This window comes from Lepidochelys kempii, chromosome 10 (genome assembly GCF_965140265.1).
Source record: "Lepidochelys kempii isolate rLepKem1 chromosome 10, rLepKem1.hap2, whole genome shotgun sequence".
Lineage (NCBI taxonomy): Eukaryota > Metazoa > Chordata > Testudines > Cheloniidae > Lepidochelys > Lepidochelys kempii.
Window position 1 is genome coordinate 30,712,041 of NC_133265.1, and position 64,509 is coordinate 30,776,549.

Consider the following 64,509-nt stretch of genomic DNA (forward strand, 5'->3'; position numbering starts at 1 on the left):
TACAGAGAGAAAAGAGATCACTCCCTGCCCTGAGGAGTGGGACGCTTGCATCTGGGCAGCTTGGGGTCAGCATGTCTGGTTTGGTGACCTCCCTCTGAAAATGTCAGCTTCCCTTGTCGCAGCTGGGTTCTGGGCCGGGGCTCTAGTCCAGACACGGGACCCAGTAGCAGGTAAAGGTCAGTATGGGGACATAAAGTTCTGGCACACGGTATGTGGGACAAAATGAATGGGGTTAATGAAGAAGCTCTGCCCGGAGGATGGCAGGAGCAGTCACCCCATTTACCCTGGCCTGGTGCAGAGAGGCTTTGGCTAGTGAGGATTCCCCACTCCATCGAATGTAGATCAATTGTAGGGTCTTCATCAGTGGTGCTCCAATATGTCCATCAAGATGAACAGGGGCTGGAGAAGCCCCAAAACGGGAAGGTGGGCTAGAGGGGTACAGAGCCTGGCCTCTGTGATTATGTTATGCTCCTTGTTAAATACTGGTTCCAATACCAACTCCCACACAGATGTTGCTTGGTGCCGTTCATCTGGGTCAGTGCTATTTCATGGATTCCTACGGTAAAATCCTGGCCCAGTTGAAGTCAATGGGAGTTTTTCCATTGATTCAAAGGGGGCCAGGTTTTCACCCAGAGATTTTTCAGGTCAGAAGGGATCGTTCTGATCATCTGGTCTGATGTCCTGCATAGCACAGGCCAGAGAACTTACGTGCTTTCGGCCTCTGAAAATCTCCATGGAATATTTTAGGAGAAATGTCAGTATTCATCCCTTCTCCAGTCATCCTGAGACTTCTGCATGTGGCCAACTAAATGTCCTTTTTCTCCAGTTGGAATCAATGGGGGTGGAGCGCCGATAACTTGTCTGATCTGCTCTTCAATCTCCACTTTCCTACAAAGGGAAGTGCAGGTGTGTTTATTTAGCACTGGGGCTCAGCAGGTTGTGGGGTGGGGCATTCGGGCCAAGGGGAGGGCATTATAGGAGTGTTTGTGCACCGGGGTGGGGAAATGGGGTAAGGGTTTCCAGCCACAGGGAGGGGATTATAGGAGTGTTTGCATGAGAGATGGGGGCACTGGCTTGCTGGCATGAGGTGTGTGTGCTGTGAGGAGGGTTGCTGAGCAGAATCAGACTTGAGCATAAGATATTGCTGAGCTCTTCTTCCTCCGCTGGCAGGCACCCTACCACCCCAGGGGCTACTCAAGTTCCTCCCTAGCTGACAGGCCAATGTGATGCTGAGCTCTCACCTTCCTAGGCCTGTTTTGCTACATCAGCGCCTGCTCCCGGTGTCCTTGGCACTATTTTTAACAGCATGTGTTTGCCGCAAGGAAAGCTGATATCCATCTTGTCCATTCATCAGTGTTGCTTCCCTGGAAAGACAAAGGCTAAATTTATCCCCCTCCTCATCAGCCAAGCGAGGCGAGAGAAATGCTCCCCACCCCAGCCCGGTCACACACACTGACGTTGGTGGTCCAGGGGATCTCGCATGTCCAACATCCACAAACACAAGCCTGGGGCCAAATCCACTTACACAGATGGCAGTTCACAGACCAGCTTCAGGGCTTAGCTACACTTGAATGCTACAGTGGCACAGCTAGTATATACGTTAGCTATGCCAATAGGAGGGAAGATTTCTTCTGTTGACCTAGCATTGTCTACAGGGAGACTTAGGTTGGCTTAACTACATCGCTCGGGGTATGGATTTTTCACACGCCTGAGAGCTGTAACTGGATCGATCTAACCTAGTGTAGACCAACGCTCACACAGCCCTATTACCTAGGGGACACAGAGTCCAGGATGCAAACACCACCACGTGTACAAAACACATACCCGCCTGATCCACATGCCCTTCATCACTCTGATCAGTGCATCTTGAGTGAATCAGATCTGGGGCTAAATTCCCTGCTGGTGCAAACTGGTACAACTTCATTGGCTTCTGTGGATTTGGGCTAGTTCACACCGCAACCTGTCGGGCCCATGGGGTTCTCAGCTCTTCCTGACTTCATTAATGCTTTAAAATTTGTGAAGCCTGTGCCAAGACACAATGGTGATGGACCCACTAAAAATGCCTCAGAGGCAGATAAACGATGCCATGCTGAGTGTTGACAGGAACTCCCCTGAATTGACATCAGTCTGTCTCATGGCCATAACAGGCCTGATGCTTCCATCTTCCCCCCTCCCTATGTGGCAGGTTCAGAAATGGATGGCTGTTAGCCCCAGATTTCCAAAGAAATCTGGGATATTAGGCTGAATGCTACGGTGCACAAAGTCCTTTCCCAAGGATGTCACATTCAACGGCTCCCATCACCACTAGGTGGTGTAGGTCTGCTGCTGAATTTTCTCCATGGCAAAAGTAGATGGATGTTTTCTTGTTTTAACAGAGAAAAATCAGGGCCTGTGGTTAAATACTCTCCTTTCTTCCTCCCTGCCTGGATGCATCAAGATAGGGTCAGGTCATGACAGCAACAGAGGAAAAGGCCATTCCTGAAACCTTACAGAAGTCCCAGCAGCCACCTCTTCCAACTGGCTTGGAAAGGTTCCTACAAACAAACTTTCTGTCCCATGAGACTGAAGCCAGCTCATCATCTCATGTTGGACATGCCCAAACTTTGCCTAGCTGGGAGCCACGCATTAGCAACTTCCAGAAACCCAAAGGATCAATTTGTATAAAATCGTGTGATCCCTGGAGACTACACATCCTGGCATGCAATGTGCTACTTTGATCTAAGCAACCCTTTCTTATGCATCAAGATGGAGCACTGCATGTAAAGTTTCAAGGGCCATGCTTTGTGTATTAAAGACCAGGTCAGCTGAAGGCTACATTCTAGAACCCGGGGGATGGCATTCAACCCATAGGCCACCCCACGTCCACCCCTGTGTGAAGCAGGGTTTGAATTGACAATGCTGAGCCATTCTAGTGGCCCTGGTCTTTCATCTGGTCTCAGCATGGGTGTCATTAGAGGGGTCCTGGAACTGTCAAGTCATCTGTTTCCAAAAACAAACACAGCTCTTGCTTCACGTGGTGATGCCAGAAGGTTTGCCCTTGCAGGTGCAGCTGGTCATGAGTTACTGTTCCCTGGGTCTGGTTGTTTGTAGGTTTTCCTGCTGAGTTCCATTAGAGTTCATCCATTCCAGACCCTCCACCCTCCTGGCACGCACCCTATTCCAAAGGGATCAGTCAGAATCAGGTGAGGGAGAGTGATACTAGGCAGCGCTTGTGTGTTTGCAAACAGACTGTGGTATGTGCTGTCTCCAGGGAAGGTCTGGCTTATACTTTATACTGTTTGGAAAACTTGGGCCCAATCCTGTGAGGTTGTGAATGCTCTCAACTCCTTTTGAGGTCAGCAGGAGCATGGACTGTTGGGTTAAATGTGGCCCCAAAGTGAGGGTTCATTAATGCTGTGTAAAACTTAAAACTATTACAGATGTTTCTATTAAAAAAAATAAATGTTACAAGAAATCAAATGAACAAAAGTGTTTGCAAGCTAAATATTTCAAGGGCATGTTAGTGCATGAAAGCCCTCAAGTGAAACTCACCAAAAACTAACTGGAAACAAAAAGTAAAAGGAACTGATCTATGTTTAATGACCAGGTTGACCTGAAAGTGCATTGGGGAAACAGGCACATTAAATCTTACTTGTTTATTAATGATCATTATTCTTGCTTTGTGCTGATAATCTGTGTAAAACATACATAAAGACAGCCCCTGTTCATTACAATCTAAGACCCTGATGCTGTAACTGGATCCGTACCAGCAGCTTCACTGAAGTCTGTGGGACTTTGCATGGGTGTTAGAATGTGCATACCTGGGTCTGACTGCAGAACTGGACCCATAGGCCAGAGACACTTGGAAGGAAAAACATGCAAGGACAAACAGAGACGGGGTTGTTTAGGGTATTAGTGAGATTCCACTCCAAAGGGTCAGAGTTTTAAGTGGGTCTTAAATGAGGTGAGCATGAGCAGGGGGAAGTAAATTGCATTTGTAAAACTTCCTGGTCCATTTGTGCTTTAGAATAATGGAAGATTAGGGTTGGAAGAGACCTCAGGATGTCATCTAGTCCAATCCCCTACTCAAAGCAGGACCAACACCCACTAAATCATCCCAGCCAGGGCTTTGTCAAGCTGGGCCTTAAAAACCTCTAAGGATGGAGATTCCACCACCTCCCTAGGTAACCCATTCCAGTGCTTCACCACCCTCCTAGTGAAACAGTGTTTCCTAATATCCAATCTAGACCTGCCCCACTGCAACTTGAGACCATTGCTTCTTGTTCTGTCAAGAAGGGCCATGTTTAGGTCTTATCTAGTGGGCATGCTTCTTGGAGCAGCAGCCTTGCTCCAGCGGTGGGGAGCTGTATAAGGCAGGATTTCAGACTGACTAATCTATAATAGGTTTCAGAGTAACAGCCATGTTAGTCTGTATTCGCAAAAAGAAAAGGAGTACTTGTGGCAACTTAGAGACTAACCAATTTATTTGAGCATAAGCTTTCGTGAGCTACAGCATCCGATGAAGTGAGCTGTAGCTCAGGAAAGCTTATGCTCAGATAAATTGGTTAATCTATAATAGTGTTGGTAACCCAGCTGCCAGGCCCAGATCCTGCAAGGCCTTACTCATGGGCTTAGCTTTAGGCTGTGCAAACAGGACAATGACTTCAGCGGGCTAAGAAAAGGGAAGAGACTGCCTGTAAGGTTTTGCTGAATTGAGGTGGGTTGAGTGGTGTGGGGGGGGGCAGTGTTTAAAGATTTGGGATAACATTTGCAAAGGTGCCTAAAGTTAGCCTCCCAAACCCATATTTAGGCACCTCAAAAAGGCCTAAATATTTGCAGAGGTACCAAGCAGCGCCCCTGACAGTGCCGCGGGCTTTAATCTGGCTGCAGGACCCAAGGCTTGAGCAAGCTCGGCAGGCTGCTTTGCAAATGTCAGGGTCCGAGTTTAACCTGGCGATGCCCCTCTCCTGGGCAAACAGGCGGGAACCTCCCTTCTCTCTCTCCAAGTCCCACAGCCAGCCGGAGCCAGGCACCCCGCCCCCTGGCCGAGCCAGTCACAGCGGCGGATGGGCTCCGGCTGGCTCCGCTCGCGGTGGTTGCGGGTAAGGTTTCTCTCGCTGCGCTGCCCCGGCTGGCTCCCTGGCGGCGGGCAGGTATTTCCACGCTCCGCACGCCCCCCCCGGGGCAGGGCCGGCCGGGCCGCCTGCGCTGACAGATGCTTTCCCCTAGGGGTCGGCGTGAGCCAGGGCTCGGCAGCAGGATGCGGCGAGCGGCGGCACCGGAGTGAGGGAGCCGCACTCGCAGCCCAGGGGCAGCGGCGTGGGCAGCGCGGATCGCTGGCTCCCGGCCCTCCTGGGGCGCAGGCAGCCCGGCTGCTGGCGGGGGACGAGGCGGCGGGTCCCTCGGCCTAGCGGGGCTCGGGAGTTGGAGGCAAACTCCCGTGAGCGGCCGCCGCGGGGGCCGACAGATGTGAAGGAGAATCCCGCCGCTCCGGGTCCGGGTGAGCTGAGGGCGGGGGGAGGATGGAGAACGCGCGGGGGGGCAGAGGAACCACGTGTGGGAGGATGGGGAAGGGCGAGGGGGCTCTGGGGTTACGGGAGGGAGGATGGGGCAAGGAGGGGGTGCTGGGGGCACGGGAGGGAGGGGGGAGGGGGTGCTGGGGGCACGGGAGGGAGGGGGGAGGGGGCAGGGAGGGGGCGCTGGGGGCAGGGAAGGGAGCACGGGGGGCACGGAAGGGAGGAGGAGGGTCAGGGAGGGGGCGCTGGGGGCACGGGAGGGAGGGAGGGAGGAGGGGGGCAGGGAGGGGGCGCTGGGGGCACGGGAGGGAGGGAGGAGGGGGGCAGGGAGGGGGCGCTGGGGGCACGGGAGGGAGGGAGGGAGGAGGGTCAGGGAGGGGGCGCTGGGGGCACGGGAGGGAGGGAGGGAGGGAGGAGGGTCAGGGAGGGGGCGCTGGGGGCACGGGAGGGAGGGAGGAGGGGGGCAGGGAGGGGGCGCTGGGGGCACGGGAGGGAGGGAGGAGGGTCAGGGAGGGGGCGCTGGGGGCACGGGAGGGAGGGAGGAGGGGGCGCTGGGGGCACGGGAGGGAGGGAGGAGGGGGGCAGGGAGGGGGCGCTGGGGGCACGGGAGGGAGGGAGGGAGGAGGGTCAGGGAGGGGGCGCTGGGGGCACGGGAGGGAGGGAGGAGGGGGCGCTGGGGGCAGGGAAGGGAGCACGGGGGGCACGGAAGGGAGGGGGGGAGGCAGACATCTCCTTGCCAGCCGAGCTGTGGCTCTGTAAAGTTTCTGCCCTGCCGTGCGGGGCCGCGAGCGCGGATTCCCTCTTCGGGCGCCCATCCCATCGCCTCGGGCCCCCGCGTCAGTGCTGGGCCCGGGCAAGTGCGGACCTGGGCGGGAGCGGGTGGGGCGAGGCGCCGCGGGACTCCGCTTTCTCTGGTGAGTTTCGGCCTCCGGCGCTAGCCGCTGGGCAGGGCAGCCATCCCCAGGTCAAGCCTCAGTGAAAACGGCGTCATTAATAGGTAACCTATCCGCCCGCAGCACCTGATCTCCGGGTCCCGGGCATGTGATGGCTGGCCGAGCCCTAGGGCCCGGGGTCGGGGGATTTCTTTGTCTGCGAGCTCCGTGTGCCGGGCCCGGGAGCTGTTCTCCTGGCCAGGGGGGCTGGCAAACAAAGAAAAGGCAAAGCAGAGCTCAGGGCTCACGGCGCCTGAGGACCTGGCACCTTCCCCCAGCACAGGGCGGGCCTGGAGCCCGACAAGGAGAATCCCTGTTTGCGGTAGGTTTAACTGGGCAGCTTGGAGGTTACCTTAGTGACACATTTACTACAAAACCAGTATTTGCTGGGGATTAGCAGCTGCGTTATAAATAAATTGGCCTTTGGGTGAAGACAAAGTATAGTGTCAATTTATCAGATGGGAGAGGCTCTGTCCTGTCCCAGGGAGCTGGGCTCAGCCAGATGGTTTTATTACTCAGGGGGCACCAGACAGGGTGTTTCACAAACAACAGAATGAATTGCCATAGAATTGACATCTCTCACACTGCTGATCAAAGGCCACAATGATGGACAGGGAGCGAGAACCCAAACAGAATGGAGTCCCCACTCACTCTATTCCTATGGTACTAAGGGCTGGGCAAAGGAACATGGGACGGGTCTGCCTTACTCAGTTCCCGTCCCCCAAACAAGCCTTGTGGGTTGGCTCCAGCAGATCCCAATACCCCATTTGCGTTTGGTTCTGGTCTGTCTCTTCCCAACTAATTATTTCCGTAATCCACAATGTACTCCCTCTGTCCCCCACTCCACCTCCAGATGTGTTGTTGCATGGCTGGGGCATGGCATTTAAATGTTTCCATTAGCTAGATAGAGCACATCTAATAAAATTTACCATGGATCTGATAAGATTATTATGGCATGGCTGATAAGGTTGTTATTACAAGTCTGTGAATGCTTAATAAGCATCCCTGTGTAATATACTAATTGATTTTCCAAACTGGAGTCCCAATGCTGCTCACCATGCCCATGTCAGAGGTCCTACCAAAGCCGATGGGGCTGTCACGTGAACAAATGCTGCCGGATCAGTCCGGTGCATGTGGTGCTGGGACAAATCCACAGCTCTTTCAAAGGGTCAGGTTCGGCTCCCATTTACACTGGAGGAAATCCAGAGCCACTCCACAGGAGTCAGTTTCCTCAGAGGAGCTGAGATCAGCATCTCCACTGAAAGCAGCTCACCAATCAATAAGTGTTTACTGGAGGTGAAACAATTGGCCTCCTCAGCCTCTCTTGGGGACATAGCACTGCCATAGCATGAAAACATGTTTTGTCTCACTCTTGCCTGGTTTTGTCTCACTGGTCCCTTCTGCTTCCCCCATCTGTTTGTGGTGTCCCCCTGTTGTCTCTGTAGGGCAGGGGCCAGGTCTTTGCTAGAAGTGTGTATAGTGCTTAGCTCACTGCGGCTGGGCCCTCTACCACAATCCAAATCATAAGCTGAAGGGACCTGATCTCCTCTTGCTTGGTGTCCCCCTCCTGCCCTGTGCTCTCTCCAAGTCCCTGTGCTGAGATTGTGGTGAACGGGCTGGAGGCTCACAGATCAGGCCCCTGAGCTTACCAGCCTGGCTGTAGCATCCCTCCTTGGGTGAATGCTGCATCTGTTTCTTCCATCCCGCCACCTGCCCTCTTTAATTCTGCAGTGAGCTGGCACATAGTGCCCTGAGAGCAGAATATGCATTAGAGCACCTGACAGGGCTTCTCTGGCTCTGATTTCCTCGTCACCCTAAGCAGTCGGTCTGCCCAGCCATCCAGGGGGTATGGGCTCTCTGTCTTGCCACCAGCATAGGGCATTCTGTCTGCTGGATATGGGCTCATACACTCTTTCTCTACTCTCAGTCCAATGGACACAGGATGTCTGTCTGGCCACCTGGCTGGTCTCTCTGCCTGCCCATCCATCCTCGGGTAGGAGTTACATCTGCCCACTTCTCTGCAGCTGGATCTGGGCTAGCTCCCTATCCAGCCCAAGCCTGTGCGGCGAGGCCTGTCTTCTCATTGTCCTCTGCTCCACTTCCAGTTGGGATCTCAGGAGAAGTGCAGCTTTTGCAGCATGGAGCATGCCCCTGGATTTTCCTCCAGCCCTTTCCCTCCTCAGCTCCTCCCCCCCCCCCCCCCCGGTTTGTTCTAGCTCTGCTCCCTCTCCTAGCAGAGCTCCTTCCCTAGCCACCTGCATTTCTCCCTGCGTTTTCATCCCCCCCCAGTCTTAATGGAGAAGGGTTTACAGAGAACCAGGGGAGAGGTCTTGCTCCCGCTTCCCAGCTTTGCGTCTCAAGAGGAGACATGCGACTCTTACTGCTTGAAAAGAAAGCTGAGCAGGCGGCTGAGCAGGGAGAGGGCTTCGCAGGGAGGATGTTATGTGAAGGGGGTGATTGGCCTCGGAAAGGTGGGACAGCTCAGTACTGAGTGGCAGTGGTAGAATGGATTCCCCCCAGCCCATTCTCCATGGGAGTGCCGAGGGGGCAAGGGCAGTGGAACCCGATCCAGAGGAAGCCCAGTAAGCAGCATGGATTTACGCCTGGCACCATGCCCTCCCGGACACTGGAGACAGCAACTCCCATATCTGCAGCACAGGGTGTGGTTGGAGCTCAAGCCCTTGCTTAGGTGTGGGGGTGAGGGGAATGGCGAGAAACCACACAAGCCTTGCTGCCCAGGCTGCTAGTGCCCTGAACAGCCTGCAAGGTGCATATGGGGATCACTCCTCCCCAGGCAGCCCCATGTATGAGCAGCACCCAGAAAACACTTCTCCATCAGCTGTGGCTGCCTCAGGTCTGAGCCTCTCAGTCAAGGCACCATCAGACTCTCCCTGCTCCTGGCTGTATCTCTGCTCTCCTTCTCTCCTGCTCCCTCACCTGCTGTCTGCAACAGTCTCCGCTTGCCCTCCTCAAAGCCCCTTCTGCTCTCTACTCCCATTCTCTTTGCACCTTCCTCCATGGGGCTCTTAAGTGTGGGAAGAGTCTCCTGCTTCTCCTGGGCTGGTTAACCACCCTCACTTCAGCCCTCTTAAATACCTCCCGGGAAGCTGTTCAGTGCTGATAGCACTCACTTATTCTGCATACAAATAATTGCCAGTAAATAACTGAGCAAGTGCCTTTCCCAGATGCATTCCACATACCCTGTAGAGCCCAACCTCACCCCCATCCTGGGCCCTGGCATTGTTAGCCAAGGTACTAACCATACGACAGCACAAAGTTCAGATCAGTCCTTCTCCATAGGCTTGGCTGCTCCTGGAGTTCCTCCCTAAGGGCTGCTCAGCCCGCATTCATGGTTCTCTGTCCCTGTAGAGCCACTCCCACCTCCTTTTTAGCCACCTGGGATAACAAGTCAGCAGAGCCCACTTAACCCCTTGCCAGCTGGCTCAGCATGAGCTTATAGGGCAGGCTGTTTTAGGCAAACACTGCCAACCTGCTACAGTAGCTGTGTAAGTTTACATGGAAGCGGAAGAGAGGAAGGAAAAGGGAGTTGGATAGTGGAGAGAATCCTTTAAAGAAATCTACCTCCCCTGGCAGCTCAGGGATCATGTGTTTGGACTGGGTCTATCTCTCTGGGACTGTAAACTCCTTGAGGTCAAGACTGTGGGACTGGCCTGGTGTAATTGACATTAGGTGTGTACTGTTCAGTACTGCGCACTGTGATGGTGTGTAATACCCAGTTAATACTAAGTGCCTCTGAGGCTGCCTGGTCCCAGGGCAAGGCCGGGGACATTGCGGGAAGCCCAATGGCCCCAGTGGATTCAGAACTCAGCAGCTACTTCAGGAGTGTTGGTCAGACACCGGGGGAAGGAGAGGCACCGCAGTGCAGCCTACACTGACCGGCTGTTCAGTGGGGACCGACTGCACGTACCATTGGAGTCAAAAGCAATATTCCCATTGGCTGCAGAGAGGCCCAGGGCTGCGCCTGGAAGGTGTGAATCATTGTCACTCACAGGCCGAGGGAGCAGGGGCACCAGCAGCTAGCATGAGTGTAAAACAAGGAGTGTGAGGAGGCAGCCACTTACACCAACCTCTCCTTGTGGCCTCCTCTCCCTCGCCCAGGGTGTGGGTCACCTGGGTGTTTACACACTTGTTAAATCCCACCAAGGGGTTAGCTACACCCTGCGGTGCCACTTCATCCTGTTTTTGGAGCCACGTGTGTAACCTGCACCCCTGTGAACAGCACAGCTGTACTGGCCCAGGGACTCCCAAGGGAGAGGCACCTGCTCCCCTCGGGCTGCACCTGTCCCTGCACCAGCAGCTGCTGAGAGGTGCAGACCTTCCCTCAGCAGGGAAGGGGTTAAATCCCTCCCTCCCTCCCCTGTGTGGCTGTTTCTTGCCCCGAATGGCTGATGTGGGGCGCTGATGCAGCTGGGGGTGCTGGCCTCCCCTCCTTGCCCAACTCCTGGATCCTCCAGCTCCTTCCCTTGGTACATACCAGCTTGTTACACTCTGGTTTGGTGACCTCACAACCACTGCCATGGCAACGGCTTATGAAGTCACAAGCAGAGCTGTGCCGGTAGCAGGGGAGGAAGGAGAGAGGAGCCTTTGCTCTGACTAAGAAGGGATCGGAGAGTTCCCGGGTGTACGGACTAGAGCCCAGCTGTTGCTCTGCTCTGATCTCTCCTCTCCCCACGGGCGGGCGGTTCTGTCTCCCTGCAGAATGAGTCCTTCTCCGAAGGAGGCTTGGGTGCCACTCTGCTTTCTCCACACCGACATTTCCACTTGATCCAGCACTCCCGTCTGCCCCCCGCTCTCGGCTTCCTTCCAGAGGGGCTGCCTGTGCACCTTGAGCCCAGCAGCACGAGGGGGCCACCATGCTGATAAAGGAGTATCGGATCTGCATGCCACTCACCACTGAAGAGGTAAGCGCTCGGCTGCTGTCCTGGGGGGCACTTGCGGGTGGAAGGGGCGGTGTGGGCTGGACCCCAGGCGGCTAAAGGATTCGATGGAACACTCTCCATTTGCTGCGAGGGACGTTGGGGCTCCAGATACACCAGTCACGAGGGAGTCTGCCCTTCCTGTGAGCCAGGCGACACTGCCCAGCACGAGGGGGTGCAACATAGCTGTCCCCGTGCATGCCAGAGCGCTGCTGTGGGGCAGATAGAGGGGCAGATAGCAGCAAGGGGCAGAGGAGCGGATCAGGGTCGGGAAGAGACACTGTACGGGGGGGGGATAGCAGCAGGTGGGGAGAGGGGAGCAGGGTCTGATGGGGAGGAGGGGTGTGATGGGGCAGAGCAGGTGGGGGGGACAGAGATGGGGAGGGGGGATGAGGGTCTGACGCGGGAGGAGGGGTGTGATGGCAGAATAGGTTGGGGAAGGACAAAGGACATACGGGGTCTAATGGGAGAAGAGAGGAATGATGGGGTGGGATAGCAGCAGGCAGTAAAGGTGGGGAATTGGAGTCTAATGGGGTATAATAGAGAATAGGATTGCAGCAGGTGTGTGGGAGATGTGAGGGGATCTGGGATGGGGTGAGGGGTACGATGGAGCAGGAGACAGCGGGGGATGAGGTGAGGAGCTGAGGGTGAGGGGTACGATGGGGTAGGAGGCAGCGGTGGGTGAGTTGGGGAGCTGGGGCTGTGATGGGGTGAGGGATGCGATGGGGCAGGGTGGCAGCGGGGGGGTGAGGTGGGGAGCCGGGGGTGAGGGGTATGATGGGGCAGGGTGGCATCAGGGGGTGAGGTGGGGAGCCGGGGGTGAGGGGTACGATGGGGCAGGGTGGCAGTGGGGGGTGAGGTGGGGAGCCGGGGGTGAGGGGTACGATGGGGCAGGGTGGCAGTGGGGGGTGAGGTGGGGAGCCGGGGGTGAGGGGTATGATGGGGCAGGGTGGCAGTGGGGGGTGAGGTGGGGAGCCGGGGGTGAGGGGTACGATGGGGCAGGGTGGCAGCGGGGGGGTGAGGTGGGGAGCCGGGGGTGAGGGGTATGATGGGGCAAGGTGGCAGCAGGGGGGTGAGGTGGGGAGCCGGGGGTGAGGGGTACGATGGGGCAGGGTGGCAGTGGGGGGTGAGGTGGGGAGCCGGGGGTGAGAGGTACGATGGGGCAGGGTGGCAGTGGGGGGTGAGGTGGGGAGCCGGGGGTGAGAGGTACGATGGGGCAGGGTGGCAGTGGGGGGTGAGGTGGGGAGCCGGGGGTGAGGGGTATGATGGGGCAGGGTGGCAGTGGGGGGTGAGGTGGGGAGCCGGGGGTGAGGGGTACGATGGGGCAGGGTGGCAGCGGGGGGTGAGGTGGGGAGCCGGGGGTGAGGGGTACGATGGGGCAGGGTGGCAGTGGGGGGTGAGGTGGGGAGCCGGGGGTGAGGGGTACGATGGGGCAGGGTGGCAGTGGGGGGTGAGGTGGGGAGCCGGGGGTGAGGGGTACGATGGGGCAGGGTGGCAGCAGGGGGGTGAGGTGGGGAGCCGGGGGTGAGGGGTATGATGGGGCAGGGTGGCAGTGGGGGGTGAGGTGGGGAGCCGGGGGTGAGGGGTATGATGGGGCAGGGTGGCAGTGGGGGGTGAGGTGGGGAGCCGGGGGTGAGGGGTATGATGGGGCAGGGTGGCAGCAGGGGGGTGAGGTGGGGAGCCGGGGGTGAGGGGTATGATGGGGCAGGGTGGCAGTGGGGGGTGAGGTGGGGAGCCGGGGGTGAGGGGTATGATGGGGCAGGGTGGCAGTGGGGGGTGAGGTGGGAGCCGGGGGTGAGGGGTATGATGGGGCAGGGTGGCAGTGGGGGGTGAGGTGGGGAGCCGGGGGTGAGAGGTACGATGGGGCAGGGTGGCAGCGGGGGGTAACGGTAAGGAGTCGGGGCTGTGAGGTGCAGGAGCTTGGATCTCGTCCCCCTGTACCAAATGGGAGGATCCAGCTCAGAGCACGGGGGAAGGGGAGGAGTGGGGGTGGCTGGGGGCCATCCTAGAGCCAGGGCTGACCAGATCCAGCTGAGGGGCAAAGCTTCCTCCCTGTGATGTGTGTCTGGCCATGGAGAAAATGCCATGAGCGAGGGCGAATGAGCTGGGCAGCAGGGCTCTGGGGCTGCAAGAACTGACAGTAGGGGAGGGAAGATCCCCAGGGCGCCAGGCGGGGAGCCCTGCGTGGGTGGAGACCTGGCGCTAGTGCCCCACCCACCTCCCCTCTCTGTGTCTCTCCTTCTCCCTGCCAGTCTCAGACTCCCCAGCCTCGGGATGGGGGGTCCACAGGGAGAGGGGCAGAGGGAGTGGGAACTGTCTGCACAGCAGAACGGGGAGAGCTCTGGGCTTCCAGCATCACGTGGGGGAGGAGGGAGCCAGGTAGGAGTGTGCAGCCTTCTGTGCCTGGGGTGGGACCTCCTGGGCATGTCAGCATCCAGCGGGCCCACAGCCGCAAGCCAGTCACGCACTCTAGTCCCTGCTCCAGTATCAGGGCAGTGTTCTCAAACCCAGCCCATTGGCAGTGGGGTTCCAACCTCCACAGTGACACCAGCAGACTCGGGAGCTCCCTGCACTGCTGCTGTGTGGCTCGTCCTGGGGAATTTGTCCCGGCTTCCAGGGGCTGAGCTGGGGACTAGGCTATAAGAGTGGATTTCTGATCCCAGTTCTGTTAGCAGTGCCATCGAGCGGTTCTTGATGCGCATTTAGTGAGCAGTTGCTGAGGTCTGGGCTCTTTCCCCACTTTGCTGGAGGGGTCCAGTGCTGCGGGATCTAGCAGGCATGGAGCTGGGAGTAGATGATCTGCCTAGCACTGCGACTGAGTCACCGTGTGGCTGTGGGCACCTGCCTGAGTTTCCCCATCTGTAAAATGGGCTCAGCAATCCTGAGTTGTCACAGAGGCGTTGAGCGATAGGGAGAGGGGGTCTGGTGGTGAGAGGGGACAAGCACAGGGTTAAAATGTGACCCACACCATGCAGAAGTTTGGGAGCCCTCTGTTCTGTGCTAAGAGCACTGGTGTAAGCCATAGCCTGTGGGATGCTGACTGTAGAACTGTCTCTTCTCAGGGGACCTGACACTCGGGGCTGCTACTGTGTGCGAAGCGAAAGCGCTAGGCAGGAGCCGGTGGGGGCTAAATGTGATGGCTTCCATGTGCGGTGGCAAGTGTGCGCCACCAGGTAAAAAGGCCAGTGACCAGCGGGCGGCATTTCCGAAAGCCTGCTGTAGGGTTATTTTCACTGTGGGAAAAAGCTAAGCAGAGTGGGGCAGGCTCATGACTTGGATGGAAAACCGCAGGGTGCAGTGGGAAACAGCACTGCTGATTCAGTAACCGGTGCTCCTGGCTGTTCCCTAGCATGACCCCTGGAAGCTGCAGTGATGGATGTGCTAGAGATACCCATGCAGATAGGTACATGTTAAGGGCCACTGGGCTGCTGGACCCAAATCTACCCTTGGTTATGCCACTGTAAATCTGGAGTAGCGCCTATGAAGTCAAATGGAGTGACTCTGGTTTTACAGTCTTGTAACTGAGAGCAGAATTTGGCTCATTGCTGTTTGGAAGAAACATGAAACTCAGGTTCTGAGCACTTGTGAGCATCAAAACTCTGCCATAGCATGCTCTGAGAGAGGCATAGCCCTGGCCCTATTCCAGCGAGGGGTCATTGCACTCTACCAATCATAAATTCCCCCGGCAGTTTCAGTTGGATACAGTATTCATCCCCACTCCCTGTCTTTAACTCTTGCGCAGGGTTGCTATGCACTGTTAAAACAGCTGCTCTGTTCCACTTCAGAGGTGGCTGCATGTTAGTGGCAGGGGAAGTTCTTCCTGTATGTGTGTGTTGTAAAGCGCTTTGGGATGGATTTGGATGAAATATGCTGTGTGGGGTAATTGTAAGATCACTCTGTCCACAGGGCCCATCTCTGTTTCGTGCCACAGACCTGCAACAATCCCAGCTTCCCTGGCACCATATGTTCCATGGCTGGGTGCTAGCCAGACATGCTGCTCTCCTGTACAAGAAATGGGCACATCATATCTGCCCATGGCCCCATTCACGACCTTTGGTGTCGTGCCACCTATTTGGCACAGGTTTACTGAGGGCAGCTGGAGTCGCTGTGGGAAAAGGGACTTGGTGCCAATAGCAGATTGAGAGGCGCATGCAAGTGGAAGGCAGCTGCTTGGGTCAATCCTTAGGCTCTATCTCACCAAGCAGATTGAGGGCTGACCTGTATGGCATGAGTGCAGGCGCACGCATGTGCTGGGAGCATATGGTTGATGGACGCAGAGAACTGCATTTGCTGGGAGAAGTGATCTGGAGGTAGAAGGGGTTGGTGCGGGTGCGGGGTTGAAGAGGAGAGCAGTGAGTTAGTGGGGCAGTGACTGGAGTGGGCCCCGTGCAGGTAGACTTAGCTTCTAGCACAGCTGCGCCTGGCCCCAATCTCTAGCCAGTTCCACATCCAGATCTGCGTTCTCCCACAGGAGCTGATCTCTAGTTTCCAAACTGGCCAGAAAGTGCGTTGTGAGGAGGGGAGCTCGGGCAGGCTCTGCAATGCGGTCGTGGTCTGCGTCGGCCTGCTGTTCAACAGGACAAAGCGACAGCAGCTGTAGGGTGGAGGGGGGGCAAAGGCTTCAAGCTGCCGTGCAGGGCTACAGTTTGTGGGCAGGAGGGGCCCTGGTGTGTATGAAAGACGGCCGGAGGGGAGGCTGTGGTTTGATAGCAGGCACGGAGCTCAGCATGGGAGCCCAGGGTCAGCTACATTTAAGGCCTCCCCCTGCACGGGAAGTGTCAGGCAGGCAGCTTCCTGCCTCCTGCAAAAGGCCTTCGTTACCGTGGCAGTGTGCGTCATGGAAACTTCCTCATCAACAGGTCTTCTGAGAAACTGAACCGAAGGTATGTTAAGATGCTGAGTGCGGAGAGCCCTGGGCAGCAGCCCTGCATGGCGCCCACGGTAATAGTGGCCCTGCTGTCAGCCCTCCTGTCTGAGGCGCTCCAAGCGCTCTGCAAACACTCATCGATCAATGCTCGGGGGACCTGGGCACGCGAGAGCATTGCCTTTGTGTTATGTATGGGGAAGCTGAGGCACGGAGCCAGGCAGTGGCTTGCTCAAGCTCACTCAATGAGTGGCAGAGCTTGGAACAGAACCCAGAAGTCCTGACTCCCCAGGCCCCTCCTGTAACCATTGGGTGACACTTCCTGTCCTTATGGGGTTGTGCTGGTTTTTGGAGCTGTGGGAAGCGATAGGTATGTTGGATTTGCCATGGCAGATGGACGCATCCCAGCAAACCTACTTAGGCCAGCATCTCCCCTACTTTTCAGGGGATGGGACAATGCTATTGCCATGAAGGGGTGTGTGTGCAGGGGAAGAGGGGGGCTTGCGTTGGCCCATTTCCCCACACACACATTCACATACAGCTTATTCCCAGAAGCCTGAGATTTGACTGCCTTTATAGTGTTCACTTGTTTAGCTCCTCTGCCCAGTGCAAGTCCTCCCTAAGCCTGGCCCCTTTGGGCAGGATTTTCTGAGGTGAGCACCTGCAGTTCCCACTGATTTTGGCTGGAGCCGTGGACACTCAGCCGTCGGAACTCGGCACCTCTGACATCCAGGTTCAGGTGGGTGGGACTTGTGTGGAGCTTCCCCCAGCTTTCCCGTGGGTCGCATCCTCAGGCTGGGGCAGCCTCCTTTGGGTGGGACTGCCTGGCCTCTGAGCACCCACCCACTCCGCAGGAGTGAGGCAGGGAGAGTGATGCAATCTCTGCCCTGGTCAGCTGGCACCAGTGAAAGGGGGAACCTCCTGGTGGCTGGATGCATGTGTTCTGGGTGCTCTGGAAGAATGGGGCCCTGTGCAGCATCAGAGGCTGCCTCCGTTGTGTCTGGTTATTGACACTCCAAACTGAAACCCATGTTTTCGAGCATAGGGGTTGCAAGGCTTTCTCTTGGGCCAGCCAGGGTCACTGCAGCAGAAGCACAAAGCTGCCTGTGCATACATCCATATATTATTTGTACTGCTGTAGCGCCTACAGGCCACAACCGAGATCCAGGCTGTGCTAGGCGCTGTACAGACACCTAGGGGCCTAAGCCCCGGATCTGAATTCGCTATTAGAGCTATGGCAAAAAGCCTTTAGTAGCCTGCAAGGTGAACCTATGACTTTTCCCTAGTGCTAACAACAATTGGCTTGTGATTGATTAAATACAACAGATTGAGGGTTCCTAGCTGTGGCACAAGAGCCCTGAGGTGATCTGGGGAAGCTGTCTGCGGCAATGCATGTGCTGATGGGATATAATTCAAGACAGCATGCGCTCCTCAAGCAATTAGTCTCCTTTAGCACGCAGTATTGTAGGATGAGGAGATCCAAGCTCTGAAGTGTTGTCAATAATTATTCCATGACTAATGCTGTGCATTGTCATTGCTTACAGCTAGCTGTACCTATGCCAGTAGCATAATACGAGCTCCAGAAGGGCTACGAGTATTTACCCCTAGTAACCTACAATATAGTTACAGGCAGCTACTTTTAGAAGCAGATCTTGACCTTATTCATGCTAACTGCTGTAGGCGTGTGCTAGTAGTGATTCCCCATGAGGCTAGCAGCAGTAGCATACAGCACACTGCCCATGCTTGCAGAAAGCTGTGAGGAGACCCATAGTAAGTTACACTGTCTGTGGTACAAAGCTGTGAGTTTATCTGTAGTAAGCTACTGTGCCCATAACTACCGAGACTGTTGATAAGCTTAGTAACATATAGGGAGCAGCAGTGGCATGCTTTAAAACTGAGTATATTGATAGTAATCTCAAATATCCATGCTTGCTGAGACCTCCCAAGTATCCGTCTTAGCACTGATGTAATATCAAACCATGTCTATGGAGAGCCATGGCTAATCTGCTTACAACACTGGTGCTTCGGGGTCCTCTGAGCTACACCCTAGTCTCTCAACAGTAAACTAGAGTGTTAATGTTTATGTAGAGGCATAAATTCCCATCGGCGAGCCCCAGTAATTACAGTAGGTCCACAGCATCCCTATACAAAGGTTGCTTTGTAGCCTCGATTAGAAAGGGCCCATCAGCAATTTATTCAGGATGCCCACTAGCATGGCTTTCTCCAAATGTACTCTGGGGCCTGCAGGGTTGTCTATTTCTAGCGTGCTAAGAGAGCGAAGATTTCATGTTAGCATCTGGAGAACATCTACAGTTAGGTGAAGTGGAGATAAGATCTCTCTGGCCATTAGAATGATGAATAGGATCTTCAGTGGAACAATAAAATCATTATTATGCAGAAGCATCAGCAAATATTTTTCTTCTGCTCCCATGTTATTTGTTGAACAAAAAGTCAGTGTTCTTTTCAGCAGATGCCTCCAGAAGGGTTTATTGTGCTTGAAAAGTGGCAAACTATCTCCCGGCTCCACTTTATAAAGGGAAACGACAGATAGGCTAAAGATGGCTCCCAGTTGCTGTGATTGGAGCTGTCACTCCTGCCATTCCCTGGTTTCAGTTGGGAGGGATCTGGTAGTACAGTTCAGTGGCTAGAGCCCGGGACTGGGATTTGGGAGATCTGGCTTTCTGTATGACCTTGAGCAGCTCACTTTCCACATGTGTGCCTCAGTTTCCCCTTTGAGCCCTTATCTGTTTAGATTGTAAACTCATTGGGTCAGGGACTGTCTTGCATGATGTATGTACAGTGCCTAGCACAATGGAGCCCTAAATCTCAGCTGGAGTCTATAGGCAATACTGTACTACAGTTGTTTATTAAGGATGATTGTGGCCTGGAGCCATTGCATTCCAAGCAAGCAGCGTCCCTCCCTGGACACCCTGAGAATATCCTGGTTAAAATGAGGTTAAGTCTGACATGGGGCTGAGCAAACAGCCCAGGCAGCCAGTGGAAGAGCACTTGGAAGCTGACCCGCTTGGAGTGGTTCTTGTTTGCACAGCAGAAACTAGCCCTTTCTGTGGTGCTGTTTGAGCTTCACCAGCCAGACTGTTTGCAATATCCCATGTGAGCGGGAGGCTTTGCTAAGACACTGAGACTCAGTCTGAGGGGACAGAATTATCAGCTTCCTTGACTCCATCTAGCCTGGCTGGAGGCCTGAGGATGTGCCTGAAAGAGTCTGAGTGTGCTAACCTCCTCTCCTCCCCTGTACCCCGGCTGCTGGATGGAGTGACTTACCATACGTGCCTTTAGAAACAGAACATGCTCTCCCTGCTCTAGGCCTCAGGATTGGAGGCGGCTGTGTGGCTTACTGGGACGAGCTTGGACTAGGAGCTGGGATCATCCTTGTACGGGTCTGGGGCCACAGGGAGGTTTCCTAGGGTCAGCTCCAGAGACATCAGTTTGCGCACTTGTCCTCCAAGTGAGTCAGTTGCATTATCCGCAGGAACCCAGGATTATCCCAGCTTCTGCGCCATGCTCTTCCCAGTAGGCCACACAGCCTCCTCCGATCCCGAGGCCTGGGGCAGGGAACGTGTGTTCTCTTCACTGGCTGCAGGCAATCAACTGAGGCATGAAATGAGATCATTGCGGGGAGAGGCATAGACTCCAGTTACAAAAAGAAATGGGCCTTAGCCCCATGTCATGGGTAATGCCAGCGCTCCCTGCTCAGCCCAGAGGACTGTCAGAACAGAAAACAATGGAGTGTTCCAGCCACAGATCCCCCAGCTCAGAGCTCTCAGTCAGCCCTGGTTGTTTGTCTATGACAGCAGCAGTGCAGGGGTTGCTCTCTGGATGAGCTGGAGAGTTAGCCAGGAAGCCCAGGCCCAAAGGTCATTGTGTGGATGTAGAGCTTTCATTACTCACTGTTATTTGTATTGTAGCAGCAGCTAGAGTCCCTGAGCAAGGCCAGAGTCCCCTCATGCTAGGGGCTGTGAGCCTGAGACCTGACAGGCTAAACAGACAAAGGGCTGGAGGGGAAATTGAGGCACCCGGAGGTGAAATTACTTGCTCAAGGTCGTGCTGCAGTTCAGCAGCAGAGCTGAGAATAGAACCCAGGTCTCTTGAGTCCCAGTCCAGTGCCTCTATTAAGCCCCAAGTCCCTCTGTTCAAAGGGAGTGTAGTTTCTCTAAGGCCCAACCACTCGATGGGAGAGACGACTGCACCGTGGCTTAGATTTGCAACACCCAGGTGTCTCACCAGGTCTGCCTATAGTACCTTTTCCTCAGCCTGACTGAGACCCTGGCAGGGCGCCCTCAGACTGCGTCTCCAGGGAGATCCCCGCCAGAAGGGAACAACTCTATACTCCCCCGCTCGGGGAGGGGGCGGGGGGAAGCAAGCCCCGGCCTGGTGCCGCCGAGGCTCCTGCAGTGGCAGGCAGGTGTGAACGGACATGCTCTCGGCTGATAGCTTATCTGCTCAGCTCTGTTTCCATGTGCCGTGCTCATTATTAATATTTACACAGGCAGCAGTGCTGGGTAATGGATGGGAAGGCCGAGCTGCTGCTGACAATGGAGGCTGACTCAGCCAGCCGCGGGGAGTCGGCAGCTAGAACCTTAGTACAGCCCCATGGCCTAGTAGGGGGAACTAACAGCTGGGCTCTGCTCCCCAGCCTGTGCTACCAGGGTCCTCTGCTGGGAGAGGCTTGGACAGGAGCGGCTGGGAGCTCCCCTACATCCAGTGCTCCTGTCCTGCTCCCTTCAGCACCCCCTGCCAGGAGAGGCCAGGACTTCAGTGGCTATGAGTGGCTGCAACAACTCCTGCTGTGGGAGGATAACACAGGATCCTCCCCTCTTCCTGCTCTCTGTCTGTGCCCAGCTGGGACAGATTTGGGGCCAAGGCAGGGATCCACTGGGGTCTGTGATATGAACAAAGACCAGGCAGTTATTCCTGAGGCAGCAGGAGGACCAGCATGGAGGGGACAGGGAAGCCAGTTGGGGGGCTGAGCTTCAGCCCCACCCTTTTCAGCCTCAGGAAACAATAAAAAATCCAGAGGCCTCTAATGAGGGCTGAGTGAGTTCCTCTGAAAGGTCCCACTTGGCCCCTCCCCCTGCCCTCCTCCTTCCCCCCAGGAGGGCTGGGGGTTTTGTGGTGGAGTTTGAAGAGCTGCTTGGAAAGTGAGAATAGGGGCAAATACCTTCTCTCCCCCAGTCCCTGGGGGCACAGAGGTCTTTGCCAGCTGCAGGACCACAGCCATCCCCTGTGGAGGTATGGGGGTAGGGGAGTCCAGGGGCTGTACCCCCCTCTGTCTGCAGGATGTGTCAGTGGGCAGGGCTGGTGGATGTACCACAATGCACCCCCCTCCTCGCCACTGAGAGGTCACATGGGGTGCCACTGAGTAACATGAGGTGCTGTACCCCTTTCTTCTCCTGCAGACAGCCATGCCCCGTTTCTCCTTGCCTTGCTGAATGAGGGTATTCAGCCTGGGTGCTGGGCCCCGTTGTCCACCTCTGCCCCCCCATGCAACTCTGGGTGCTGCCATCCCCAACATGGGCCAGGCTCCCACACGGTGGCACCCTGCATGATTTGGTGCAGCCTCCTTTTGCTTGGGGCTGGAGCACGCTCAGTGGGATGACAGGAAGGTCTGGGACCCACCTGCTCTAGAGAGGCCTTCAGCTCTGCTAGGCCCTCAGCTTGCATGGAGCGGCCAGGCCTTTTGCTCAGCCATGCCAGCTGGGGCTCACGGTGGGGTGGGGAGGCCGAGGGCAGAGTCAGCCACATGATGCTGTGCTCACAGTCCCCCACTCCAGAGCCTCCTCTACCAGCTGGCTGGTGCTGCCATGGCAACCCAGGGCTGCACTCTCCCCACACCCTGACCCCCAGACTGTGGCAGTGGAGGGGAGCTGGGTGCTGATTGCATCCCCTGAGTGTTGTGCATAGTGGCTGCTCCACACCATATGCTGCCCTCTAACTGGTGAATGAGTGGGGTGGGGCAATAATGAGGGGTGACTGGCCCCTGCTGAGCCACAGTGAAGGTCGGGATACGGGCTGGGTCTGAACCCGTTTCCTCTCGCTGTGATGCTGGTTCACGCACGGGGCCCTGGAAGGGTGGCGTTCGGGCGACCAGGGGTGTGAACCCTGGTGGCTCTGGGGGTGAATGACATGAGTGAGGAAAAAACAGAGGATCTAAGAAGCAGCCCTGTAGTGCAGAAGCAGAGGCCGTGGTTATCGCTCGTATGTTGCTCTATGCTCTCCCAGAGCTGTCTCGGATCGGGCTTCCCTAGGCTAGGTGTGCAGCCATATTCCCACCCACCAGGAGGGAGCCTCTTGCTCTTCTCCGCAGCACCCCCTGCTGGTAAGTGCAGGGCACAGTGCCCATGTCTAGCCTTCCCCTGCTGGGAGGTGTTTTCCCTATCAAAACAATGGTCTGCACAAAGCACTGTGCCATGAGCTGCTGTTGCAGGGGGTGCAGAGCGGGAGGGTGCAGATGCCTAGGGCTGGATGTAGACTTTGGAATCCCTCTGTCGCCCCTGGTAACAGCGACCCCTTTAGGCCAAGGCTGGAGCAGGGTGGGAAAGCCTAGGGTTGAATGCATGTTGGCTCCGATGCTGTGTGGTGCTGAGAGCCCTCAAATCCCACTGACTTCACCTGGAGTTGAGGGCTCTCAGCACATTGCAGGTTCAGGCCCTAGATTTCCTGTGGACCGAGAGAAGGGTGATGACAAGGTTGGGGAATCGGGTAGTGTGGGGCTAAAGCAGTGTGCAGGTGGGAGTTGGAGAGGTGGGAGCAGCCCCAGTGGAGGTGGAGCGTGAACTGCTCTCTCCCCTAGAAAGGGAGGAGCCCTGCAGTGTGGGGGTACGGACCTGCTGCTCGGGAGCATGGCCTAATGCAAGAACAGGCGGTCTCCGTTCCCCTTTTTGCCCTCAGCGTGAGCCGGGGGCGAGGGGTGGGGTGGGAAAGCATGGTGGAGCCTTCCATTCCATGAAGCTACCTACAAGACATGCACGTGCCTCATCCACCTAGTCTTTGCATCCCTTGACGAAGGGGAGTGCCAGCCAGCAGTGTGCAGCAACGGGGGAGTTGTGAACAGGGTGCCAGCTGCGTTGGGGCCAGTCCCATTTAATATCCTCATTAATGACCTGGCAGGGAGAGTAAACAGCAAGTTAATGAAATTCCCCGATGATTCTAAATTGGGAGGAGCTGCAAATAAGAGCCAGGGCAGAGTATTCATCCAAAGGAAACATGAAGAGAAAAGGAAAACCAAGGATCAGCTTGCAAAATGCACACAAATAACACGGGGAGAAAGAAAAACAAACCATTCTATGGGGGGGTGGGGGAGCCTAGACAGCCCGGGTAGCCCCAGGGTAGTGTGTACCGTGCACTGGAGTTTGCAGTGTGATATGGCAGGGAAAACAAAGGCTCATACAATGTAGGGTGGCATATGCAGTAGCGTCTCAGAGTGCGGAGGTGCTAGGTTCTCTGGCCAGCTCTGGGGTGCTGCGCTGTGCTGAATTCTCCAGTTATTTACCCCAGTGAGAGTGCAACGCTCCCCCAGGCAGCGGCAGCATTTTATGCTCTTTTTGTACTGGTGTAAGCGACCCCAGGTGGAGAACTGGGCCCATTGTGTTCATTTCTGGGCTCTGCCTTACTAGAGAGGGATTGACTAATGGGAGCTTTTCAGAGAGGAGGAGCAAAATACCAATTGGGAGAGACTGAACGGTGGGGAAAGCTAAGCGAAGAGTGAGGAGACTGCGGCAAGTCTGCGAGGGGTGTAAATGCCAAGGCAGGAGAGGAATTGTTTGGGGTGGGCTGCAAGCGGGAGTGATGGGTGCAGGTGATAAAAGGGAAAAGGTGGGCAGGACCCCAGGAGAAAGAAGCCTGATGGAGAGGAGAGGTCTGTGGCCAGTTTCCCAAGGAAGGGTTAGCAGCCCTTGGAAACATCAAGCTCTGCCGGGCAGAATGCTACTCGCTGTAGAGTTGGGAACAATCCTGCATTGGCTGAAGAGGGGCCTCTCTCGCCCTGCACCTTACAGCAGCGTGGAATCCCTGCTCATGTCCCTTCTTGTTGCAGTACCGCATTGGACAGCTCTACATGATCAGTAAGCACAGTCACCAGGAGAGCGAAAAAGGCGAGGGTGTGGAGGTGGTGAAAAATGAGCCGCACGAAGACCCTGTCCACGGGCCTGGCCAGTTCACCGAAAAACGTGTGCACCTGTCCAGGTGAGAGTTCTCCTCTGAGCTATTCCCGGGTAATCATCCACAAAGCACAGGCTACTTCTGCCGTTGTCCCTGGGGGCTGAGCGCCGGGTTAAGGCTTCCCTAATGAACACCGTCTTTCCTGAGTGAGGGGCCCCAATCGCAAACCTGACATCTTGGAGGGTGTTTTATTAAACCCCATTTGACAGTGGTGGGGCTGCACCTCTCTTTTTGTTCTGTTTGTACAGCACCTTGCACAGTTCACAGTGGGCTCCTAGGTGCTACCACACTGCTAATCATAAATAATAATGTAGTGCTGTGGCTCTAGAATGGCTACAGTACAAGCAGCAGCAGTGCACGCTCCCCCTGCATGTTGCCACCTGAGAGCCCTCACCTCTACAGGCAAGAGGACAGTGCAGCCTCTGGGACCCAGTCAGTCTTTGGCCTCTCTGCTGAGACCGGTCCAGTTAGAGCCAGCGGTGATAGAGGGCTTGTGATGTGGACACTTCTCCACAAGACTGAGATCCCCAGCGGATTTCACACAGGGCCACCAAACAGCAAGGATGGGATTAGAACCTGCAGTCTGGTTCTCCTGTCCCCTATGTGCCAGCTCGCTTCTCTCTCCATGCTTTTTGCATCTAGCCTTTGTTCCGGGCTCTCCAAAGACCTGGTCACTGGATTGTACTTGTTCTCTGTGTTGGTTTCTCTTTGAAATCCCTTGGGCTCTCTCCAGCACCGTCCCCCCACCATTTCTTTCTCTGACTCACCCCTCACCGAAAGCACTAACTCACCTACAACTCAGCCAATCATTTGCATTTGAAAGGTTGCTTTCACCCACCCCCAGGAGCAGAATCCCAAGAAGTATGTGACGCATCCGCTACAGTGACATGGACTTCTTAGTAGCAAGAGCTCCTGAGGTTCTTGCTGATCTGGTCCCTATCCCCAGCTGCTTTGTGTCTTTTCCTCTTGCATTTCAAGATGGTGTTATATCCTCCAGGCAAAGCTCTCCTCTTGTGTTAAGTCCCGGATGGTCCTGATAGGGAATCCCGCTCCCTGCAAATGTAGCTCACAGGAAATCAATGGTTGCAGAAATAACTCTTGGGGCCCATCCAGGCACCACGTCCCAGCATTGTCTCACACTAGCTGCCACAGATTAATGTTCCCACCTGCCAGCAGGAGGAGCATGTACATCAGTATCCCCTTTACTCCGGCTCAGCTTTGATTCCTACTCCAGCTGGCATGTCCCCTTCGGAGCCTCCTCTTGAGTGATCCTTGAGCACGATGGATTAATAGCTTCCCCGATCTGAGAAAAGGCCACTTCAGCTCTGCATCTTGAGAAGCAGCAGCCGGGCCAATTAGCACCTCTCCCTAATTTATTGGCCCTCGTTTGGTAGCGGCCTCCAGGTGTCTGAATCCCAATGAGTTCCTTAAGGCGAACGGCGGCTGCATTGGGGCAGCACGAGGAGAGCTGTGCTGGGCACCCAGGTGGCTCAGGGAAGCCACTAGTGCAGGGATCGGCAACCTTTGGCACGTGGCCCGTCAGGGAATCCGCTGGTGGGCCGGGAGGGTTTGTTTACCTGCAGCGTCTGCAGGTTCGGCCAATTGCAGCTCCCACTGGCCGCGGTTCACTGTTCCAGGCCAATGGGGGCTGCGGGAAGTGGTGCAGGCCGAGGGATGTGCTGGCTGCCGCTTCCCGCAGACCCCATTGGCCTGGAACGGCGAACCGCGGCCCGTGGGAGCTGCGATCGGCCGAACCTGCAGACGCTGCAGGTAAACAAACCCTCCCGGCCCGCCAGCGGATTTCCCTGACGGGCCGTATGCCAAAGGTTGCCAATCCCTGCATTAGGGGCTGTGGATGCTGCGGGTCAGGCGTGCTTTGCTCTTGGAGAGCTCTCATCTGAGCATCTAGGTGCTTTGCTAACGTGGGCAGAATCTCGCGGTGGGTCAGTCTCCTTGTCCCCACCCCACATATGGAGAGAGAGGGGAAGTGACGTGTCCAAAGCTACCAAGCGGGTCAAAGGCAGCGCTAGCAATAGACCCCAGGAATCCGAGCTCCCAGCCCTAGATTGCGCTATTGTATAAATCTTCCCAGAGTGCCTGCTGCCGGTTTACAGAACCTGCTGGTAAATGGGCACCATGAGCAGGGCAGGACGGATAGTGCAGGGGCTCGTCCCTGAGGATTACTAGGCTCTCTTCATGGGGCTTGGCAGTGGGCCATCCCTGCACATTCAGAGAACTCAGCCATCTAAGAACCCCCTGCTCCCCACCATGGTCATGTCAATTCCTAACCCCAGTCAATCTGTTCCAGCTGATCTCATCCCCAGACTCTCTGAGTCACCCGGGGTGATGTCTGGAACCCCGCTGCTCCCAGCCCTCCTCTCCAAGGCCCTCTGGGGTGCTGGGTGGCTGCTTGCCCCATCTTCCTTCTTTAACAAGTCCCCAGGTAGGTTACTGCCTTCCCAACTGCAGTGTGTCCTCAAGCAGGGGGTGGTCAGGAGGCAGAAGTCAGCCCCATAGTTAGTGGTGGCGGGGCCAATGGTTGCAGTTGAGAGCACATTTCCCAAGGGGTCCAGAGTGAATAACGACCATCTGCTCCCAGGGAGGGAGCCCTGTCTCTCCCCACTGGGGGGAAACACCCCATCCTCAGCCACCGGCCGCTGGCAACACCAGCGCTCCACTCTGGGCTCCAGGAGCTGCGCTCTCCCATTCTGCGCGCTAGTAATGGACACACCACACTGGGTTACACATGAGTGCCCAGTCCCTGGTCTTCTGGACACCCGCAGTGTGCACCGAACCACTGCCTCCGGGAAGCAGGGTCCCCCCATTTATGGGTTTCACCTTCGCAAAGTTTGCACAAGGCCCCTCGCCAGTCTGCAGTAAAACCAAACAGAGCTGGAGACAGAGATTCAAATAAAAGCAAGTCAAAGGGTTTGGAAACAAAAGGTTACCAGTAAAAGAGAAACATGAACCCCACTCGATAGCCTGTACTTATTCCCAGGTTACTTTCCCATCTAAGGTATTTTTCACCCAATGGTTAGTCTTTGCAATGCTTGTCCAGTTCAGAAAGTTGGAATCCACCTTTCATGAGACAGCCCCTCTGGCAGAATTTCTCCTCTGTAAAGGATACCCCAGCTCACCCCACCACCAATTCTTCTGCTCCTCTATACTCACATGCTATTGTCTCTTAGCCCAGGGCCCTATGTCTTCAGAGCACCCTCCTGCAGTTCCTTTGTTTTTGTAAATGCCCAAGTCTCCACCTGGGCCACAGTAAACACATTGCTGTCTTCTTGGAGGGATCTCCATTACGTCTGCCCTGAGACCCCACCTCAGCTCAGGAGACAAGACTCACTTTGCAACCTAATAGTCTATATTTTGCATATCTCTTAACCTATTAGTCCTGTTCAACCCCCTTGCAGTAACCATGACAATCAGCTAGTTCTTAGCTTTCATCCCCTTCGGTGAAACACAGAGAAGATGGGGTAATATACCTGCGTGGGTAGGTCTGTATCACACCCCATATGGCAGAGAAGGCGGTCAGGCTGTTTTCTGACCCCCTTTCCTTCCTCACACACCGTAACCTTTTGCCCCAAAGATCCAGTGAGTCTGGAAGGAGCAAAGGCTCTGTCTAGCAGCCCTGCTCAAGAAGGAAAATGGTGTCAGTCAACTGATGCACCATAGAGAGCTCTAGGGAGAACGCCCCAGGCTGGCTCAGAGTTTGGAAGTCAGACTACAGCCCTGTGGGGATGGTGTTGGTTGTGAGGAGGGGCTTGTGCAGGGATTGCCCCAGCGTGATGGGTTCTGTCCTGTTCGCGCAAGCTAAATGATGATAATGTGCTGAGTGCACCAGCCATGTGCAGGGCACTCCTTAGAGCTGTCAGGAGGCAAGTTCCCTGCCCCCCACATTCTAAATGCTTTCTGGTTAGAAATCCCTTTCAAAGCCTGGCCAGGCGCTGGGGCCATATACCTGATCAGACTGTTGGTCCATCTCGCCTGGTGTCTGACTTCTGGCAGTAGCCAGTAGTTGATGTTTCAGCCAACCCCCACGCTGGTTGCATGCTGTCTAGCAGCACAGTGATCAGCTTACTCCTTGGTACCTGCCGAATGGAGCAATTTGCATCTGGCCTGCTCACACCTAGCGCTCCTTTCAGTTTGTATTTAGTCACGAGCCTCCCTGGGGCTGAACATGTCTTCCCTGTTCTCATAAGGTGTCAGTCTGCCCATGACTCCGGAGAGAGTTGCAATCTCTCTCTCTGAGCCCTTATTGCTGAGACAGGAGATGACTCTGGGGGGCCGCTCCAGAATGAAAAATGCAGACAGCTTGCTAGCGAGCTCAGTGCTGCCACCTAGTCCAGCCGCGCTGCAAAATACCTGTTACTAAAAGCACACCAGCAGGTTAAAAACCCTACCATGCTGCTGCACTGAGCTTTGCCAATTGCCTTGGAAAGCTAAATAAGTATTTGCCAATAGATCAGCTCAATATTTGCAGTATTCAAGCTATTCCCTATGACTCATATAGGGAACTACAAGGAAATAACTCAGCCACTATTTAGCTAAGGTAACAATGGCAAGGTTTTAAGGGCCAACTCTTATATTTTAAATTAGCTCCTTATTGAAGTATTAACAATTGTGATTAGAATGGAAAGAGCTTTAGAAACCTCATGTGCCTGTCATCACTGTCACTGGCTGTTCCCTTTTTGCATAGCACTCCTCAGGAGCTGGAAAACTGGGTTAGTCAGTTTTGGTCACTTTGAGGTTCTCATTCAGCTAAGGGGGGAAGAGATAATCTGCTTCAAGCTTGTGTTCCCTTTTTTGACCCGAGGGCTAGCCAGAATTCGGGTCTTGTAGTCTTTTCCAGTTGGGGGGAAAAATTGATGATGGAGTCTGGTAGTGTTAAGCAATTTTGTTTGTTTCCAAGAAACATAAGAAGTCCTGTTTCCCTGAATGCAGGAGGAGCCAAAAGAACAGAAGATCATATCTTTGCTTACAGCCCCATGCCTCCAGGCTGTGTGTGTCTTTTGCCCCTTCTTATTAGTCTCTTTCTCTCACACACACACCCCGCTCCCAAGGCAACACCCTGTGGACCCCTGTGCCTTCGTAGTTCAAATTGTTAGGGTGGGCTCTCGTACCCCCTTTGTCTTAGGTGAGTCTGCTCAGCTGTCTCTTACAGCTGTCTTCAATGAGGGGTGGTGGAGGCTCATGCTCACACCTGACAATGTAAAGGGTTAAGCCAACTCACAACACTTGGAACTGGGAGTACAGGAGAGCTGAGTTTTCTTGCAACGGTGTCACTGTTTGGGCTAGTCAGTTATGCCCAATTTCCAAAGTTGGGTGACTAACGTTCCCATATACAGGCCTCGATTCCGCAAAAGGGACCCACCCGTCCACACCCTTAGGCTTACCTCCAGTCCCTTGGAAAGCAGTGGGACTCCTCACCGGCATTTGCAGAACGGGGACTGTAGGTGCCAAGATCAGTGATCTGATTTACAGAGGTGCTGAGCTCTTGCAGGGAAATGGAGGGTGCAGTGGCTGGGCACCTCTGTGCAGGCGGCACTTGTTTAGGTGCCTGAACATGGATTGAGAAGCTGAGTTTGAGGTGCCCAGCTCTGAAAACGTTGGCCCAAGCCTTTTGGCGTTGGATGAAGCAGGAGAGAAATGGGCACTACTGAGGCAGCCGAGGAAGGCAGAGCCTGTCCTCCCACCCAGTGGCAGTGCAACACTAAAGATCTGTGTGTCCGGCTCGTTACAGCCCCACAGCCTGATCTTGCCACGTACAGAGCTCGCATTGACTCCAGGGGCCGTGCCAGACCCATAGAGGGACTGCAGGGACTCCAGCAGAGTCACCAAAGTATTTTATGGGCACAGAGTCCTAGGGTTGGTTCAGGATTCTCTGTCTTTCTCAGGGCATCCCTACAGCTGGGTTGGAGAACCCAATTACATGACCACTGCAAACTGTAGTGTAGACAGGACTCTTTAAACAAGCTGAGACCCAGGGCTGTCCGTGGCTTTAGCCCCGTTACAAGGACTCAGATGGGTTCTGCCTACACTATAGTGCTTAGTTGTCTGATACCGGGGTGGTTGGCCTGGGTTAGCTGAGTGGGCCTTTGTCTCTGTGTTTCACTGACGCTCACTCTCACTGCCCCTTCCCCTGGCTTTTGTCTCTTTCCCATCCTTGGTTTTCTCTTCCATTTGCTGCGGCAAAACCCTCTGGCTTTCCCCTTGCTGATCCGTCAGCAATTGCGAATAGATTGGAGAAGAGCGCAGATGCCTGTGAACTGGCCTTGTGCCCTGGCCCCCTCCATAGACGGAGGGAGGCGATGGACAGCTTGGCTATGTGAGACAGCCCTGGCTGGGCTGCTCCGTCTCCTCGCAGCGCATCGATCAGCTGCTTACTCACAGAGGGAGCTGCCAGTGCTAGACAGGGTATTTTTAGCCGAGGTGCTCACGATTCCCCTCTTGGGGATGCTATTTATAGAGGCTGAAAATTAATCAAACCACACCTCATCTCTCCCTCCCCCCCCTCCAGCTCTCCTCCAATGAGGAGGGAGAGATGAGGTGTCACGGCGAGCTGGCGTGAGCTGACTCTTCATTTCCAGCCCCGGCTGCTGCAGCTCTGCCTGTGAGCGGAGGCTCCTTGCCCAGCCCAGCGACAGTCATCTCCCCTCCAGGGCACACATACACGGGGTCCCTTGCCCCGACACTGCGGGGCCTGTGCTTCCAGTGCCTGGGGGGAAACACTTGGCAAAAGCAGTCGTTGGGAGCAGGGGCCTGAGCTGGCTCCCCTTGAAATCAAGGGCCCAGCTGCCTTTGCTTTGGTGGGAGCAGGAGCCAAAACTGTGTTCCCTGGAGGGGGAGGAATGCATGAGAGGCTGGGCCCAGGTGGGTGAGCTGGGAGGGCGTGGGGCTGTGGGGGGCTGGATGGCGTTGGAGGGGTGCAGGCTGGCTGGGGAGCATGGCAGTGGACCCACTGGGGAGTGTAATACTGTGGGGGGGGGGGGACAGCTGGGAAGCACAGTGTCTCCTAGCTTGGTGCGTATGGAGCTGGGAAGCCGCAGGCTGGTTCGGGGGCTGCAGGACTGGAAAGGTGTGAGGAGCTCAAGCCTGGGCTCAGGGCAGTGAGGGCTAGCTGGGTCCCACAAGGTGGGTGCAGCCCCTCTCTCCCCCAGGGGTGGCCCCTGCAGGTCAGCACTGAGGTGCATTTGGCAGGGATTGTGCTGAACCTGCTGTGGGGGTGAGCAGAGGAGTTCAGGCCCAGGGCTGTCGGTCTAGAGGGCTGAAAACCAGCCGAGCTCTGTGTGCTAACGAGAGCCCCCCGCTCTGCTCTGCTCTTCTCTTCCCCTGCAGCAAGCTGCCCAGCTGGGCCCGCGCAGTGACACCCCGGATATTCTACATCACAGAGAAGGCCTGGAACTATTATCCCTACACCATTACAGGTAAGAGGCCCCCAACCCTGCCCCCAACTCAGCCACTGCTCTCTGGGCATGCTGAGAGACCCCATTGTTCTCCTCCTCCCCGTCCTCCAGCTGCTTCTCCCACCGGCACCGGTCTGACAGGGGAGTGACTCCCGACTCACACCGGCATAGGGGACAGCAGGCCCAGGCCCAGATCCTCCCATTGTTGGGCACATCAATAAATACAAAGCAATTCTCCCTGTGCCCTCTGGCCTCCTGAGGCAGGGATTCAAGGTCCTTCATCCCAGGTTGGGGGACCCAGTCGTCTGTCCTCCCCCCCAAACACACACACAGTGTGTTTGTGTTGCAGTGTGGACAGGCCTAGACCATGTGTTAGCTGTCCCTGGTCCCATCTCCACTGCAGGACTAAGCCTTGCTTGAGCCATCCCATGGCTGGGCCGCTGGCGGCTCCCCCCCCACATGCTGCCAGCAGAGAAAGCCGAGCACAAAGAGTCCTGCTGGGCCACTGCAGAGCTAGGAGTGCAGGGAGCGAGTCCTCAGCCAGAGCAGATGAATGTGGAACCTCCCGCAGGGTCCTCGCTGCCCTGGCTTGCCAGCAGCTGCCTGAGCCCCCTCCATAGGGGGCGCTCTTCTCCTGCTGAAAGGGACGAGGGTTGTCATGCCAGGCTGGATCCTGCACAGCAGCCCTCGCCGCCTTTGGATGGGGCCGTTCCAGCATCCAGCTGTGTGCCCAGGGATTCCCAGTGACCCATGCCCAACCTGTAGGATTCTGCACAGTATGACAGTGCCAGGTCCTCATCCAGAGCCTCCCGCATAGCCCAGCCAGCTGCACCTCAGATACCTCCCTCAGCAAAATCCAGGCTTGTTGTTTACTGGAAATGCTGGACAATAATCTGCTCTAGAACAGCATGGAGGGGAATCCAACCAGTCAGGCCCTTAGCAGTGCTGAGTGCCAGCAGCGTCTGTGTCCTCTGCCCACAGACATTGGGCCTGAATTTCCCGCTCCACACAGAGCAAGCTGCTTCCCCTCCCAGCAGCACGCTGAGTGTGCATCTGAGGCGGTATTTTCACCCAGCGGTGATCTCACAAATGGGTGGGAGTGGTTCCCACGCAAGGGTGAGGCAAAAAGGGACATGCTGAAACCCAGCCCCATTCATCATCGCCAGCATATTATCCTTGATTTTTGAAGCTCAGGAGTCAATTTCATGAGGGTTTTAGAGGGTTTGACAACTCTCTGCATTGGCAGTGGGGACTCCGCCCCGGAAGCAGGGGGTCTCTCTGGTGGGGTGGAAGTCCTTTGCCCAGGGAGCAGGGGGCTCTCTAGCTGGATTAAGGGTTCTTTGCTCCAGGAGTAGGAGGGTCTCTCTGGTGGAATTAGGGGGTCCTTCCCCCTGGGGAGCAGGGATCTTTCCAGTAGGACTGGGGGTCTCCCCTTGGGGAGTGGGGTTTGTTTCTAGGCCTGAAGAGAAAAGCTGCTCCCCCCTTCCCTTCCCCTGCATTGTGCAATTCTGATGGAGCCAAACTCCCCTCTAGGGAGGATCAGCTCATCACACCTTGTGTCACTAAGCAAGGCAGAGTTTCCTAGTGGTCTGAGCGTGGTGCTGGGAGCCAGGAGCCCCATGTTCGAATCCCAGCTCTGGTACAGTCGGTCTGTCTGCTTGGGCAGATCCCCTGCAGATCCTCCCTGCAGTAACTCTGCTGGCATGGGGAGTGGCAGCAGGGGTGCCTTACTCCCCCGCTTGGGGAGCTGTCTCATTGTTTAGCTGGACTGAGTCACAAAGTGACACTTGGTTGCATGAAGACCCGGCAGCCGTTCATCGGTCTCATCTCTCTCGTCTTTCTCCCTGGCGCCCTGCTCTCCTGCACTGCCGGACCCTGTGATCGCCGTGCTGTCGGCACAGAGTACACGGTAAGAACAGTGACTTGACATTATACTGATCCCAGCACCCCTACGGGGCTCGCCACTGGAGCTGCTGGTTGGCATGGCCCTGCTGCACTGCTAGGCATGGCTGGGGGACGGGGGATGTGTGTGCAGGAGAGTGAATTCAGAGCAGCCCCATTATTTTCCTGGCTGGTAGTTCAGAGGCTAAAACACCAGCCCCTCTTGTACAGCTAGACTCAGTCCCCTCCGCTCCCTTTCTCCATCTATCATGCTTACAGTGCGCCTGGGGTAGATGGCCCCACGGCTGGCCCCGCCCCACCATCTGGCCAGTCCCTGACCTGAGGGCAACTCAGGGTGGTTCTGCCTCCAGCATCATTCACTCCCAGGGCGCAGGGAGACTGCGATGAGGCTGCGCTAACCCTCTCCTCCCTACATCGGTTCCCTCCAGGGCAGACACAAGCAGGCCAATGAGCTGGTAGGGAGGCGGCACTGCCCATGCTGTGCCTGGGTAGATAGGGGGCTTTAGTGGCCTGGGCTAGCAAGCTGGCACCAGCACTGAATTGCCCCGACAAGCAATCTGATGAGAGCCTCTGATGATAAGTGGGTCTGACATGGGGTTCACTGGGGGCCATCAACGGAGAGGAGAACTCTACCCTGGGCTGGCCTAGCTAGCGTCGGGTGCCGTTCTCCAGGCTGGCTTGTAACGGCCTGTCCCTCTCTCTGCAGTGCTCCTTCCTGCCAAAGTTCTCCATTTACATTGAGACCAAGTACGAGGACAACTGCGGAGACAACACGAATGTAAGTGGCTCCAACATGCACTCCACACACTCTGCCACTCCTCTACCATATTTGCTGAACTCCATTGGAACCAGCCATCCCTAGCCCAGACCCGCCCAGTGCCTCTGGCTGGGGTGCTGAAGGGGACGCTTTGGGGTGAGGCCCTCAGGCTTCTTTCCCCTATTGCATGGGGCAGTGGTATGCAGCCCCGCACCACTCCAGTGACCTTCCACTAGGTGTGTTTGGGCTTCTGTGTATGCCCGGGGGGCATGTGGCTTCTCCCAGAGGAGGCCAGAGCCTCCAGTCCAATTGCCTAGGCAGCAGGCTCCCTGACGCGCTATCTCAGAGTCAGACCCCAGGCATCACTCTGTTGGCAGCATCTCTTCTGAGTGAGCCTGAACATTAAAAATGGCCATGCTGGGTCAGACTAATGGTCCATGTAGCCTCCCAGGCTCCTGTCCTCCGACAGGGGCCAATGCAGGTGCTTCAGAGAACAGGTAATCATCAAGTGATCCATCCCCTGTCATCCAGTCCCAGCTTCTCGCAATCAGAGGCTGGGGACACTCAGAGCATGAGGTTGCATCCCTGACTGTCTTGGCTAGTAGCCATTGATGGACCTGTCCTCCAGGAACGTATCTAGTTCTTCGTCAAACCCCGTTATAGTTTTGACCTTCAGAATATCCCCCGGCAACAAGTTCCACAGGCTGACTGTGCGTTGTGCGAAGAAGTGCTTCCTTTTTGTTTGTTTTAAACTGCTGCCCATTAATTTCATTGGGTGACCCCTGGTTCTTGTGTTATGAGAAGGCGTAAATAACACTTCCTTGTTCACTTTCTCCACCCCAGTCATGATTTTATAGACCTCTAGCACATCCCCCCTTAGTCATCTCTTTTCACAGTCTTTTTAATCTTGCCTCATACAAAAGCTGTTCCATGCCCTTGATCCTTTTTGTTTTCCTTCTCTGTCTGTACCTTTTCCAATTCTACGATTTTTTTTTTTTGAGATGGGGGTAACCAGAACTGCCCACAGTATTCAAGATGTGGACGTACCATAGATTTCTACAGTGGCATTATGATATTTTCTCTCTTATTACGTATCCCTTTCCTAATGGTTCCTAACATTCTGTTCGCTTTTTTGACTGCTGCTGCACATTGAGTGGATGTTTTCAGAGAACTATCCACAATGACGCCAAGATCTCTGTCTTGAGTGATAATAGTTAATTTAGACCTCATCATTTTGTATGTATAGTTGGGATTATGTTAGCCAATGCGCATTACTTTGCATTTATCAACATTGAATTTCATCTGCCATTTAGTTGCCCAGTCACTCAGTTTTGTGAGATCCCTTTGTAACTCGTCGCAGTCTGCTTTGGACTTAACTATCTTGAGTAATTTTGTATCATCTGCAAATTTTGCCACCACACTGGTTACCCCTTTTTCCAACCATTTATGAATATGTTGAACAGCACTGATCCCAGTACAGCTCCCTGGGAAGAACCGCTGTTTCTCTCTCCGTTCTGAAAACTGACCATATATTCCTATACTTTGTGTCCTATCTGTTAACCAGTTACTGATCCATGAGAGGACCTTCCCTCTTATCCCATGGCTGTTTACTTTGCTTAAGAGCCTTTGCTGAGGGTCCTTGTCCACATGTTTGTTGACTTCCACAAAAATTCTAATAGACTGGTGAGGCATGATTTCCTTTTACACAAGCCATGTTGACTTTTCCCCAACAAATTGTGTTCATTTATGTGTCTGATCATTCTGTTCTTTACCATAGTTTCAGGCACTTTCCTGGTACTGAAGTTAGGCTTATTGGCCTGTAATTCCCTGGAGCCTTTTCTAAAAATTGGGGTCATGTTAATTATCCTCCAGTCATCTTCAAGGAGCTTTCAGGAGCCCTCCCAGCTGGCAATGGCTCTTGCCCATCACAGAGCTAGTTCTAGGGCCCATTTCCCTGCTAACTTGTGTTGGCACTGGGTGGGTGTGGATGGGTGCTCAGGGCCAGCTGAAGAGGATGTGTTTCTTACCCTGTCCTTTCCACCCCCAGATCTTCCTCAGTGACAAAATCCTGGGCAATCATGAGGTCACCTTCCTGGATATCGCCTTTGATGAGATTCCTGAGCGCTATTACCAGAGCCCAGAGGTAATGCCAGCCCATGAGGAGAACAGGGAGTGGGCAGGATGCACATAGGTGTTGCCAGCACATCCTTACGCTTCCACCCACCCTTGTCACTGCTCCGAACACACACTTACAGGGCCTCACACCAACCCGCCAGCCTACCCCTGTACCCACACCCGCCTGCCCAACCAGACAGCTACGGACCTGATCCTCTACAAACCTGCTCCTCGGCTCTCCCACCTGGCCTGCTGTGGCCTCCTTGGCCCTCCTACCCGGTCTGCCTGCCCCTGCCTATCCACATTCCTGCCCATTCATACATTCAAATCCACCCATCCTCAGCTGGTCGGTCTGGTATCAGTGAGGCCTGGGCCAGATGTTCTTGACCACCACTATTAACCATGAGCTATTCTAAGTGGGGAGGAGACCAACTCTGGGGCTGGAATGAAATAGAGCATTGAAACACCCACAGGCCATGGGGTTGGGCTAGTTCCTTTCTAGTTGTGATTGGCATCCAGACTTGGCATGCTGAGCTGTTCCCCTCTGTCCCTCTCCACGGCAGGACCCAAGGTACTTCAGCTCAGTGAAGACGGGCCGGGGGCCCCTGAGAGAAGGTTGGCAGGAGCACACCAAGCCCATCATGTGCTCCTACAAACTGGTCACGGTCAAGTTTGAGGTGTGGGGGCTGCAGACACGAGTGGAGCAGTTTGTCCACAAGGTGCGTGCATGGTGGTCTGGCATTGTGGGCGGGGTGCTTCTGCCTCTCCCATGAGACAAGACCTCTGGGTCCCCAGGCGCTGTGGGGAGAGAGGCAGCAAGATCCCAACGTTCCCATGTTCCAGCCAGGGTCCCTGTCTGACAAGGGGAGGTCAGGCCCACACAGCTCATTGCCTGGTGGCAGAAGAGACCCCCAGAGCGCCGCAGCTCCAGACCTAGATGAGCACATGCCCAACCCACGTGAAGACTTGAGAACCCTGCAGTCATTAGCACCTGATCTGGGATTATTAGTAGACCGTGCTGGCTGTGGCTATGTTTTAATGAGCTGGTTAAAGAATGAGTGTGCGTACCTCTATGTGTGTGTGTGTGTGTGTACACAAGCATACATACAGAGGTACCACTGCCCGCTACTAGATGGAACCTAAACCTCTCAATTGTGTGTCATAGCCCCTATACTGCTAACCCTTAATGGAGATTATCCTTGAGCTCAAGTGACCTGTGCTTTTGGTGCAGGAGAGCGGGAGTCTTGTCGCCACTGTTGCAGTTATGGTCCAGGTGGACATGGGCTGCGCAGCACAGTGACAGCTGTGAAGTCCTGCATGGCCACAGATTTCTTACCATGTATCATATTGTATCTGGATGCTGGCTCTTGCCCCAGCCCTGCGCACTGAGAGAGGGCACAGGCTCTTGCTGCTGCATGCAGGAGCTCAGCATGACAGACCATACTTCTTCTCTCTGGAGGGGCCACCTGCTCTCTGCCATGAGGAGCTTTCGGGGCTAATTCAAAGCCGTCAGTTCCAGATCTCTGCCCACCTCTGGCAGAGCGGGGGGGACTCAGGGCTCAGAGCAGAGGGATCTGAGGTGGGGGAGCCCTGGCAGTGCCTGCTGGGGTATAACTGTGCTGTGGTTGCAGGTGATCCGGGACATCCTGTTGATAGGACACCGGCAAGCCTTCGCCTGGATAGACGAGTGGTGCGGTGAGTGAGCAGTAGATGAAACCCACGGTGCAGCGGAATGCAGGAGCTTCCTGCCCTGGTCCCTTCCGCCCCCCCAGCCCTGGTCCTTGCCCTGTGTCTGGGCTGGGCTACAATGCCAGGGTTTCCCAGCAGCCCCTCCCTGCCACAGTGAAAGGTGCCGTTCACATTGGAACATGGGGCCCAGCCATCAGAATGTTCGTCCCTTCCCAAGGCAAACCCACTCTCCCCAGACCTGCCCTTCCAGGTGCCCGCTCTCTCTCTGCTCCTGGCTCCATCTAATGCAGGCAAAGCACCGGTGTGAGCACTCTCCTGGTGCTGGGAGCAGAGCTGCCCATGGCAGGGTCACTGCCAGTGCTGGACTGGGGGTCAGTCCCTCCCACTGATAAAGGCATGTGACCCGTCTCATGCCCCAGGGAAGGTTGGCGCTTCCTCCAGGGCTGAACTTGGCCCTGTAGATTGTGAAGTGTCACTGCTTTGGGCTGGGAAGCCGTATTTGTGGTGCATAAGGCAGCAGAGACAGGGGGCTCCTCCAACCCCCTCGAGGGGGTGCTGTCCCTTTCAGGGTGTCAGTGACTGTTGAACACGAAAATGCTTTAGAGATCATCTCAAAGGGGCAGAGTCCTGTCCCCTTTGCTAACCCCACTAATTTCTCCTCCCCCCCACACTCCAGCTGATGCCACCGTTTCCTGGCTTTTCCTCTGAGTCTCATTGCTGCTGGGGCTTTTCATTTCGCTGACTCAACTTCTGAGCCCCCCACACCTGCACCTCCCCTCCAGTCCCACACGAGCCCTTTCCCTTCTGGCTGGCACAGCTGCACTGCTCTCCCCCCTCTTACATCCCCCGCCCCCAGAGTCCTTCACTGCATGTCCAGCTGGCGACAGCCACGCGGTGCTGGGGGGCTAACCTGGGGTTGGCGTTATGTTCGGGGTACTGGGGTGGGACAGCAGGAGACGTGCCCAGGTAGGATCAGGAATAACCTCTGCTCCCAGCCAGAAGACTCTGGAGCCCCCTGGTCTGCTTCCTCCGCCAGCCTGCAAGCCACTCTGCGTTTCGGGCTCTGGCTACCTCAGGGATGGAGCTGTGGGTTGACACCTGAGGGCTGCTCTTCGGCGGGGCTGGCAGAGACACAGCTGTGTTCCACCCCCAGTGCTGAAAGCTTGTGGGCTTTGACGCCGAGGGGAAGGCTGTGTCTGGACAGACAGACAGGGCACGGAGGGAGCATAACTCAGTGCTAGCGCTGGGCTGCTGTGTGCTGGGCTGTACTGCCCCCTGGTGCTCAGCAGAGGAAGAGGTATTGAGAAGGGGAGCAACCCAGTGGTTCTGAGTTAGCTGAGCCAGCCCGTCTCCCCAGTTCTCTTGGAAACTCCCAGGGAATCCTGCCAGTGAGGGTCCCACAGCCAGCACATGCAGCCAGAGCCAGTTAGATCTTCCCTCCCCTCTGGGCCTGCCGGCACCCCTCTCTTCTTGGAATTGGCAGAAGAAGCTATTCCTGTCACTGCGTCTTTGGGGTATCTGCCCTGCGGACAGTCACTCCCTGGCCTCCTCCAAGTTGGCCAGCATCAGGGCCCCAGAAAGGCCCCTCTGCAGGGCGCTCTCTTCGGTGAGCAGATGGGGGACGTTGCTGGATGAATTGTGTCACCGTCGGGGCAGGGGTCAAGGCTGGTGCAAGGGGATCTCTGTGGGGAAGGGGAGGGCAGACCCCCTGCAGTAAGGAGATGGGGAAGGCTAGCCCAGGAGCGGAATGAGCTGCATCCCAATGACCCAGGCAAACACAAAGCAGGAAGGGAGCAGTGGCTGTGACACCAGTAGAAGAGACATTAGGACTGGAGTAGGTGGGAAATCTCTATCCAGAGCTTCTACCCCGTTCCCTACAGGAACTTCCACTTGGAGAGAGTGCGGCTGATCTAGCTGTGAGCTCACCCAGCCAGCGCTGCTAGGCCATTGCCTATGGCGACTGCTGCTAGGAGAGGACCTGGGAGTGCCCCGCAGCTGGCGTTCCTACGTAAGTCCCGGCAGAAGGAAATCACCCCACTCTCAGAGCTCCTATCCGTTCTGTACAGCTGCTCTTGCTGGGAGTGGCTGGGATTGGAGGACATGGGAGCTCCCCCATAACCAGTACTCCCACACCATTCCCTACAGTGCCTCCTACTGGGAGAGGCTGGGACTGGAGAAACGCTTCAACCACTGCACAGGGAGGGAGGGGCATGTGTTGGGCCCCTCGGAGGTTGCTAGTGTTTGCACTGGGCTTGGAAGGTGATGCTTTAACTGGTCAGAGCTGGTGGTTCAAGGTCTCTGCCCAGCAGAGAGGTGTAGTCTGAGAAATGATGGCTGTGCAATTTGCTGGTGCTTTCTTTTCCTTCCCCTTCAGTCTTCCTGGGCTGGGTTACCGATCTGTCTCCTGGGTAACAGTACTAACAACTCGGACCCTGTCTGCTGCTCTTGCTGGGTCTCAGCTGCGCTGACCACACAGGGCACCATCTCTCCAGCTCACAGCCTGGGTGATCACAGCAGAGGCAAGGCACCAGGGCTGCCATCCATCTGGCTCCTGGGGCTCCCTGAGGCTGGGGGCTCTTCGGCAGCTCTTGGGGTCAGCCTGAGGTTTGGCAAAGGAAGTTTAGCTTGGCTGCCGGGCGATGTGGAGTGGAGCTGCCTCCCATCATGTGGATGGGATTGGCTGGTCTTTGGGGGCACAGGGGTGTCCTCTTGTGAAGCAGGTGCCTTGAAAGGGAAGGGTCTTTCTTCTCCTCACTTTCCTGGTGGTAGCCTGTTGCAGTCTGTCCAAATGTCTCTGTCCTGTGCATGATTGTTTCTGTGACTTTCTTTGTGCTGGGTTCTCTGTGTTATTCTCTTCATGAGCACGTGGCTGAGAATGCCTGAGCGTGCGGCAAGCAGAGAGAGAGAGACTGTGTGTGTGTGTTCGTGCATAGAGAGAGTGAGACTGTGTGTGTGTGTGTCCTGAGTTCCTCGTGGAGAAGGAGGGAGGCATTGGCTAAGGAGGAGCCTGGCCTGAGCACATTGGCCAGCCTGATGGAGATGCTCGTAAGAGGGACAGTGACATGGCCTCCCTTGGAATTCCAGTGTGACAGATGCATGGGATGGAGACCGTCTCATCATTCCCACCATCACCTTGGTCCCAGCCGTTACAAGCAAAACTTTATAAGCTGTGTGCACAGAGCACAGGTGCAGGGCACATAGCAGAGGGTGTCTGACTATGTCTGTTTCAGACAGACCCTGGCCTGAATGCACTGTGTGTGTGTGTTCATATAGGGGATATTGCACTGGGGAAAGCATGCATGCATCTTCTGGAGGGGCAATGTGCAGCGGTTTCTGTATAGGATGGGGGAGGGGGCAGCCAGTATGGAGACACAAGTGATGGGTGCATGGGGGGGAGGAGGGGGTGCCTGCAAAGACAGACTGGAGACTCAAGTGATGTGTGCGTGCACACTCAGAATGGAGTTGTGTTTGTGTGTGTGCGTGTATCCAGAGTGGAGAAAAAGTGATGGGTACATGTGTATGTGTACATCCGGAATAGATACACAAGTGATGGGTACAGGGCGGGGGGGGGGTGCATGCAAAGACAGAGGATACTCAAGTGGTGGGGGTTTGCGCGTGCACACTCAGAAGGGAGACGTGCATTGTGTGTGGGGGTGTACCTCCAGACTGCAGGCACAAGGGATGGGTAAGGGGGGTCCAGAATGGAGTCGAAAGTGATGGGGGGGTGCGTGTGCGTGTGTACATACATCCAGCATAGAGACCCAAGTGATAGCCAGCTGGATGCATTTGTGACTGTCTGGGGTTCCCTTCCTGAGAAGTGCCTTGGCTGTTGAGCCAGCTGGCCCCATTGCGGCTCCCTGGGCTGGATGTGTGAGGAGCTCCCCGGAGGCGCTCTTCTTGCTAACGGAGCAGTGAGAGGGTCTCTGCCTGTTACAGACATGTCCCTGGAAGAGGTTCGCGCCTTCGAGACTCAGATGCAAGTGGCCACAAACCAAAAGTTCGGAAGCCAGGACCCCTAGCTTCCCACCCACCCCGCTCAGGACTTTCTTTTGTATGTATGTTCCTTTTGGTTTCTCTCTTTCTCCAGTTCTTGCAGCCTTTGTTGTTCAGGTTTCCTCCCAGCCCCACCCCGTGTGGTAGGGCATGGCATGGAAGCAGCTCCTTCCCCGATTGTCAGTCTGAAATCAGCTGTCGGGCAGCAGCACAGCCAGTCTGGAGAGCGTGCGCGTTGTTGTGGGCCCCCCACTGCTAAAGTGGGGTGAGGAGTTGGAGCCAGGTGGCCTGGCAGGCCCTCTCCTGTGCCAGCTCTCTTTAGATCTGATCGTCAGGAAGTTGGCGTAGAAATGTGCGAGCAGGGAGCGCTCAGACCTAGCAGCCGTGGGGAGGGAGCAGCAGGTGCTTGGGGCTGTGAGAGTGTCCTCCTTTCCTGTGTTGTTTGGTTACACTGCATGTCTTCGTCAGGCCAGGGCTTTCCTTCCGCTCTGCTGGCAAACTAGGCACAGAGTTCCCCTCCCACATCCCAGCCCCATGGAGATCGGAGACACACACGTATTCACCTCCAGGCAGATTGCACGCAGACACCTACACCCCAGTCCCCCTGAGATTACACACACACACGGTGTCCCCCCCCACCCCCCTCCGAAGCTAGGGCAGCACAGTGGTTTCAGAGGGACACATTCACAACTGCACCAGAGTCCTGTTTCCCATTCACAGCTCATGCCGTCTCTTCCATTGGCATCTGCCCCCGGTGTCCTGGATCCTGAGCATGCAGCACGACCACCTGCTTTTTCAGAGCTGCTTGCTTGGGTCCCCTTGCCCTTCGCTTTTCTGGGCTGGGTGGATGTAGCCAGAGAAATGTGACCAATGAGCACTGGGAGCTCTTGGTGAACGAGATGGATTTCCCAGTACCAGACAGGTGCCTTGCGCGTCTCCTGAGAGTCTGGATCAGCCCAGCCCTTAACTTGTGTCCGTCAGGTGAGTATTTAGTGAGTACTCACGGAAGAGGCAGAGGCTGACAGCAGGGTGGGCAGAGCAGAGGCTGTGCCAGCTTCCCCAGTCCACCTCGCCCCTCACCTACATCCCCTGCTGTTCCACAAGATAACAGCCCAGAATGGAAACCTGGGCCCTGGCCCATGGCAGAGGTACGCAGGCAGTCCCCAGGCTGTTGCTGGACCTGACGCAGCTGGCTTGCCAAGAGGCAAGAAGCAAGTCAGTTCACCTGCTGGCTCTGTCGATCCAGCCATGTACAGGAGCTGCCCTGTGGTGGTCACAGCTGAGTCGACTCACTCCCACATCCCTCGGCTTCATGGGAGGGGAGGTGTTGGTGGGGCAACTTCTCTTAAGGTGAGGGCCGTACTAGGGACGAGTCAGAGACCTCAGGGAAACGACTGTTGCTTAGGTTGGAAAAGTGCGCCCCTCTGGCACGCTCCTGTGGGGAATAGCAGGGGGCTTCAAGCACCATATCTTGGCTGTGGCTCCCTTTTACAGCCCTTTTGGGCCATAGTTTGCTCTGCCTGGCCTCGTCCAGTCTCTGTTTTAGCCACAGCAGTGATGGGCCCTGTGTAAACGTGCAGAGGGATGGGATGGGCTTAGGTCGGGTTATAGATAGATAGAACAGTGGTTCCCAACTTTACCTCATGCCCCCCCCATCTGTGCTCCCCCAGGACAGAGGTAAGGGGGCCGAGGCTGGGGCCACAACTGGGGCGGGCGTGGGGCTGGCAGCCAGGGCCAGGAGCAGAACTGGCTGGCGCTCCCTCCCTGCCCCCTGTGGGGGCTGGCCTGGGCCCCAGCTGTGCCCCCAAATGTTAGGGGGCGCGCCCCACAGTTTGGGGACCTCTGAGATAGAGGGAGCAGGATTGTTCCACAGATGGCAGAAATTACTTTGGGCAGCCTTATCCTCAGCAAACCCAGGTTTATGGGACAGCTGGCCCTCAACTTGACAGAGGCTTAAGAGGAAGAGGCCACCCTTAGTTACTCTGGCTGTGGAGGCAGAAGCTGGTTTTTGCCTGGCACTCGGAGAGCGAAGGGTGCAGGGGCCACCCGCTCTGCTCTCTCCGGGACAGGCCTGTGAACTCTCTTTCTCTTTGTTCTTGTCAGAGATGACGATGGACGAAGTGCGCCAGTATGAGAGGGAAACTCAGGAAGCCACCAACGAGATCATCGGCAGGGTAACGCCCTCCATTTCCATCAGTGAGGTGGGGCAGCCCTCGGCCACTCACAGCGCTCCTGCCAGTGCCCCCTCCACGCCACTGAGCGGCGACCCCCCAGAATTCCTCAGCGCCCCCAAGGACAGGGCCCGGAAGAAATCCGCTCCGGAAATGCTGACGCTGCCAGCACTGAGGGAGCGCGCCAATGCTGAGTAATAGCTACCCTTGGGCCAATCCCATCGGATGGACGCAGAGCCCCAATTCCTTCCCCCACGACTTGGGGACAACGCAACCCACCTAACCTGCCTTGAGACACCTGAACTCTACCGTTGTCCTTCAGAATGTTGGTCCCTCCCTCCCCAATAAAAGAGACCCCAGATCGGTTCGAGAGCTGGACGGCGGAAGCCCCGTTGTGAGGTTGCAGACTTCCCTGCTGCCACAGACGGCCTGAGACTGCCGTCTCCCTATTACCCTGTGGTCGTCTCTCTCTTCTCAGCATTCCAGCACGGGCTCTGCTTTTCCAGCCATCAACTCAGGGAGGGCTCCTGGTCCAGCCAGCACATGGGTGCCGCTTCCTGGGGGAGATGCGCTGCACCAGACTGCGTTGGCGGCGCTGCTCAGCCACCCCTCATCTGTCCTGGTGGGTGATGCTCCTCCAAGCACCCTCCACTGGAGCCAGGCTGGGGAAGGAGGCCGACATGCCAACCTCTCCCTACGGAAGTCAGAAGCACCTTAGAAATGACAGTGGATTCTGCTGATTAGCAACCTCTTGGTTGCCATTATCTCAAGTTACCAGTGAGCAGGAGGCAGGTGCATGGGGCTGCTGCTAGGGAAAGAAGTGTTGGGATATGCTTGGCGGGGTCCTTGGTGCCAGGGCAGGACACAGCCTGGAGAGTGCAGGGAAAGGTACCTTGCAACCCCAGCGCTTCCTTCCTGTGCAGCCCTGCAAACCTCCCTGCAGCCGTGGCCAAGCTGTCAGTAAGCAGCAGGCCACTGGCAGTGTGCGAATGCCATTAACATTACAGTCAAGGGGGCAGGATCAGCTGGCCAAACACTACTATTAACCAGAAGTTGTTAGCATCAGGATTACTCGTAAGTGGAATCTACGATATCCATAAAAACTGCCAGGCATTGGCTGCCCCTCGTCCCCACGGGAGCCTGCCAGGACTGTTAGCTGATGTCCCTGCCTCCTCCTCCTGTGATTTCTGGCTGCATGCCTGGCTTCCATATAAAACAGTGGCCCCGACCATCCACCTAACCTCACTGTAGTCTCCTCCCAGCTGCAAAGCAACAGTGAGGTCGCCTGCTTCCTTCCCATGCTAATAGGAGAGCCAGGTATTAGATTGAAGGGAGGCACTGCCGACAGCCCTGTCCAGACTGCTTTGGGGACAATCCCCTGTGGCCAGATGAGATTCCTCAGGGCACTGGTGAAAAGCCAGGCCGGGGCCTTATCTATGCTAGGGACAGTTTACTACCCGTCAGTAGCTCTGGTTCTCTGGCACTAGCTGTGTTAGGAGCCCCCGTGTAGAAAAGGCCCCACCAGATTGTACACTCGCTCTGAGTAGGGGGTTATGGGACACGGGCCTGATTGTCATTTACACTCAGGGCCCCGTCCTGCCCTGCCAGTAGCGCAAAGCAGCTGAGGTGTGTATTGGCGCTGGCAGACAGCAAGACGGATTTGCCAGACCCCAGTGTTGCTAAGCGGTGGGTATGTCTCAGTGTTAGGAATGGGGGAGGGGGCGGCAGCTTCAGCCATTGTCTCTAGTGTAGACAGGTCCCTGAAGCCTGAATTGCTGCTTCTGCTGTCCCAGCTGAGCTGCCCCGTGTCCATGAGCCCTGCCAGGGGAAGGTGTGGGAGGGCCCTGCCTGGTGCCCTTTTGTTTCGCCACTCCCCTCTGGTGACACTGGCAAGAATGGAGCCCATCACGCCTGACCACCCCGCCCTTCAGCCAACCAGCGCTCTCTCCATTGGTGCCTTCAGGAGCAGGACTATCGCCATGCATGCTTCCTAGTGCCCTTGTGGGCCCTTGGTGAGGCTGGCCTGCACTGCTCCCTCTCCCCGCATGCACCTTGTTACCACCTGTTCCAACTGCGCCTCGGACTTCAGCAGCCTTGAAACTGCCTCTTGCTAATCCAGCTCCCCGATGCAGCGGGGTCTTATTGCCAGCAGGACCCCAGCCCCTGCAGAGGGGATGCTGGAAATGTGCAGACTCTGGGACCAGGGGTGTCAACCACCATCCGTAACAGCCATAACGCTGGTTTTGAACCGCCCATACTAAGCACAAGTTGAATTGCACTTATTCCTAAACAGGAATCTCCCCAACTCCCCTCTGCTAGGGCCTCCTGGCTGGGCTCTGTTTGTCTGGGTTGTAATTATCCATGTTACAGATTGTGTCCCAGAGCAGCAGAAATGAAATAGTCAGCGTTTGCTTCAGGAAAGTGCATGGGCCTGCTGCAGGAATAGGGATGGTCTAAGCCAGTGGTCCCCAACCTTGTGGGAATAGCAATATGCAGAAGACTGTGGCGGGCGCCAGACACCCCGCCACCGAGAAGCGGCAGTAAGTGCCGCTGCCGAAATGCTGCCAAGAAACGGCAACGCATTTTGGTGGCGGGATGTCCTGCGAGTGCAGAAAAATGCCCCGGCAGGCGCCATGGCGCTCATGGGCACCGCGTTGGGGACCCCTGGTCTAAGCCAAGGTGAACCTGAGGAACAAGACCCTGATCCTGTGAGGAGCCGAGAACCTCTTCCGTAGCTCTGTGTGCCTTCCCTTGAGGTTTAGGGGCCTCAGCAGCGAGCAGGGTCAAGCTTGTCGTGTGTTACATGAGGCCACTGGAAGAGTAGATTGGCCCCTGCTTGGGATTCGTAGCTGCCAGCTGAGAAGCACTGGGGCGTGACGGGAGGAGGCTGGGTTTGGAGATGCACCCAGATTTGGATGTTTTTCCCAACCTTTTACAAACTATCCCAAACCCTTGAATCTGCAAAGATGGACTGGGATTTGATGAGACAGGCTCTCGTGGCATTTTGTCACCCCTGGAGGCCACGTGAAAATGGGGAACATTAACCAAGTGTTTTGGACAAGTTGAGTTTTAGCTGAAGGTTTGGGTTTATTTTTAATTTGATCTAGGCTGGTTTGTCTGCCCCAGGGCCAGTGCAAAGGGCTGATGCAGTTGTGTAGAAAATCCATTCACTCCCTGGCAGTGCTGAATGTGCAATGGAAGGAAGTGTTTTTATATGTGCTATAGAAGGTTGGATATTAGAGATGGGCTAGACCCAGAGACTCCATTTCAAACCCTTCCCAAGAGTGAGGAGTTGGATTTGAATCCTCCGAGTGTGGTTCAGGTTCTGGATCAAATCCAGAATTGGGAGGGATCTATTTTCTGCTTCCAGGATACAGCTGAAATCTCACAAAGCCACATGGCAAGATTTTGCACCCTCGGATTTACACTGAAGACCAGAATTCCAAGTCAGAGCCTTGCCCCGGAGGATCTGAGCCTATCTCTGGGGTAGATCATTGTCCCTGGTTGGATGAATTTTACAAAGCCCCCTCTGGTGTCACTGAGTTTTATGTACCTCACTTAAATTTTGGGCAGCATGGACTAAGCTTTTTAATGTGTCTGGTGCTTCCTGGGTCTCAGGGCCTTGCGCGGCTGGGATTTGGTCTGTGTTCTGCCCGGATGCAACATTCCAGTCTGGACTTCTCTGCTTTGTGTCTTTAATTGTGAGCCCTCACGGGTTCGCGCTTTGTGCCCGTGGAAAATGTGTGTGTGAGCATGTGGGTGTGCAGACCACTAGCCTCACGTGGCCAGGAGCATGTGTTCCCGCTGCAGCCAACGTGGAGGTGTTTGGGTTGCTTCAGTTTTGGTCCCCAGAGGCCCTGAACTGGGGTTCTGTCTCTCATGGGTGTCCCGGGCCTTGGCTTCCTGAGGTGCCACCTGGGTGAGTGTGCAGTAGCTGGCAATGGCAGGGACTCTGCAGGGAGCACACAGGAGACTGGCTCTTGATTTATGCCCTGTGAGTGAGTGCCGACCACCATGTATAGCGGTTGGAGGCAAGTTCTGGAACTGAAGGACCATTCTCTTATTAATAGCACCTGGCCATACGTGTGTGTCCAAGAGCTACTCCCCTCTTCCTCCACCCCATTCCCATTTCGAGTCCATGGGTGTGTTTGTGCAGAGCCCATGTCCCCCGTGCTTTGAATGGGGCCAGGGCTGCCGCTGCCAGCCTGTAAATAGGGATTTGCTGAAGACAAAACCCAAATGTGAGACGGGAGGGTCTGCATCACAGTGGGATCTGGAGGATCGGTGGGAATGTATCTCACATGCAGGTGTCATGATGTAGCCCTCCCCGCTCAGCTCCCAATTGCTCTCACCCCCTTCCCTCCCTGTCCTGTGCTCCGTCCTCCTCTCACACCCTCAATAATTTCTTTATTTCTCTTCCACCCCGCTCCCCTCACAGGCAGCCAGGGCACTGTGTGTGTGTGACCTGCAGGCTGAGGGAGGCCCTGGGTGCAGGTTGCCAGATGTGCACTGAGCTGGTAGCTGTGGGCGCTCCCTTTCAGCAGATCCTGGGGGGACAGGGGAAAGGGGAGCATAGACCTTCCCTGCTGAGAGGCTTAGATCAGCTCCTGAAGGATGGGGACACCCCAACCCCGCACTCCCTTCAGGGCGCCAGGGACACCCCTTGGATACACAGGGGGCTCAGCCTGGGCCGAGGGAAGCAGGGTTGTCCTGGTGACACCAGCACCCCCTTCTGTCTATTCCAGGCAGGCAAAGTGAAACGTTTTTCTCTTTTGAATTTGTTCCTGCGGCTCCATGCTCCTCGCATGTGAGAGGCTATTTCGGTGTAGGCCAGCTAAAGGGGCAGGGGCTGGCTTCCTTTCTTACAATGAAGCCCTTTTCAGAAATAAAGCTGTTGCTCCTGGCTTCTCTCAGGTGTTCTTTAATCTCTGCTGCTTCTCCCGTCCCTTCTCTGTGCCCCTCCTGGGTGTGTGAGTCACCTGCAGGGAAAGGGGCGGCAGAGAGGGGTGTCTGGCCATGAGCCTGCTCCTGGGTGCAGCCCCTGCCCTTTCTCCACGATGCACCATTAGCTCAGGAGCGTGGCCATCACTGGCCCTGGAAGGCGACCACCACAGAGGAAGGCAAACGGCTCTTTAGTGGACAGAAAGGATCCTTCTCCAGTGCTGCACACAGCACCTAGCTGCAACAGCAATTGGGCCCATGCGAGAGAGTGAGCTGCATTCGCTGAGGCAGGCATCGCCGTGACGAGAGCCTGTCTGCGTATTGAGGTCACCAGCATCTCCCGGGGCTGTGGCCCTCCGGGGTCACCAAGGCAGAGGGCAACACAAGAGTAGCAGGCTCACTGGGGGTGGATCTAACTGTGCTCAAGGAGGATTGCAGGCTGGGTCTAATGAAAAGCCTGCCTTTCAGTGATGCACAAGCCAGGGTCACAAATATCACTCCAGGGTTTCCCTCCCCGCAAACTCCCAATCCAGATGTGTTCACTGCATGGCAATACCATCTCCGGTCTCATTCCAGTTGTACTCAGTACCCCAGCCCGGGGGAGATAACTGCCTACCCTTCCACACTCCAGATGTTCTTCTGGCCTAAGGGGACAACACCTTCCCCATGCATCAAGTGGAGCTGCTGTAGCCCTGGAAATGAATGGGTAGAATAAACATGGTGGGGCTGTAACTTGGGCCCGGGTCCCAGAGACGGTGGCTCTTGGCTGGTTGCCCTGCCCTTGGTTGAGTGGGAGCAAGTGCCTGTTCGCACGTTGGGTGCCGGGGCAGGTTGGGAACCTTTCCCCAGAGCCCCCCGCTGAGCTGAGCTGGGCGTTCTCACCTGTGGGCTAAGGTAGCCGCTGGGGAGCTGACACCAGGCACGCAGACCCCCAAACACTGGCACCGGCAGTCTGGAGCAGCCACCCTGGATGTTGCCCTAGTAACTATATACTTTATGATCCCGGCCTCCTCTGAGACCTGCTACTAGCTAGCGCTATAGGAGAGCAAGGCCTTGGTGATATTTATTAACTGTAAAGATCCTCTTCCATGATGCTGATGTGTCACTGTAACACACAGGCCTGCCCAGCAGAGGGCACTAGCTGAAGTATGCTTTACAGCCCCCCAGAAAAGGCCCACCCACCTCCCAGGTCCCCAGCACTGCACAGCCCAAGCAAGCAGCTCTCCCGCCTGGGCTCAAGGAAGAGCCACTAGGCATGGAGAGTCCCTGTCCAGCTCAGGCTGGGAGCCTGGGGAGGAGGAGCTCAGGAGGAGCCCTGCACTCTGGCTGGGGAGGTGGCAGTAGCTGACAACGCATATAGCGACGGTGTCTCCTCTCTACTCCCCTCTGTCCTCAGCCCCGTCTAGCCCCCCCATGTCTGGCTCATCCGGGGTGCCAGCCAGCCCGTGGCACATGATGTAGTAGGCATTGCAGTAGACGGGTGACTTGTTGGGGTTGGAATAGACCTGCTCCGGCTTGAGGGAGGAGAAGGGATTGGCTCCGTAGCCTGTGATCTGAGTCTCCAGCTCCATCAGGATTTTCAGGGAGTACTTCAGCTCCTGCTCGCTGTTGGGAGGGGATGGGGCATGGTTACCACACTGCCAGCCTCACCCCACCCCTGCACCTCCAGACTCCGCCTGGGACTTGACCCCTGCCAGAGTAAAACACCAGGGCCCTGACACTGCACCAGGAGACTTGCAGCGTGAGCTTCCCCACAGCGGTGCCACGTCCGTGCCAGCTGGGACTCCAGCACCGTGAGCTTCCCCACAGCGGTGCCCTGACGCGCGCCAGGGCTCCAGCAGCACCACCTTCACTGCAGTGCTCTGATAGTGGCCGCTGCCGAAACGCTCCCTTGGCAGTCAGGCGCTAATAGCCAAAAACACCCTGTGGTTACAAGGTGACTGGTTCAGAGAGCAGCTGTCTCATACAAATGACTGGCTGGCGGACTCTGGGGCACAGGACAGCGGAGCCCCACACGTACTCAGCCCCGCAAGGGAAAGCACGGGGCAGGGGGAAGGGCCTTTCTTACCTGTAGATGGTGAAGAGGGTGGGGATCTTGTAGTCCCGCAGCAGCAGCAGTGTGGGGAGCCAGCCATCCATCACATCCAGGCAGGCATGTAATCCTGCAGAGGGAAGGACACCAGAAAGCATTGGAGCCTGATCCCCTGCCCAGTGAGGCCAACAGCAGTCCTGCCTCTGGTGTCACCGGCAGCAAGCTGAGAGCCTTGCTGTGGTAGGCGCCGAAGCTGCATGTGCACTAACGGGCAGGCACACACGCCCTGCCTGCCCGTTGTCCCATGCCCTGCATAGCATCATGTTTCCAGGAGGCCCCATTCTCCCTGCCTTGCAAACAAGTAGCTCGCATGACTTCAATGTCTCTCATGAGGAGGGGCAGACGCAACAAGCCCCTGGAGTTTTCCCAGAAGGGAGGGGTGACAAGGAATGCTGTTTATGCAGCTGCCTCGCCTGCCCCCAGCTAGGGCACCCTGGATGGAATGAGCTGACTGGCGCGTGTAGTGTTTGAGGAGTGGGGGCTTGAGAAGCGTTCCCAGCTTGCGAGCCATTGGGGATTTCACGGGCTCCCTCTGGCTCTACCAGGCCAGCCCTCTGCTTGCGATGTTATTGTCCTAGTGCTAGCATATGTCCAGCAAAATGCTGTCATGGCACACCGGCATGCTGAGTGTCTTCCTCCTCCAGGAACACTGGATCCCAACACGTTGGTCCTGGAAGACACGGCGGGTCAGTCAATCCACAGTACCCTCAAACTGCTGGCAAAGGCCTAATAAGCCTTTGCACTGATATACTTTTCCTTGCAGGGCCCCAAAGCACATTACAAATGTTAAACAACACCTGTGAGGTAAGCAAGTAGCATTATCCCCATTTTACAGCTGGGGAAGCTGAGGCACAGAGCCATGGACCTTGCCCAGAGCCAAGACTAAAAGCCTGGGCTCTTGACTCCCAGTTCTCTGTTCCAGCCAACAGCAATGATCTACATAAGTGAAAACAGAGAAAACCACAGGTATTTTTCATTGCTTGCAACTGATGCTTTTATGTTTTGGTGTTATTGTTGAATCTGTTTATTAACAACACTAGGTGCCTGCTTGATGCTTTGCGGACAGGTAGAATATGGCAGTTCGCTGCTCCATGGAGTTTACAGTCTAGCACAGGCATGAGGCTCAGTCCACCCTCAAACATTATATTGGCATAACTCCCTGATTGAAAATCACACCCCTGACTGACATAGCTATGCTGACAAAACCCCCAGTGGAGATGCAGCTGTGTCGACCATAGAGGGCTTCTGTTGACAGAGCTGACTTCATTTGGGGAGGTGGTATTCCTAGATTGACAGAATCTCCTTCTGTCAGTGGAGGCTGCATCTACACCAGGAGGCTAGGCCAACATAGCTATCATCTCTGTAGTGTAGACATACCAGCAAGGGATGACCATGAACAGAGGGCCATAGGCCCAGATCCTCAAAGGTACTTAGGCACCTTTGATTTCAGTCAGGTGCTTAAATACCTTTGAGGCTCTGGGCCTTAATACTGAGAAACCAAGGGCTACAACAGAATAACGTGCATGTGTGGGCACGCACACACACGCCACCAAACCAGAATCTTTGGTAAAAGCCACCAGAGGTTGCCTAAATCCACAGCCTATAAACACAACCCCGAAACCCAGAAGCACACCAGTTACATTCTCACCCAACCTTTGTAACCTACATCTAGGATTTTCCCCTTCCTCCACCTTACGACAGCCACACTCACCTCCCATAACACACGTCTCTGCCCTCCACAAAGCACGCCCCCGTCAGAAATGGCTGATTTGGATTGTTCTGAGTGTTGACCCAGTGCCATGTTGAAGAAGAGCGTGCTTGTGCAGTGCGGGTTCTTTAGTGGATGGTTTGAATGGGTAACACTGGACACTCTTTGTTTTCTTAGCAATCTAGAGCAGTGTTGATCATTCTGGACAGTTATCGATCACAGTCTTGTTATTTAGGTGTGGTAACAGGGGAGCTCCGAGATTGTGTTTTGTTCTTCCAGCAGTTGATGTTTGAGTTAAGGATGGTTCAGTGGTTAGAGCGCTAGTCTGGGACTTGGAAGATCTGAATTCAGTTCCCTGCTCTTCCACATACTCACTGTGTGACCTTGGGACACCTTGCTTAGTCTATACTAGAAAGGCTTTGTCAATACAGCTATACCAGTCAATCCTTCTAGTGAAAGACACAGCTTCCACTGACAAAAGAGTGCTTTTGCCAGTATAGCTAATCCTGGTTCCACAAATGAAATAAGTTACCACTATGTTTGCACTAGGGTTTTTGCCACCCTAGGAAGACCATAAATAAAATCGCACCCCTAACCAACATTATTATACCAGCTAAATTTCTAGTCTAGACCTGGCCTCATTCTCTCTGTGCCTCAGTTCCCCTCTATAAAATGGGGATAATAGCACTTCCCTGCCTCACAGGGTGTGGGGCACATAAAGCCATCCAGATACCATGGCAATAGGGGCTGCATAACTAGATGGTTACGGTTGCATGTTTTGGGCTGAAGTACAGAGAAGAGGTTTCTGGCTGGTGGACATGGTTGTAGATGGCAAAAGCAGAGAGAGGACTTCACTAAAGTTTCCCTGGCTTGTTTTGGTTGGGTTGGTGATAGATCCAACTGAGTAACACAGTTCTTTGGTGGAACATGTAAGAGAGTTGTTTAGGTCTGGTGTGATGGGGCATCTACCCCACACTCACCCTGCAGGGTTTAATGCAGCCCAGATGGGCCAATTAACCAATTAGGCAGTTAATTAAGGAGGTTCAACTGGGCAGGAATAGGCGGGACCTATAAAGCCCAGGAGCTGGAAGGAGAAGAGGCTGCTGGGAAAAGGCAGAGACACTGCCAGAAGAATGGGAGAAGCCAGTGTGGTGGGCAGGCTGCAGTCACTCCCTGGGAAAAGGGGAGGAGGTGGCTTTGGGAACTGGTAGGCCCAGGAATAAAAGGGGAACCAGTAGTTGGAAGCAGCCCAGGGACAGAGCAGTGAGGCCAGGAAGAGAAAGCCCAGACTGCTGAGCTGAGGGTCTCTGGGCTGGAACCCACAGTAGATGGTGGGCCTGGGTTCCCCTTCCAGCCACTGGGTTAGTGGCACTACGGTAGTGACTATTGAGTAGCTTTCTCTTTCTTTTAAAAAAAAGTGCTGATATGTTACAAACCCTTGTAATTCTCTGGCCATTTCTACATGCTTGCTGCAAGTATTTCTTGCCCTTTCCAGTGCAGTGATGCAGGCCTCAGCTAGGCTTTGCCTACTGTGAGGAGAGAACCTTAAACTTTGAAAAGGAAACCCCTGAAATTAGGCAAGAACGTAAATACTATGAAGTAACATCAAATACTTGGTTAGGAAAGTAATAAACTGTAAATAATCATTGCAAGGAAAGAAACTTTGCCAACATGCTGTGTCACCCCCAGTAAGGACTCAACTCTTCCTCCCTCGAGCTGCAAAGTCTAGTTTCACCCTGGCTGTCCTGACTTCTCCTCTCCCTCTGGCTTGCGATGCTCCTTTGATCTGCTACGACCGTACCACTTGCGATCTCCTTTGATCTGCTACGACCGTACCACTTTCCAGCAGGTTCGCCCACAAGTGATTGTGCCTCACCCAGAGAGCCATGCCCGTTCCCCAGGTGCCTATACTGTATTCCCTCTATCAGTGTCCCAGTGGTCAATCTCATCAGTCACACGGTCTGTGCCCCGCCCGGCCCTTCATATCCAGTTTCCTTGGCAAATCTCCTTTTTACCCCAGTGCTGCTGCCTTCTTTAATCACCTTCCAACGGCCTCTTCTCCGGCGGAATCCGAGCCCTCTCCGCAGCTCGAGCTGCCCTCTCTCCGGGGGTCTCTTTCCCCACCCAGGACAGCATTCTGTGCTGCTGCATCGCAGGGGCAGCAGGCTCCAACGCTATGCCCAACTGCAGCAGGGGCTAGTGCTCGGGCCAGGGTAACTACACCTACAAACTTCCTAACCACTTGCAAACTTTCCCCTTGGGCTGCGTTCTCAGTTCAGAGGCTGGGCTGATCCACAGGATTCAGAGCGGGATGCGCCAGGCAGGAGAAGATTCCCAATCTGATGATCTGATTCAGGTCTGTCTCCGCTTCCCAATAGACGGGGCTCTTGGTGACTTCCCAAGGTATCTAAAAAGCACACAGTGGGTCTGGCATACGCAGAGGGGGAAAGCACACACCATTTTTGGCTGTGCTTGCTAGGGGGCAGCAGACACCCGGACTGAAATCTTGACAGCCTGTCTGAGCTGTGATATTAGGCCTATGGGATCCTGGCTATGTAGCACTTCCTCTGGCAGCCGGTCCCTAATGGCATATGGCAACCAGGTTGAAAAGCAATCTGGTTAGGAGCTAACAAAGTACCTGGGTTTGACGACTCCTTTCCCAGGATATAGGCTACCACAGCCATTCTGGCCTTTAATTCCCAGAGCCTCCTTGGTATTACCATTGATAAGATGTTGTCTCGGTGCCTCTCCCTTCTTTTTGCTTTATGTTGTCTCCAGTCCTTGTCACCCTGAGTGTCCCCTGCCCTCTGGAAGTGGAGAAGGTACAGCAGGAGGAAACCCAACTATGGGGTGGGGTGATAACAGAGGGTGCAGAAACAAGCCTCAGGAGAGGAGATTGAGGGGGGAGGGCTGTCAGGGAGGAGCAGGAAATCTGAAGGGTACCATTGGTTGGGCCTGGAAGGAGGGACCCGAGGAGCACTGCCCCAGATGGGCAGTATCAGAGGGGAGGGCAGCACCATTTGAGACAGTGGTTAGCCTCTGTCTGTGCACTCACCTGGATGAAAGCCCACCACAAGGTCTGGGCGGGCAGCCTGATGAGTCTCCACCTGGGATTCCCAGAAGTCAGGATACAGGGCCTTGTAGCTGCTGAGATAGACTCTTCCTCTGGGCCCGAATGCTGTCAGCGGAGGCCTCATGATGGGTCCATCTACCACATTGACTCCCACCATTACTACCTCAATGCCCTGGTGCCTAGGAAACACCCGCGTCAGCTCATCATAATCGGTCACCCGGGTGTTGAGGGTCTCGATATGGGAAGCCCCTACGATATGCACTGTGACAGGCTTGGTATAGAGATCAATGGCGAAAGCATGCAGTGCCATGGCGATGGTGATTGGCCTGGACTGGAAGTCTGTGGTCAGCCGTTTGACAGACTCCAGCAGCTCTCCCTCCTCTGGCTTTGGCTTCCCCACGTTGGCCCAGAGGATGTTCATATAACGCCCAGTCAGTATAGAGCTCAGCTTTTCTTCCAGGAGCTCCTGCATGGAGAACCAGTCTTCCCAGCTTTTCACCTCCTGTATACGCTTTGTCCAGGTCGCCGTGGGGAATGGGATGTCACCTAGAAGGAGAACCCCAGAATTCTCAGCTCATACTGTGCTGATCTTTTCCCTGGATAAGGAGCTCTGCCATTCAGCTCAACGGGAGATGCTGAGCCCAGAGCAGCCCTGCCAGTGAACAAGGATATGTTGTGTGGTAATGAAGGGGAAACAATAGGGAGATGGAGGAGCTGACTATATAACAGAAGTCTGAGACATTAACTCTGTGAAGGACGTTGGAACCCCAGATACCCCAGGAGTCTGCAAGCCAAACTAGGAGAGCAGCTGCAGGTATCCATGACTCCACAAATCCCCTGAACAGTTGAGTGTATGAGGCCTAATGAGGAAACTGGAAGCCCTTGCAGGGGCGGGGGGTGGGGTGTGTGTGTGCGTGCACGCAATTCCTGGATTCCTCCTAGCTAACACTCAGTGGTATCCAGACACCGCCTTGTTTGGCTTCACAGCATGAGAGGGTTATGTCAGGCTTCAAAGACAGCCCTCAGTGCTTGTCACTGATATCATGGAAACCCAGGCAGGCCACGAAGGTCTGGGAGCTGGGGAGGGAACGTGAGCAGGTCTGGATAGGATCCACCATGAGACCCCTGCCCAATTCCCTTCTTGGTACAATCTTCTTACTGTCTGCTTGGAGCCTTGCTTCCCGCATGAGGCAGCAGACAGATGAATCTACACGAAGGCAGCCAAATGGCCTCTGGCTGCAGATGGCCCAGCCAGCTTTGACCCAGTCAAAGAGGAGCCCTTGTCCCCTTCTGTTGGATGTAGGCTGCAAACCTACCTGTGAAGACAAGCCATTCTACCAGCCGGTCAAGAGCTACCAACTTCAGCTTCTTACACAACTTCTTGTGCATAGGCCAGTTGGCCCGTTGGCACTCTGAGTTGCAGTAATACACATTCTGGCACCTAGAGAGAGCAGGACAGAGGAGAAAGAATATGGTGCTCCACCAGGCAGCAAATTCAAGATACATCCTAGCACCTGATGGGACAGGACCATCAGGAGTGAGCTTGAGAGAGCTGCCCCAAGGAAACCAAACTCAGTGCATCAGTTGATGGGCCCCCTCTGGACTGCATGGCATTCTTGCCCTCACCTATCCCTGCATGTGAACATGAGACATAAACACATGAATTCGTTCCTGGGGTAACTTCACTGATCCATTGGGATTACACCAGGGATTAGTTTGGCCTTGGTGCTGTTGCAGTGTCTATCAAAGGGGCTGGTCAGAACAGAGAGCTCCTCACTTAGCAGGTGTCACCCACTGCGTTGGTACTGCCGCCTTCATGCAGAAGGCAGCCAGGCAGCATTGTTGGGATGTACAAGCTACTCACCAAGGGGCAGCTATGCCCCTGTCCTCAGTTATACCCCCTGCAACATGTCATCCTCCATTCATGATAGCCAGAGAGCACAGAGGTTTAGACACTGAGGGCCTGTTCTCACTGAAGTTAATGGAATGACTCCCATTGACTTTGGATCAGGTTCTGAGGAATTACAAGAAAACAGATGCACACCGCCGCTATTCAGAAGAGTAACCTCTATTATGGGGCCCCATTCAGAAGCCTAGCTAAGCCTCTGTATGTTAGAGGGAATTGTCCTTCTGTTCCATAGACATTCTGGGAATGTTTCCACTGGGAACAAGGGAAGGATCTTGCCTTGTGCTATGGCTCAGTCCTTTATAGCTGTCCTCAGCCACACACTAGGCGCTATTGAGTACCTTTTGCATCGCCGGAGGCTTCTGGGGTCAGGGAGGGCATCAGGGAGTTTCTTGCACTCAGCACAGAATTTGAAGGTGTCCTCCATTTTTTGAAACATGTCGAAATAAGTCCGGATCCCGAAATCTATCCCCAGCTTCTTTCCGTCCATCGCAGACCTGAAGGAAAACAGCCAAAGTAGCAAAGTTGATGAGAGGCGAGCAGGGCACAACCCAAACTTGCCCTCCTTTCATAGCCACAAGAAGGGCCCAAAGATGCTGTGTAATGGGAGATGTTAGCATCAGCTCAGCTTGCACAGGGGTACTGTGTGCTGCTTCCTCACTGCTGCAGTATGAATTCATTACCACCGCTTTGATGAGGGATTCTGTGGGGCCAGCCCGAATGTTATCAATACCCTGATGGCAGCTAACAAAGACTGTCCTGAGCGGATGCCTTTGTGCATGCTTGTTATAATCAGGGACTGTTCTGAACTGAAGGGAAGTTATAGCCACATGTTGATGTGAAATGGCAGGGCCAGGCCTCATCTGAGGACCCCTTAGGAGAGAGAACTTTATCCCTACTAGGGTCTGAACCAACAGGGCATGATGTTCTGATCCTTTCAGAACAAGGGAGTTTAACTTTCTTTTCACTGGAAGTGGCCCTATCAGTCCAGCAAGTTCACTTCTAGCCCAGGGGGACATAGCGTTTGTTTTGCTCTTTTCCCCCAGGCCATCCAGAAGTCTAATGCTCCCAGTGACTAGTGGAGACAGAGTCCTAGAGGTGTCTGAGGTCGTGTGCCATGCAGGTGTTCAGATGGCAGCATGCACCTTGTGCAGAAGCCACTGGGGGCACTCTGGCATTACTCACTTGTATTCATCATAGCTCTTCATGTTGAGCTTCTTCAGGATGACCTGCGACAGACCAGGGACGTTGCTATCCACAGCCTGGAAGCCCAGGGAGTCCATGTTGGGGCTTGTAATTACTGACTCCTCTGCAGGCTTCTTCTTGGAGTGGCTGGACTTGGAAGTCACGCCCTTGTTTCTGTGGGCCATCTCTGTCAGTGCTGGAAATTAGGCAGGCTGGAAATAAGGAAAACGAATAAAGGAGAATAACTGCGGCGGTCTTGAACAGGCTCCCCCCCATCTATCCCAGGCCTGAGACGCCTTCTCTTAGTATGCTGGAAACGTCCTCCCCACTAACAACCTGCAGGGAAAGTAGCAGGGTCTAGCACGCACGTGGCTGGGAGCCTAGTAATCTGGGATCCAGTACCTGCTCTGCTCTGTGTGAACTGGGGCAAGTCACTTCACGTCTCTGTTCCTCCGTTTCCCTGCCTAAAACGGAGAAGTACTAATATCTCCTCACTTCCCCAGCAAGTTGAGGCTGAATTAATTCACGTACGCAAAGTCGTTTTAGATCCCACCTGGTATGGAAGTTTGGAGAAACCTGAGATGCAAAATAGAGATCTGGATGCTGAATATGGGAGGCTCTGACTCACAGCCATGTCTAAATGGAACGTGCATAATATTAGAAGACGCTTCTACTGGGTGGTTTTCAACACTCCTCTCTACAATAGCTGTCTACCTCCCCTCTCTCTCCCCCTGCCCACCTCTGACTTCCATCAGCTCCCCTTCCCACTAGTGATTTGGATCCAGTTTGTTTCTGTTATCCTGGCTGAGTCTGGAACGTTCCATGGCACAGCAGGAATGTCCAAGACTGGCCACAACCCCATTGTTCTCCGCCTGCAAATGGACTTTCCCTGCCCTCTTGGCTTGTGTACCTGATCAGAGGAATCATTTGATTATGTAGCACGTTAGGGGGGGTCTCTCTGGGAGGCACCGGGCATCAGAGAATGTGGCTTCGTTCACAGGTAAAAACACCCCAGTGGGCTAAGTAATATTGTGTATTGGGTCTTTCACCCCTAGGTGTGTTGCAGACAGGTGAGGGAGACTGGTTTTGCTGGCTTGCAGATGCATGAGACCTCCCCAAGGGGGCGTGTTGGTGCTCTGCTCTGTGCATATTCTCAGACCACAGGCTTTTTGAGTCCATCTACTCCCTCAGGCGTTTGCCCTGACTGGCATTATACACTAGTATCGCTACCTACCCCTCCAACAATGACTCAGTCACGTTCTCGTTTGTGAAGGGAGTTGCTGTCCTCCCTCCTTTGCCATGTTGCCCGTCTATTCTCTTGCCCCCTTGACAGACGGTGGTGTGTTTTTACTTCTAGATCAAAGGTTCAAATTTGGCACAGCTCAGTAGTACAAAAGTTACCACCAGTTTCATACAGACCACTCATCAGATGGTAGTGTCCGTGGAAAGGTGCTCCTAGCACCCAAGACACCACCATAATTGGCTCTTACAGTATTTGCCCCCTTCTGTGCAGTCCCAGCAGAGAAGACAAAGATTGAATGGATAGAGTGAGCTCTCCTTGTTGGAACAGGTCCCTGCAGAGCAACACTGGGAAGTGAGCCTCCACTCTCCCTGCCTGTGTTGTACCTCCTCTGTTAGTAGAGAGAGGACTCCAGCTCCAGGGCTGGCAATCCAGCACATTTTCCCAGCACTGAACTTGCATAGACTAAGAAAAGGTGATCTGTACAGTGGGCTGGTTTCTCTTTATGATAAGCAAGTTCATTGCTGTTTCTCAGCAGGGCCTGGAGACGCATGAGGAGGTCTGGCCTAGGGGAATAACTGCTAACAGGTGGACAGTGCCTGCCTCGCTTGCAAAGCTGGTTGAAACCCAGGAAAACGCTTTCAGCCCAGCCAGCTGACCTGGTTGGCAAAGAGCTGAGCCCTGCTGTCAGCCTTACAAGGGCCTGATCATGGTTCCTTCTCTGGCTGTGACAAGTCTGGTACCCCCTGGTCTCCATTTGATGAGTATTAAATTCTAGCCTATTGTTATTCCGGCTTTATGCTCTACCCCTAACCATGGCCTCTGAGCACCTACCACGTTGCTCTTACAAAGTCAATCGCCTAATTAGGAAATGCAAAGGGAAAACATTGATGCCACCATCAGCGAGTCCATGTTTGGTTTGTCTCCGGAAGGGATAGATCATACTTGAACTCCATGGGCACATGGGTGTTGGTGGTGCTAGACACTGCGAAGGGAAGGGTGTTGGTGATGAGCATGGTCTCACCCCTTTTCCACACTAGCGGCAGCTAGCCCATGAGGGAGCATATGTTGAACCTGCAAAAAGGAGGTCTAGCTGCTGCCTCTGAGCATGCTCTCCCCCCCGCCCCACGTACATACATATACCAGCAGTGACATTCTCTCTACCTGTGTGCTCCACAGACAGAATTCCTCCTGCATGTGTGTGTGTACCAATGCGCAAGTTGCCAGGGTTTTTAAAATAATAGTTTTCTGTGCCAGCTCCAGGGACCTGAACCTTGTGGCATATAATAACCCAGGCTCAACAGAAGCCAGTGGCTGTGGAATGGTAAAAATCACTCACCCAAGGCAGCAGGGCATGGATTCTATGTGAGAGCTGGGTGCGGGGGGCAGAAGGATTTTGCCAGCTGGATCACTCTGACTGCCTTCCACACCACCTGACAGATGCTTGATCTATTCTTGTCCCAGTATGATTCCTTTTCCAAGCCCGAGTAAGAAAAGGCACTGCTGGAGCTATGGAGATAGGTTGATGAGGAATAAAGGAGGAAAAGCAAAGGCAGACATGCTCAAATATCATGGGGCAAGAAGATAGACCCAGGAGAAAAAACAACCACTACCAACACAAATCTGATAGCAGTGCTATTCTGGTCCTGGGTCACCATGTGGAGCCAGCCAGTTGTCTATAGCACAGGCTAGAGACCTCCTAGGAATCAAGCCAAAAGCAATTATAATGGCATGAGTGATTTCCATTAACTGTTTGCCCTGGAACTTTTCAGATCATTTCAGTCCCTATTCTGCTCCCCAACCATCCAAACATAGCTCCTCGAGCTAGCCACAGCTGGTCCCAAGATCCTGTTCCCCCCAGGAAACCAGTAGGTATATTAATACTCAAAGCACTCTTCCAACCCAGATCAACGAAATGGTTAAAAATGTTTATTTCACTGAAACCCTCCTCACCTGGTCCTCAGCCCCATGCCAGCCAGGAGTTTGAGGTGTCCAAGCAGAGAAAAAATTGTGCTCAGCCCCTGAATATAGGGACCAGAGAAGGTTATTTCCCCTGCCGTTTGAATCCTCTTAGCCTGTTTCTTGATACATCTGTAGCTCCATTTGTCAGAAGGGACAAACAGGGAGAGATTTAATGTGTCTAAAAACTGCTTCAGCATGGGGAATGTAAGAGAATACTAAATGGAGATGATGACAGGGGAGGAAGAAAACTGTGCAGGGAGGGAATCTAAGGACCAGAGTAAACTTTGAGAAGTTAAACCATCCATTCCCTGAAACGATAACCGTTTACAAGACAGACTAACCTTCTAGGTGCTCTTTCTTTCTTTCTTTCTTTCTTTCTTTCTTTCTTTCTTTCTTTCTTTCTTTCTTTCTTTCTTTCTTTCTTTCTTTCTTTCTTTCTTTCCCCCTCTGTTGCTCTCTTCTTTGCTGTGGATTTGTCTCAGTGCTGCAGCTGCCTGCCTTCTCCTGGATCATTTTCTGCTTCTAACTGCAGAAATGTTAGGCAGAACTTTGTGATCTAAGAATATCCTGCCCACTCAGACCCTGTGAGGAATTACTTCTCATTGGGTAGAGTGACTGAGAGGCTGGGGCTTGGCTCCTAGGAGGCACACGTGCAAAACTCTTATCAGGTCCTGACTACAGGAGCTCCAGGATCCTATGTCTCACCTGCCACCTGCTGGAAAATATGGTGGTATCCACTAACCCCATGCCAGGCGATACTGTGAATCACCCACTTCCCCCCTATGCTGGATGATAGTATCACCTATCTGATCCCATCACTTCCCCGTGCCTGGAGTGTGTGTCTCCCACCTCACCTCTCTGGAAGAGGATAGCGCATATCATATACCCCATCCCACCCTTTCCCCATGGCCAAGGATACTGTGCATCACTCGCACCCCCACATCCCTCCATGCCTGAGGATGAGACCTGTAGGGCACCTGTGGCTCAGGAACTGCGTGTGCCTGTTAATTTGTTACTGTGTTTCCAGTGCAATATGGACACTAAAAATATTGTAGATGAGGAGGACATTCAGAGCCATGGATTTCCTTCTCCCCTGCTTTGGGATACTGCCCCTATAAGATACTATCCACTCTTCTTTTAAGGATTCTTGTTTCTCACAGCTGTGTCACATGTCCTGCAAGTCAGGTAGGGTGATCACCTATGTGTCATGGAAATAAAAGATTATCATCTATCTATCAATCTAAATGCCAATAGTTCCATTCCTGGACCAAAGCCCTACATTTGTATGGCACTGTTTGATACTTCATGTAATTGTTGCTGAAATGGGGAACAAAATGCATTCTACTGTTGTAATAAATATAGAGGGAAGGATAGCATAAAATCCCTGCTTGGCAGACATACTGAATCACCTTACCTGTAAGGGGTTAGGCAGTTCAAATAACCTAGTTGGTACCTGACCAGAAGGACCAATGAGGAAAGAAGATACTTTCAAATTGGGGGAGGGAGGGAAGGATTTGGTTTTTGCTCTTTTGTTGTTCCCTCTCTGGACAGAGGGAGAAGTCAACCAGGTACAAGGGATAGCTCAGTGGTTTGAACATTGGCCTGCTAAACCCAGGGTTGTAAGTTCAATCCTTGAGGGGGCCATTTAGGGATCTGGGGCAAAAATTGGGGATTGGTCCTGCTTTGAGCAGGGGTTGGACTAGATGATCTCTTGAGGTCCCTTCCAACCCTGGTGATCTGTGAACATCTCCTGGAATAATCCCTCTAAAACCACAGAAATTGTAAGTAGGGTAAGGAAATGCATTAGGTTATCTTTTGTTTTGGCTCGTGAATTTTTCTATGCTACAGAGGTAGTTTTATTCCTATTTTTGTAACTGTGAAGCTGAGCCCAGAGGGGAATCCTCTGTGTTTTAGATCTTTTCATTAGGTGTGATTCTTGAACTTTATTATAAAGAAA

At 54.7% G+C, this 64,509-nt stretch overlaps 2 protein-coding genes across 2 annotated transcripts; one reads left to right on the forward strand and one right to left on the reverse strand.

Moving 5' to 3' along the window:
• Window positions 1-5,103: 5,103 nt before the first annotated feature.
• On the forward strand, window positions 5,104-49,350 carry LOC140918371 (cytoplasmic phosphatidylinositol transfer protein 1-like). Its single transcript, XM_073362601.1, has 10 exons — window positions 5,104-5,479; window positions 11,147-11,349; window positions 24,285-24,433; window positions 31,751-31,839; window positions 33,720-33,727; window positions 34,427-34,498; window positions 36,525-36,620; window positions 37,156-37,311; window positions 38,224-38,287; window positions 44,378-49,350. Exons 2-10 carry the CDS (start codon window positions 11,302-11,304, stop codon window positions 44,641-44,643), a joined length of 948 nt encoding a protein of 315 aa, XP_073218702.1. The 5' UTR covers window positions 5,104-5,479; window positions 11,147-11,301; the 3' UTR covers window positions 44,644-49,350.
• Window positions 49,351-50,678: 1,328 nt separating this feature from the next.
• On the reverse strand, window positions 50,679-59,448 carry MSS51 (MSS51 mitochondrial translational activator; the record flags this gene model as incomplete). The annotated part of the gene is made up of 6 exons (XM_073361410.1): window positions 50,679-50,991; window positions 51,455-51,548; window positions 56,242-56,805; window positions 57,576-57,700; window positions 58,507-58,662; window positions 59,351-59,448. Coding segments are annotated over 6 exons (1,266 nt in total), but the record flags the coding sequence as incomplete, so codon positions are not given.
• Between the last annotated feature and the right edge of the window lie 5,061 nt (window positions 59,449-64,509).

Excerpts from the sequence above, each read along its gene's own strand:
- LOC140918371 (XM_073362601.1), top strand. The coding sequence starts at position 11,302 with ATGCTGATAAAGGAGTATCGGATCTGCATGCCACTCACCACTGAAGAG. Across the intron at positions 34,499-36,524 it reads ACTGCGGAGACAACACGAAT|ATCTTCCTCAGTGACAAAAT; the intron begins GTAAGTGGCTCC and ends TTCCACCCCCAG. Across the intron at positions 36,621-37,155 it reads GCTATTACCAGAGCCCAGAG|GACCCAAGGTACTTCAGCTC; the intron begins GTAATGCCAGCC and ends TCTCCACGGCAG.